Source organism: Peromyscus leucopus, chromosome 4 (genome assembly GCF_004664715.2).
Source record: "Peromyscus leucopus breed LL Stock chromosome 4, UCI_PerLeu_2.1, whole genome shotgun sequence".
Taxonomy (NCBI): Eukaryota; Metazoa; Chordata; class Mammalia; order Rodentia; family Cricetidae; genus Peromyscus; species Peromyscus leucopus.
The window spans coordinates 11,945,254-12,016,373 of NC_051066.1; the positions used below are offsets into that span (position 1 = coordinate 11,945,254).

Genomic DNA, 71,120 nt, shown 5'->3' on the forward strand with positions numbered 1-71,120 from the left:
GATGAGAGTCTACCCAAGACAGGTCAGGCAGGCAGACCTCTGGCCTCCCACCCTCCTTTGCTCTCTGCTCTAGCCATTCAGCTTCCCTTTGGTCGCCTCCCCTAACACAACTCAGCACCACTCCTGGTCCTTTGCTTCCATGTTTCATCCCTGACATTCCAGGCGAAACAGGAGTCAGACCCTAGTGGTGCGGGACTGGAGACTCTCCCCAGCTCAGGCTGTGTATGTAGCTCCTTTGCCAGTGGCCCATTCACAGGCAGGAAGAGGGTGGGCTCATCTGAGCAGGTTTCCAGACCCCCTCATCTAGGCCCATACCTTCCCACGTGCACACATCAGCATCACCCATGGAGCATCTGTCGCACCCCCAGTGCGTCACACAGGTATTCCCAAACCTTTCCTCCTCGGCCCTCAGAGGCCTGCCAGCCGTTTATGCCCATCACTCAGGGGGAAATAATGTCATTTCTATAACACTCACCCTCTCCACAGAAGTGCTGTAACCGTGCAGAGATGACATTGCGGGCAGCTCAGCTTGTGTGAGTGATGTAATCTTGGGGCGTTGCCTAGCAACCCCAACAACGTTTGGGAGACTCTGATTCTTGAGTGGGGTAAAGTCACATTTACACAGCTCAGTTAATCAGCTTCCTGGCAACTCCGCCAGGATGATCTCATTTTATTCATGATTATTTTATGTGAAACGCGCTTTTAGCTCTAAGAGAACACAAAGATTTAATTCAACACCCGCTATTGCTCTATGTTTCCAGGGTGTCGTTAACACGGCGTCCATGCAGATAACCATGGCAACACATGGGTAATTAGTGTATATGACGGGAGGTATTAATACAGAGCCGGCAGGCTCCCAATCAGCCCGATTACCACGTGTCATTACTGCAGTAATTACCTGCACTAACACGCAAATTGAACTAAATGGTCAATTGAAGTAAAGTGAATGGCTTTTTATTCTAGTCCCTAAATAATGTGTCTGCTTGGCTGAGTAGTTCAAGGTAAATAAAACTCTTAAATTGATGGCCTCGCTGCCACCCCTCCCTGGGTGGGAGAACTAGGCTCTGAGGGTCCCCAAGGGTCCTCACAGTTTTAGCAGGAGGTAATGTTCCCCTCCCCCAGGCTCTGTACCACCTCCCCACGAGAGGAAAACCGCCTCCGCTGTCCATGCAGAGCTCTGGTCCTCATTAACTATCCTCAGCCATCCCGCAAGGGTATCTCAGTCACCCCCAAGGGAGGGCATGGAACTTTCCAGAATGAGGGTGGAGGGCAAAAGGCAATGGCCTTCCTCCCAGGGATGTTTCCTTGCTCCCCTCGGGTAGGTGGGGCAGAAGCGAATCTCTGGCTTCCTGTTACAGGATGTTGGGGGGGAAAGGTCAAAGGTCACCCTGCCTTTATTAACAGAGCGTTTCTGAAATTCCATAAACTTAGAAGATCTTCAAACAGGAAGTCACACTGGACCTCTCAGAGAAGCACGCACATTCCAAGTCTGAACGCTGATCCCTTCAGAGGGGACAGGGCGGAGGGGGTGGGGACATCAGCCGGGAGCCCTGGTGAGGAGACAATGAAGTCAACCTTGTCCCCCTTGTGACACAGCAATGGGGTCTGAACACGGCAGTTTAGTCCAAAGCTCCGAGTCTTTAGGTTTCTTCCAATGGGCCTGTCCCTGAGGCCACCTTCAGGGCTGGCCTAGAGGCCTAGGCAAAAGGATACCTTGAAGGCAAAGACAGGGTACAGGCCTCTCTGAGGAACCCTGCTTAAGCTGGAACAGGGAGGGTGAGGGCGGATAAAGAACAGAAGAGGGCTAGAGGAATGGGTCTGGGGGGGCGGGGGGATGACGGATGTCCTGCCACACAGTGTGCAAACTCCACCACAGCCCTGTTGCTCCCCAGGGTTGCAGTGTAGAGGTCAGGTAGGGAAGGCGCTGTCTGTCTCTACAAAGCACACTGAGGTCCTCAGCTCTCAGACTGAGGGCCCGCCCATCTGTCAGAACTGAGGTGACAGACGACCAGAAGTGAAAGTCACCATGGCAAAGGGGGTCTGCGGCTGTCCCTGCACAAGGCACGGTGCACGCACAGATCCGTGACACCCCAGAGATTACAAGGGTGCTTACAGCAGTACCATCCTCCCCACGAACCTCTCTAGAGTGGTAGGGACATCAGCCTACAGGCTTCAGGTGAAGGCAAAGGTGAGGCTGGACCACATGCCCTGTGATCGGTGGGGACTGTGACTAGGGAGACACACAACACAGGCTTATGAAAGAAGAGAACAGAAAAGCCAGCAGCTCTGGTTCTGCCCGTGACATCTGGGGACACTGCAGCCTGAGTGGGTAGCCACATAGAGGCGGAAGAAGACTGATACCGCCTCCAAGCAAGAGGCCTGTGCCCATGGGACAGGTCCACTCTGCGCCCAGGACACAGCACTGCAGAACGCAGTGGCTGCTGATGCCAGATGAGGGGCCCAGGAACCAGGCTGGTGTTACTGAATAAATGTCCCCCACAGGCCCATGTGTTGAACTCTGGATCCCCAGACGGTGGCAGTGTTTAGGGAGATTTGAAAACTTCAGCAGGTAGGGCCTTGCTGGAGAACGGAGGTTACTAATGGGTATCATGTCTCTGGTGCCTCCCCTCCCTGTCTCTCCACTTTCTGGCTGTGCTCAGCTGAACAACTGTGCTCCACATGTTCCCACCGCCACCGTGTCCTGCCCAACAGCAGGGGGCCAGGTGACCAGGGAGCAAACACTTGAAACTGTCCGTCCAAATAAACCATCCTCCCTTTGGCTGTTTCCAGCAAGGGTTTAGGTCACATGACCTGGAAGCCAGTTAATGACCGTCTGGGAACACCGAACTCACTAGGCTAGGCAGGGCAGGACACATAAATCAGGTAGAGCCAGCCCCAACTCCTCCAAACCAGAAAGAGAAAGAAAGATTTTAAAACTGGAGAAGAAACGCCAGGAGCTGGTAAGACGGCTCACTTGGCAAAGCGACAGCCACATAAGCATGAGGACCTGAGTTCGGATCCCCTGCCTCTGGGTTGAAGTTGGGTATGATGGTGTGTGTCTATAGATCCAGTTCTGGGGCATAGAGACAGCTGGTTCCTGACCAGCCAGCCTAGCCAAATTGATGAGCTCTTAAGAAATAAGGCGGCAAGGGTTGCAGAGGCTCAGCAGTTAAGGGCACGGACAGTTCTTTTATAGAGGACCCAGTTCCCACGCAGAGGCTCTAAACCACCTTAACTCCAGTTCCAGGGGATCCAACACCATCTTCTGGCCTCTGTGAGCGCCGGCACACACGTGGTGCACACACACACACACACACACACACACACACACACACACACACACATATGCATAAAATCTTTAAAAAGTAAACCTCTCTTTAAAAAATAAAATAAGGGGACTGGAAAGATGGCTCAGTAGTTAAGAGCACTGGCTTCTCTCCCAGAGGACTCAAGTTCAATTCCCAGCACCCACATGGCAGCTTGCAACCATTTATAACTCCAGTTCGAGGGAATCAGACACCCTCTTCTGACCTCCTAAGACACTACACATACGTGGTGCATACATAGACATGCAAGCAAAACAGAGAGAGAGGGGGCGGGAGAGAGAGAGAGAGAGGGGGCGGGAGAGAGAGAGAGAGAGAGAGAGAGAGAGAGAGAGAGAGAGAGAGAGAGAGAGAGAGAGAGAGAATTCTTAACACAGGACCATATCGCTCACCGGTAAACTCTACTTGTGGAAGGCTGGCTACGATTCTAATCTTGCCCTGACTTTTCCAGAACACAGATCAGACATACTCTTTGACTGTACTGTGAGAATGACATAGTCTTAAAATTAAACCAAAAACAAATGAGAATGTTAAAGCCAGAAGGTAAGCAAGGGGCAACGACTCAACATTTAGTGATGGGGTCAGGAACAGAGCACAGGACAACACACACTTTGTGCCCCAGGGACTTAGTGTTCACAGCCCTAGAAAAAAAAGAGTATCTCATGTATAGAGGTGTAAACATACATATCAAAAGATTAGAGTGGAATTCAGCAGTGAAAAGAGCAGCCATGAAGAGCTGGTTTTATATTAGGGGTACAGATTTTATTTTTATTTATTTATTATTATTATTATTATTATTATTATTATTATTATTATTATTATTATTATTATTAAAGAGATCAGTGTAAACAGCGCAGGAATGGAGCAAGAGTCTTATCTCAAAGGTGCTGGGGCACACACCTTTGACCCCCAGCCCCAGCAGGCAGGGGCAGTCGATGTCTGTGAGTTCAAGGCCAGCCTGGTCTCCACAATGAGAGCCTGTTGTGGTTGTTGTTGATGATGATGTTGTTGCTCTTTTTAAGATCTAGAGGATGAGAAGGATGCTGCCAGGCGCAGTCTTCTGGCCATGAACTCACTGAGGCTGTACCTACCTCCACCAAACCTACCCAAGATGATGCCAACAGGCAGCACTAGCTGAACTCTGGGAGGGAAAGACAAAAGCAAGGAGAAGACTTGAAGAGGGGAGGGAGCCTGTTGGGGGGGTCTGGTTGTTTAGGAGGAGAAAGGGGAGAAAGGGGTGGGACTAATTAATATCCACTGTTTACATGTATAAAATTCTCAGGGCTGGAGAGATGGCTGAGTGGTAAGAGTACTTGCTATTCTTTCAGAGGACCTGGGTTCTGTTCTCAGTACCCTCAGGGCAGCTGACATCCATCCCTCACTCTGGTTCCAGGTGGTCTAGTACCCACATCTGGCCTTGGCAGGGACCAGGCATTCACACAGTACACTGACATACATGCAGGCAAGATATATAGGCACAAAAATAATTTTTTATATCTTTAAAGAATCAATAAAAGATACTCTATATAAAAAGAAAGATCTGGAGAAGCAGTCTTTGGTGGGAGGATTTGAAAGCTTCCCCTCTGACTCCAGAAAGGAATTATTTTACCTCGAACTGTGTCCCTTCAGCACTGCAGGAGCAGCTGTGGCCAGTGCAATAAGATAAGAAAAACAAATAAAAGGTGGAAAGACTCCCAGAAAGGCAGGAACGAAACTGTCGTTTTCACAGGTGGCAGGATTGTACACATAGACCTGAAATAACCTACTGATCAGTCATCAGAAATACTGAGTATGGAAGAATGTTGAATGCAAAATCAATGCACAATGTCATATTTGTACATAACATGACTCAATGGTGAGCTGGAGAGAGGGTTCAGTAGTCCAGAGTTCTTGCTGTTCCTTCAGGTAACTAAAGTTTGGTTCCTAGCACCCATGTTGGGTGGCTCACAACCACCTGTAACACCAATTCCAGGGGATCTGATGCCCTGTTCTAGCTTCCAAAGTGCCTACACATATGCAGCATACACTCACACAGACAAACATATATAAAATAAATAATAAAGTAAGTCTTTAAAATATAGAACTACGCAAACAGACTTTTTTTCAAGGTTAGAGCTAGGGGTGTCATTGGAGAAATGATTGCTAGCAGGCTTGGAGCCTTGGATTCGATCCTCGACATAAAAATATATATTAAAATGATACAACTTAGCGCAATATCAAGATATCTCAGCTTCCTAGAAATAAATCTGATTGAAGACTTAGGAAGAGGTATGGAACTTTATTGATCAATGCCAATGAACACATGAGTAAATGGGGAACGTGTATCATACTCACACTGCAAGAAGTTAAACACTGTGTACATGTTTTTCCTAAGGTTTTCTTTTTTCATTATTATTTCATGTGCATAGTTGTTTTGCCTGCATGTATGTCTGTGCACAATGTGCATGCCTGGTGCCCAAGAAGGCCAAAAGAGAGGGCATCAGATCTCCTGGAATGAGAGTTACAATTATGAGCCTCCGTGTGGGTGCTGAGAGTCAAACCCAGGTCCTCTGGAAGAGCAGCCAGTGCTTTTAACTCCTGAGCCATCTCTCCAGCGCCCCCCACCACCACCTTTTTTTAGACAAGGGCTTATATAGCCCAAGCTGGCCTCAAAATTACTATGTGGCCAAGGATGACCCTGAACTTCTTTATTTCATTATGAGGGGAGGGGAGGTATGGACACCACTATGTCTCTGTGGAGGTCAGAGGACAGCTTTTGGGAGCAGGCTCTCCTTCCACAGTGGGCTCCGGAGAGCAAACCTTAGCCTGCTAAGCCACATCGCTGGCCAGCCTTGAACTCCTGACTCTCGTACCTTCACCTCTCAGACGCTGGCGTTACAGGCACGCACCACCAGACCCATTTTACAAGGTGCTGGGAAAAGAACAGAGGACTGTGCGCATGCACAGCAGCTGCCCTGCCCGCGTAGCTACAGCCCCAGTTAGCTCCCTTCCCCCGCTTCTTAAGGCGGCCATTAAGATCACTGGTCTCTTTTTAATACAATTGTTTCCTGCTATGAACTTGCCTTCATTTTTTTTTAGTGCCACCAAAACATCACACATTATTAGACCTTAGTTTTCATTAGTGTGGAGTGTTTTGTTGCTCTTAACCATTTCCCTCTACAAGCTGTGTGGTCTTAGGCAAATAAGATGGAGGGGTGGCTGGAGCTTCAAGCTGACTGAGGATACACACTGCCCTGGGCCAGTCAGCTCAGAGGAAAGCTGAATCCCACTTCATCAGACCACCCTGATGTCCTCTTCAGCTCAGCCCTTCTCACAACATCCCACCAAGCATGGTATTAGGACCCCAACCTTCCTGCTTCTGAACCTGCTTCCTAGTGACCAAGAGCCCAAAGAAAGGAACTTTCACCTCTGTGGCTGCATCCACTGGCCCAAGAAAACAATGGCAAAAATGGGAGGAAGCTTCCAACGTCCATCAGTGGCCAGGGGCTGGGACTTGCTAGTCACCACCAGACTGCATTAGCCAAGGGCTCACGTGCCTGGTTGACTCACAGGGGTGCCCAGAGCTCAGAAAATGCTTGTTGAAGGATGAAGTGGAATAGGGGACCTAGGGGGGTGGGTGAGCTGTGGCTCTGGGGCATAGCTCAGAACCATCTCCCTGAAGATTCCCTCCCTACCCATTTCCTTCCGCCTACAACGAAGGTTGGCTTTGTGCTACTGAACCAAGATGCAAGGGGGCTTTTATAGAGGAATGTCAAGTCCTGACTCCCAGTTTCACCCTACTGCCTGCTGTGGCCTGGCCACGGGGGCTGGCTTCTATGCCAAGCTCACCCCAGGGCCTCCTGTTCTTCCTGGTGCAAGGGATGAAAGTACCAGGGGACAAGCAAACAAAGGGGACTCAGAGCCCACGATGACGTAAATAGACACAGTCACTACCCTCAGCCTCTACCCAGGCCCGTTGCTTCAACAAGCTAGGACCAGGTTTGCCTTTCCCACAAACACCCGGGGATGCCGGGCGGTGGTGGCACACGCCTTTAATCCCAGCACTCGGGAGGGAGAGCCAGGCGGATCTCTGTGAGTTCGAGGCCAGCCTGGTTTACAGAGTGAGATCCAGGATGGGCACCAAAACTACACAGAGAAACCCTGTCTTGAAAAAAAAAAAAAAAAAAAAAAAAAAAAAAAAAAAACCTGGGGGCTGCAGGTGCCATGGCAGGGTCCTGGCTTCATGAAGTGGCTGGCAGATTCCAGTCCCTTCCACGCCCGTGCCAAGCCCTTTGTCCACTGCTCTCTCCTGCCCACCCCCTTCCTGCTACCTCTGAAACAGGCCTTGTACTGTCTCTTATTGTCTCCCAAATGCAAAATTACTGGTGGCATCGTGTTCTTGTACCAAATTAGCCACACTTAACTCAAGTGCCTGCCACCGGCAGCTACTGCGAGTCTGGGCACGCCTGAACGCACTGCAGAAGCTGACTCACTTGATTCCACTTGAAACCCCAGGCAGCAGCATCTCGTCTTGGCTCTGCCCTGGCTCATCCCTGGCCCATCATCCTGAGCCCCAAGCTCTGCAATGTCTCACAGGGGCAGCAGTTCAGATTAAGGGAGTCTAAACACATCAGCGGGGCTCTGGGATCTCCACCTCTAGTCTCTTAAATGCCAGGTAACCTGGTACCATAAAAAAATAAAAATAAAAATAAAAAAAGCAGACTCCCAAGGAAGGGCTAGGCACTCAAAGTCTGTCTAATGAGAATGGGGCCGCAAAGAGAAACGGGGGGAAACAGGGAGGGGCTACTCCGGCTTCCTCAGCTCACTTTCTCAGAAACTTGTTTCTGGTGACATGGTGACATGCTGAAGGGGAAGGACAGGGGGAATCTCTCCAGGGATGTCCAGAAAAGGAGAGCACCAGCCTCATGCCTTCCCTTGGCCATGCCTTTGCCTCCACGAATCTCTGCAACTCACCTGCCTCCTGCCTCTAGATTATTCAGGCTCTGGCCTCCGTGGCTGTCCACCCAGAGAGCCCTGGGAATCTCTCCAAAATCTGTCTGACCACAACCCCCTGGTTCCCACTCCTCCTGTGAACCTCTGAGTCTCTGCATTGGCATTTGTACTCTCTCCATCGGCAGGGCTGCCTCCCCTGGAAGCAAGCCTGGATGCCTGACACTAGGAGGCACCTCTGTATCCTTCATCAGTTCTTCAAGACCTCTCTCATTCAGTCATACCTTTGTGGGTTTTCCCATCTCTCTGGCAGGGAACATACCTGTCCTCCCTGGCTCAGGACATGGCTGGTCAGTGAGTGCGTTACAACACAGCTCCCCACTCCCCACCTCACCCGTTCTTGGACAGCTGAGCCCCACAACCCTGCTGAAGAGCCCAGGGATATGGAAGCATCTGGTACACAGGACACAAGCTAGGAAGGATCTAGGGCTCAGCCATATGTTCTGAAGGGTACTCAAGGGTGAGGCACCTCTCCTGCTGTATGCTAGGCTCACACACCCCCGAGTGCAGGAAAAGCCCTGCCTCTAGAAGAAAAGCAAGACCCTGAACTGCAAGCTTGGGAGTCACAATCATGCTGGGCATGCCTGGCACCCAACACGCACTAGGTCCTTGGTAAGCACTTGCCCTGTCAGAAACCACATCCTGAGGGACTGGAGTCAGCCTTGGGAAGGGTACTAGAGAAGCCCCGAAGGGATCACCAGGTTCAGATGTAAGATCATGAAGGGAGCGTGCTGCAAGTTTCCGGGAGACCAGGTGAGGCTCTTGTAGCTTGAGTTTGAGGGTCCTGGAGAGCAATGGAAGACTTGAGGCGTGGGAGGTAAAGAGCAGGTCAGACAGCTTCTGCAAACCCGCTTCCCACCACCTATCCATCCTCAATACAGGAGACCCTCACCTGGACAGTCCAGCTCCAGTGAACTGACAGCTGGCTTCAGGAGCAGCAGCAGCTCTGATCCTAGACATCCCAAGAACTGGGCAAGACCATACCACATTTATAACTAGCCTGTCCCTCCAGGACCCAGCTCCACTCCTGCTGCCCAATATGAGTCAACAAAGGGACCCAGGATTCTGCCCAGAGCTGAGCTGGCGACTAAGATGATGATAATTTCCCATTGTCTGGTTGCCCAGGTCCAAAGTCAGTTCCTTGGAGTCTGCTGGCCTCTCCAGTTGGGGTACAGGATAAAAAAAATACGAAGCTTAGAACTCATTGGAATTGTGAGCTCTTCCTCTTCTTGAAGTCACCCCCAGTCCTAACTGTGCTAGCACCTGAAGTGTAAGTAAGAACTTTCCCAGTGTGACAGGTGTGCCACCAGATCTGAACAAAGGCTGAGCCCAGAGAGACCTGGACCTTTACTGCAGAGACAAAGCATGGTAGCGGAGCCACATCACCTGCCGATCATCCTCAAGCGCCAGCAGGGGCCAGCCATGTGCAGAAGCTGTAGTCACAGACTTGACAGGGAGCCCTGGAGAAGGTGGTTCCTCATTGTCTCAGGCTGGATGGCCACAGGGGGGAATTCAAGATGTTTGAACTTTATTACTGACACCAGCCTCACCCGTTTCTTGTTTGTTGTGAGATGTATCAGCTGTTCACATATTCTAGGCTGTGAGAAGTCTCACAAGACTTCTCAGCGGTTCGCATGCCCTAGGCTGGGGCCCTGTGAAGATTACTGTTGCCTGTCAGATGGAAGGAATCTAGAATCACCAGGGACGATGGGCTTCTGAGCATGCTTGCGGGGATTCTCTTGATTACATTAATTGATATGGGAAGGACCCATCTTCACCATAGGTGGCGCCATTCCCTAGGCTGAGGTCCAGAGAAAGGGCTCAGAGCAGCAGTGTGCATTCATCACGGTCTGCTTCCTGATTGTGGATTCAACATGACCAGCTGCAATAAGTTCCTACGGCCTTGGCTTCCTCACTGCAATGGATTGTACCTTGAACTGTGATCGCAAATAGACCCGTTCTCCTTTAAGTTGCTTTTGTCAGAGTGTTTTAGTACAGTAGCATAAAAAAAATTTTTTTTCAGGGTCCCCATGGCCCAGGTGAAATGTTTAGGGGTATGGAGGTAGCTGGGCTTCAGGATAAGGAGACAGGCAGCAGGGTTCAGGGACACATCCCGAAGGCACAAAGCCAAGCAGGGCAGGGTGTGGCCTCAGGGAAGAACCTCAGCACCATGGTCAGTCCCTGTGTGCATCTCTACCTTGACAAACTCTCCTGCTCCGGTTCTCCTGGGCCCTGTGCCCACGAGGTGTCTGGTCTGAGCCTGCTTGATCATGCCTGGCTTTTTGCTGGAGAGGGAGAGGGAGGGGCAACGCCAAAGGAGCCTCATGCAGCCTCAGGGCCAGAAGCCAAGCTATCCCACAGCTGCTGCAGGGCCAGTAGTGACACCTGCCCCTCTGCCGACACCCTCCCGACTGCCAGAGAAAATAAAGAGCCAATTAGCACGAATCTTCCAGAGATCCTGCTACAGATCTGCTGTGCCATAGTTGTGACTTTTCACACCCCCGGCTCTCCTCCACCTCTCTGTCCGTCTGTCAGTCTTGGCAGGGGGTCAGGGGATGCCACATATGCCCCCCTCTCTTCCTCTGCCCTCCGTCTCCCTGTCGCCGGTCTAGCAGCACCAGCTGAGAGGGCAGCCACAGCACACAGTCACAAATCTTCCATGTTATTCCCTCTCCTTTATTTACACCGGGGCGCACAGTAGCAATTCAATCTGAAAAAGCACCGTGTTTTCAGAGGCGTGCGGCCCAAGAAATTGATGTTTGTGTTAATCAATCTTGTAGGAGCCTGCAGGGCTCAGAGAGGTGCCACGCGAAAGATTTCCTCTATTGATTGATTGGAGCCCAAGTAGGGAGGGATGGGGAGAAATCAACGCTCCCAGAGCCTGAAAGCTGGAGAGCTGGGTCAGAGTACCCTGAGAGCTCGGCCACACTCTGGGGGCCCCATAGTTTGTCCTCACCCAAAGTTGGGGCAGGTTGGCTGACAGGATTTCTGACTCCAAAGGTAGGTCTTTGTGTCACCTGTTTCCCATCTAAGAGGCCTGGGGACATCCCTACCTTGTGTCATAATCCTCCTGCTGCCCACCTGGGTGGGTCGATGGCTGCCCGATGGTCCAAGCTCAGTCCTGAAAGGACCCTGCACCCAGGCAGCTGGAGATTGAGCTGTGGACAGAACAGCTGTGGGGCCTCGGCTGGGCTCCTCCACCACGGAAAGTCGCTGGGCACTGGCCTGGAGCCTGTCTGCTGGCTCTGCTGTCAGTGGGGGTGGCACACAGGCAATGAAGCCAGCTTGGTCACCTCTGTGCTGGCAGCAAACCCAGAGACCTGGTCCCTTGCAGCAGGAGGCCTAGACTGGGACTCCATGGTTGGCTTTAGGAGTTTTTAATGGCTCCTGCCTGGGTCCTGGGAAAAGCAAAGGGGAGACAAGGAGGGCAGGGGAGAGTTGACAGTGACACTGAAAGGCTAGACCATGCACCCATGCACCCATGCTCCATGCACCCATGCACCCATGCACCAATGCTCCATGCACCCATGCACCCATGCACCAATGCTCCATGTACCCATGTTCCATGCACCAATGCACCCATGCTCCATGCACCCATGCACCAATGTTCCATGCACCCATGCTCCATGCGCCCATGCACCAGTGCTCCATGCACCCATGCTCCATGCACACATGCACCAATGCTCCATGCGCCCATGCTCCATGCGCCCCATGCACCAGTGCTCCATGCACCCATGCTCCATGCACACATGCACCAGTGCTCCATGCACCCATGCTCCATGCTCCATGCACCCATGCTCCCATGCCAAATACTCGGCAGTGTGTGTGTGTGGGGGGGGGGTTGTATACACTATGAGTGACCACAAAATCTAGCTGTACTCCATGATGGTCCCTGACTTATGAGGGGACCCCATTGTGCTCCCTAGACCCATGGTAGGGAGAGGAACCCAGAGCTCCCATAAGTGGCCACTCACCTACAGAAGGGCAGAACCAGGACCTAAAACTAGGGCTCAGAGCACAGGGCCAACCCATCTGTTTCCAAAAACTGGGTTGGTGCCTTGGCACAAGCCTTGGCACTGAGCAGGTGAACTGACTTCAGGGTGCCTAAGAGGCCAGCAGTCTGACCATTTGTCAGACAGACAGCTGGAACATTACATCTTGCAGGGGTGAGGAAGGCCAGTGTCCAGAGCTTACACGCAGTCCTCCCCTAGCTAGAGCATCTGCTCCGCCCCCCTCCGCCCGCCACCAGAACACTGTGACAATCACAGCACACAAATGAGGCTCATGCCCACCAAACCCTGGTCATCACTGACTAAACACCTACTGTGTGCCAAGGCCTGAGTTCTCAGTAGCTGATATAACGTAGGAAACAAGGACCATGTCCCAGGAGCAATGTCCCATCTCACAGGCCAAAAGCTGGAGACCAGAATGGCCGTGTCTCCTCAGTAGGAAGCTGAGTCCACAGGAGGGACACCCTCTTTAGGACCCTGTCCCCAGAGATCTGACAGCAGCCCTAGAATGCCTTTGCGGGCCTGTGAGGCACCCCCAGCAGGAGAGGCACCGACAGGGTGATGTTGGGTGGTTAGCACCAGTCTGCCTCGCTACTCTACCCAGAACGCTGAGGCAGAGGATCACTGAGGCTCCAGGAGTTTGAGACCAACCTGAGCACAAACCCCCAGCTCATAAGAAAAAACCTGCACAGGTGAGCTGGGGTCCTGCTTCCGTGGATAGCTGTGAGCTGCCTAAGCCAATCCTTCACACTTCCTGGGGCCCCTCCCGGAGGGCCCCTCCCAATGCCCGTGTTCTGAGCACTCAGCAAAGGCACTCCACCACTCAGCAGACACTAGAGGAAATAGATTCTCGGGAATGGTCAAAGGCTACATTGAGCCTGCTAATTGGGTGACTTTTGCCCCATTTCCTCACACACATACATATACACACTGTCATATCTTGTTGATTTTCCAACAAACAAACACGATTTCTGATTCTGTAACAGAATGTCCTGTTTAGGTCCACAGGAGCCAAAGGGGTGACCCTGAACCATCCACCACAGGACTCACTTCCAGGAAGAGTTCACTAGAGCCGGCGGAAGCCCCAAAACACAGAGCTGTCTCAAAGGGCAGCTCCATTCACTGCAGCGCAATCACTGTGCCCTGCCCAGGCCTCTGCCTCCAACCTAGGCCACACACAACACAACCACCAGGCAAGAAAGAAGCCTTGACTGTGTAAATATAAAGACTGACCTGTGGAGCTGGAAAGATGGGTTGAGTAGGCACCAGCATTGCTCATGCAGGTCATGAGAGGACACGCCTGTGATCCTGACACTCAGAAGTCAGAGGCAAGTGAGTTCCAGGCCAGCCTGGTCCACATAGTAAGTTCCAAGACAGCCAGGGCTGCAACATAGTGACACCTTGGCTTCAAAAGACAAAAACAAACAAATGAAAAAATTAAAAAGAGTGAGGACTGCTCTTGTCGAGGACCCAAGTTAAGTTCCCAGGACCCACATTAGGTGTCTTCACTACTACCTGTAACTCTAGGGGACCCAACACACTCTTATGGGCCCCACAGGCAGCTGCACTCGAGGGCACATACACACACACAGCACACACATAATTGAAAACAAATCTAAAAACAAACCTTGACATGTGGGGCTGGAGAGACGGCTCAGTAGTTAAGAATACTTGTTCTTGCAGAGGACCTAGGTTCCATTGCCAGCACTGACATGGTGACTCACAACCATCTGTAACTCCTTCTTCTGACTTCTCCAAGCACCAGGCATGCATGTGGTTCACATACATACATAAAGGCAAAACACTCAAACGTATAAAATAAAATAAATCTTTCTTTAACATGAGGGTGCTGGAGAGATAGTTCAGCTGTTAAGAATAACCTGCTCTTCCAGAGGACCCACGTTTGGTTTCCAGCACCCATGTCAGACGGCTGACAACCACCTGTAACTCCTGCCCTGGGGGATTCAACACCCTTTCCTGGCACCTACAGGCATGTGTACATACTTACACATGTACACAGAATTTTTTTAAAAAAGTAAATCTTAAAATGTAAAATAAAATATTTAATAAAAGTTGCCATGGACTGGAAAGATAGTTCAGCTGTAAACGTGCCCGCTGTGTGAGCATAAGGACCTCCAGTGCCCGCATAAAGAACGGATTGTGCACAGGAAGGCATGATGGTGCACACTGCAGACCTGGCACTAGGGAGCTGGAAAGAGAGGGACCCTTGGAGCCTGGTGGCCAGCAAGGCCAGCCCAATGAGTGAGTGAGCTCCCAGGCCCCAGTGAGAGACCCTGTCTCAAAGATCAAGCTGGGCAACTGCTGAAGAATGACACCTCACATTTAAAAAAAATTGACATGAAAAACAAAAAATATAAATCAAGAAGCTAAGCCAACAAAGGAAAAGCAAACTGGAGGAAAGAAAAACAAAGCTTTCACAAGAGACAACAGAAAGAGATTTTATTGACATACCCGGAATTCCAACGAACACACATAGGAGGAGGCTCTCCTGCTGGAGGGAAAAGCCTATCACAGGCATAGCCGCCCACAGCGTGTCTGTAATAGTTATCGTCTCAAAGTGCAAAATGTAAAAAATGAGAGGACGAAGCTTGGGGGTGTGGGGTGGAGTGCGTGCCTATGGTCCCAGCACTCAGGAGGCTGAGGCAGGAGGATCTGAGAGTTTGAACCCAGTCTTGGCAGCACAGTGAAAACAAAAACATATTACAGTGGCTGATACCTCTTTACCCCCGCCCAGTTGGCAATGCCTTTAGTCAATGTATAAAATCAGCAGGAAATGGTATCCAGTGTTGTGTCTGGGGACAGAGCTGTAGTCGTTACTGCTGTTACCAAACACTGACAAGAAGCAACTTGGGGGAGGAAAGATATGTTTTGACTCACGGGTCAGAGCACACAGGGCCTCATGGCGGTGAGGGCATGGTGGCGGGGTGGGGGTATGGGAGTGGGGGCGCTGCTTGCTCACGCCTTGGTAGATCAGGGGGCATAGAAAGGATGTGCTTGCACTACGTTGGTTTTTTCCTTCTCCCTTTTTATTCAGTCTGGGACTCTAGCCCTATGGATGGTGCCACCCACATTCACAGTGGGTCTTCCTTCCTCTGTTAAGCCTCTCTAGAAACACATCACAGAGGTGCATCTCCTAGGTGATTCCAAATCCCGTTAAGCTGACAATGAAGTTAGTCATCACAAGTCCACCCCTTGTTGACACCCAGTCATATCACTCTTAAACAATAACAGTCCAATTTTGGTTCCCACACAAAACATGTTCACTCCAACTTCAAAAGTCCCTATAGTCTTTGAGGGTGCCAATTTGCTTAAAAGTGCAGTTTCTTCTGGTACTCAAATTCTTAACTAAGAACTCAAATTAAATTTTTTTTTTTTTTTTTTTTTTCGAGACAGGGTTTCTCTGCGTAGCTTTGCGCCTTTCCTGGAGCTCACTTGGTAGCCCAGGCTGGCCTCGAACTCACAGAGATCCGCCTGGCTCTGCCTCCCGAGTGCTGGGATTAAAGGCGTGCGCCGCCGCCGCCGCCGCCGCCGCCGCCGCCGCCGCCGCCGCCGCCGCCGCCGCCACCACCACCCGGCAAATTAAATATTTTTTTAATTTTTAATATGTATGAATGTTCTGTCTGCATACGTGTCTGTGCACTTCATACATGCCTGGTACCTTTGGAGGCCAGAGAAGGCACCATATGTTCTGAAACTGGAGTTAGAGCACACAATAGAGTTACAATTGGTTATGAGCCATCACATCAGTGCTAGGAATTGAACCTGGGTCCTCTGCATGAGCTGCCAGTGCTCTTAACCACTGAGCCACATCTGCAGCCCAACTTATTGATTTTTATCTTGTAGGTTTGAGTGTTTTACCTTCATGTATGTATGTGTACATGCCTGGTGTCCATGGAGGTCAGAAGAGGGCATCTGATTCCCTAGATCAGATAGCTGTGAGGCACCATGTGGGTGCTAGGAATCCAACTTGGTCCTCTGCAGGAGTAACAAGTGCTCTACAGCCCTAAATTAAATTTTTGAAAAAATGAGTTCTGGTTTTATTTGTTGGTTTGTTTTTAACTTTTTATTGATTGTTTTCAGATTTCATATTATGCATCCTGATCCCACCCATCTCCCCATCGTCAACCCCCCATCTGCCCTCTGCCCTTGCAACCTCCCCCTCAAAACAAAATTTAAAAATAAAACCAAAAACCAAGCCAAACAACACAACAACAACCACAAGAGGAGAAGGATCTCGTTGTGGAAGCTGTGGTGTGACTCGTTGAGTCACACAGTCAACCCTGTAGTCCATTCATCTTTACTGCAAGTGTTCATTGCCGTGAGTCATCATCGGTCTGGCTCGAGGCCTCTGGTTTCTACACCATCGACAACAGGCTCTCACCGGGGCTCCCCTAGGACATCCTGTTGTCCTGTGTCATGGGGATCCTGCAGTTTGGGATCTGTAGGTTTGTCCCCTTCATGTGTTCCACCAGTTCATAGATGAGGTGGATGCTGGGGTGGACAACTCATGGGCCTGGTTCTGGGCCTGGGTGGTAGCTGGGTTGGTCAGCCCACCAGCACTCCCCCCCACCCCCCCTCACCCCGGTTGCCACCACCCAGGTGAGCTCTCCAGCACTGCCTCAGCCAACCCAACGCAGCCTGCAGCAAGGAGCAGGGCCAGTTCTCCTGCTCTCAGGCTCTGGGATATGGCTTATCCACACTCACTCCAGCAGAGCCAACTCCACTGTCTTAAGGCACCCTCCCTCCACTGCTTCTCTCTCTGTCTCTCTCTCTCTGTCTCTCTCTCTCTCTGTCTCTCTCTCTCTGTCTCTCTCTCTCTCTCTCTCTCTCTCTCTCTCTCTCTCTCTCTCTCTCTCTCTCTCTCTCTCGGGCCTGGGAGGGGGAGTCAGCTCTCCCCCCTCATGTCCTCAGTGCAGTCTCACCTGCGCCCCCAACAACAGGGTCAGCCCTAGTGTGCTGTCCAGGTTGGGTGCAGGGCCCGCTCTTTCATGTGCTGCAGTGGGTGAGGGACAAGGCTAATTCTCCATCTCTTGCGATCCTGGGGCCAGCCCTCTCACCCACCTCAGGTAGCAAGGGGTGGGAGAGAGGGCATCTTTCCTTCACCCATGCCACTACATGTAGATGAGGAAGGCATGGGGCCAGCTCTGCTGTTCCTACGTCCTTGGGGCTTGCTCACCTGCGACCCAACAACAAGCTCAGCTCTAGTGTGCTCCCCAGGTGAGGTGCACACCATGGTGGGGGGTGTGATCATCTTTTCTGATTGGGGGGGGCAGCTCTTCTGCTACAGTATCTATCGAGGGGCAGGGCCAGCTATCCCAGGGCCAATGAAGGGAGGGACCAGCTCAGCATGGCCCTTGGATTTCAACACACTGAGTTCCTATGACCCCCTGTGGTGGTAACACGTGCCATAGACATCAACACAGACCCCAACCACAGCAGGACCACGGACCCAGACATGGCCCTCAGCAGCAGCCCAGGCCTGGGTGTCAAGGATTGGCAATCACAGCTGCTTTCTGTGCGCCCTGCTTGTCTGTAACTTTAAACACCCCTTGCCAAATCGTACATCTTTTGTGTCTTTTTGCTCCCCTTGACGCTCCCTACCACTGGCGACCTGGGTAAGAGCAGTGAGCAGGAACCATGCTGCCGCCTGACTGCTGTCTTGGATTGTAATTTCCTCCACCAAACCTATTAGTCCAGTACTTCCAGAACGTTTGATTTTTTTTATTTTATCGTTATTCATTTTTATGTGTATGACTGTTTTGCCCTCGTATGTGTATATGCACCATGTGCATAAGAAAGTCAGAGGAGGGTATTGAATCCCCTGGAATTGGAGTTATAGATGGTTATGCTCCACCATGAGGGTGCTGGAAGTTGAACCCAGATCCCCTGCAAGAGCAACAAGTGCTCTTAACCACTGAGTCATCTCTCCAGCCTCGCCTCATTACTTTAGAGCTGAATTCCCCACAAATTCTTATGACTTGGCCAGATTCTTTACCAGAATGTAACATGAAATGGCCTCCAGTCCAATTCCCAATAGCATCCTCTTTTCCCATTGAAAACCTGTGGGCCACACTTTCCTGTCCATGTTTCTGTATTGATAGTTTTTCTCACTGTTGTGACCTACAGCAGATGATCAGGCTCAGGGCTAGGGAATGAGCCCCTCAGTCCCATCCTACATAGAGACTCCAGAATCCCAAGGCCATGGCCAGTATGGGCTCCCACTAAGTAGAGGCAGCTGCAAGGACTATTCCTGGAAGACTAAGAGCTCGCACAGAAGGACAAAGGAAAGAGAGTTTCCTTTGCTAGGAGCCTTGGCAGTACCTAGGACAGATGCTGGTCCTGTGCTGAAGAGAAGGGCTCAGAGAAAGAACATCTGGGCTCAGGTGTTCCTGAGGACAGTCTCTACCGTCCCGGACCAGGCTGGCCTCTCTACACTACAGAGGAGCCTGAGACCAAGTCTTTCTAGTGGATCCTGGGGTGGTGGCTTTGCCTCTTTAAGACACTGTCTGTCATAAAATGAGTCCCCTGGTGCTCAGCTGCAAGGAGACGGGGGAGAACAGGCTGTCATATTCATCCCCACTTGAGGCACGGCTTTTGGCTGAGGAAGTTAGACCATCTTAACCTCCCTAGAGACCGATGTACAGTGGGACTGCAAAGGGATGGCCTGGAAATGGGGCTTTGTCCTCTGCACCCTCAGCCCACGCTCTAGTGGACATGGCTCCTCAGGGGGGCAACCCTGCAGTGCGTGGGCAGCCCCCGTGCAAGCCCAGCCAGGCCTCCATCTGGGACCTTGGTTCCCAACTGCTGCCACCCCCATTCTCGCTGTGGTCCTGATGTCCCTTGGATCCTGTATTTGCTAAAAGGCCTCTGCAATGCCTACTGGAGGCACACACAGCGAACAGGGACAGAGCTAGTCAGTGGTGCGGCTGAGAGACCAGCTCAGAGGACATCCCGAAGGGGGAGGGAACCTCATGAACAGGGGCCCTGAGTGGGGAAAGCTGAACATTCTAGCACAGAAAGAAGGGTGGGGCCAAGGATGGGATGTGCAGGGCTGGTGGTCTGCCAGGCTGGCTACCTCGGTGTTCCACTTGGGTCAATGGACAACTTACAGCACACACATCTGAAACATGGAATGAACCCAGGTTATCAGGCCCCAAAGCCCCTGGGGTCACGTATCACAACTGTACTCTTTCAAGGATGCAGACACCCCAGACTGGAAAAGGCAGACCCTAGCAAGTGTCTCCTGCATTTCACAAGAGAGAAACCAACCCTGGGTCCTGGCTCGTGGCGAGGAGCTGCTTCACCTGGAGGGACAGACCTAGAAGAAGGGACATGGAATTGTAGCCATGTCACTGACGGCACACCACCTGTGATCTCATGACACCCCACTTTACAGAGAAGAAATGTGTGAAATGAAAGCATATAAAGTAATAGACTGAATGTCACCCCACACACACCCAAAGAGATATCCCGTGAAACCTGTGTCTGTCCTTGTTTGGGAAAAAGGACTTACAAGTGTGAATGGGTCCAGGATCACGAAAAGAGATCAGTGTGGACCAAAGGCCCTAACTCAAAGGACATGTGCCATTAGAGGAGACACACAGCACACAGGGAAGCAAGAAGAGGCCTTAAGAGGAGGATAAAGAAACTTACTCACGTTCTCAACCCCAGGAGGACAGGAGAGACAGGAGAGACCATCCCTCCAGGAGCCTTGGGGAGGGCCAAACCCCCACCCCCAAGCCTTGATAGCGAACTCTGACCTTCAGAACAGGAAGAGGATACATTTGTTGTGAACTGCTCAGCTGCAGTTTGTGGACCTTCAATGATGCAGTATCAGGATGCTCAGAGACCTGTATCTGCTCCAGGTAAAACAGGAACTCAACCTGGATGTGGTGTCCCGAAGACGGGTCCTGGGCCCCAAGCTCCAGATGTCACTATCTGCTAATCTCCCACCACCCCAAAAATGGGAAGGTTAGGTGAGCAAAGCCAGGCACATTTTGCCTTCAGTTCAGGTTTCTGAGCACCCCAAGTGTCCAGCTGGAACCCCATGTAGCCTGCAGCACATATAGTCTGTTGGTGGCCCTTCCCCTGTGGTTCAGTGAGTGTGGAGCTAGCCGGGAGCAGACAGAAGCAGGCAGGCCCCAGTTCAACAGAATGGGACATGGCAGAGGCTACCAGGGAAAACAGGACAAAGTCACTGTCACCTTGGGAGAACCTAGGTGACAAGGATCGGGGCACTGGGGAGAACCCAAAAGGAACAGGGTGGCTGAGGGGCCCTCTTGGAAAGCTTCAGTCGAGAATTGCACGTGACTCTAGAGAAGTGGTTCTCAACATGTGGGTCATGACTCCTTTGGGGGTGACCGACCCTTTCATTGGGGTCTCCTAAGACCATTGGAAAACATCGATATTTGCACGACACTTCATAACAGTAGCAAAATTACAGTCATGAAGTAACAACGAAAATACTTTTATGGTGGGGGGTCACCACATGAGGAACTGTATTAAAGGGTCACAGCATCAGGAAGGTTGAGAACCACTGGTCTAAATAGATGATAGAAATCCGATCCCACCCCTGGATCTCAGCCTTCCTGCCTCTCCAGCACAGCTAGGTCTCCAGAGCTAGAAGGAAGTTGTCTCCCTTTCTGTCCCCAGCCAACAGCCACTAAGTCCACAAAAACAACTGAATAAGAGAGAAACAGAGCAAACCCCCTCATCCAGGCTGCCTCTGGGTTCCACAAACAGAGCAGGACACCAGGGTAGCCCAAGAAGGTTCTGGAAGAGCCTGGAGAGCAGATGACTTGCATCTGAGTCATGCCTGGTCTCAAGGGCCTGGGGCTCTGTCCCTCCCTCCTTCAGGCCCTTAGGACTCTCCCAGGGAGCTGGTAGTGGGATATTTATATATTGGAGGAAGGGCAGCCCCAGCTTGGTCCATGCAGAACTTCCGGTCCTTCAGCCAAGGGGCCAGAGCAGGATGGGAGCACTCCAGAGGCGGCTGGGTCAGGCACGAAAGGTCTCTGGACAAACGCCGACCCTGGGAATGCTGTGTCCCCTCATCTGCCTGCACGTCCGGGGGTCAGTGGTTGTTTTATTAATAGAGGGCCCCAAGGAGAAGCCTCACCCCGCTGGATGGTCATTCACCTCCCTGTAGAAACAGAAAAGCATCCAGAGCAGGCTGGACCAGAGACACAGGGGCATCCCCTGGAGTGAGCACAAGCTTGCTCCCTATGGGGGGCATCTCCCAGAGAGAGCTTGGCCTCGGTCACTCTCTGCTCTGAGAAACAAAAAGCTAATTTGCCAGATCTCTGGCTCCCTCAGACAGCAGCTACCCCCAAATTGACACCAGTCTCATTGAGACACAGGACAAAAAACACATAGCCTGCAGAGTCACACAGCGACACACAGTCGGCACAGCCTGGGCAATGGCCTATCTACAGGACACTGGTATAGTCACAGGTGTCCACAGACAAGGTCCTGTGAAGCCACCTCAGCTGGTCATTCACACAAAAACCTCTAGCCTAGCCCTTCGTACCCTTCAGGGACTCAGTTGAGCCTTCAAAGCCACTGGTTGGTTGTATCTTTCCAGAGCCACTCACAAGAAACAGATGACCAGGTTTACAGAGATATAAACTGTGTCCCTCAGAAAAAATCTGGTGACTAGACTTGGGCTCTTCAGTTCACATCTCTTTGGTTTCCATCTGTCTCCTGGGTGGCATGAAAAACATATGGTGTGTCCATTATTTTCCTTGTTGCTATATAACCAAACGCCTGACAAATGCAGGGAAGTGTTTGGGGGGCTCCCAGTTTGAGGGTGCAATCCATCACAGTGGGGCAACAGGAGCGTGAGGCAGCTGGTCATGTGGCATCCACACTGAGGAAGCAGAGAGACAGATGCTGGTGCTCAGCTCACTTTCCCCTTTTTATTCAGTCTGAGACCCCAGCCCATGAGACAGCACTGACCACTTTCAGGGTGGGTCTTCCCACCTGGATTAACAGCATCTGGAAGATTCCTCACTGACATGCCTAGAGGCTTGTGTCACAGGTGACACTAGATCCTGTCAAGTTGACAGTCAATCATCATACATGGGAATTGCATGCATGCACAACGCAGATGCAATGGGAGGTGACTGGTCCATGACAGCACTTACTGGGGACCCAAGCCACGAGGCCAGGGCATCTCCTCACATCACAGGGACCTCTGGGGCGGTAGACCCCAGTTTGGGTCATGCGTGTCAGCCAAAGTACTAGAAAAGGATCAGAAGACTTCAAAAGTGGCAGGTGTCCCCTCCCCACCACCCTGTGAGCATTCCAAGCCTTGGTTTCTCCATCTAGAAAATAGGACAGCCATAGCTGGCCCTCCTGAGCCTGCCCTAGGGCCAAGCCCTAAGGTCCACATTATGTAGCCTATGTAGTAGCTCTCTGATCAAATCCCCTTGGGAAAGAAACTGAAGCATAGTCTGGGTAGGCAACTTGTCCCAAGCAGAGAGAAGAGAGAGTCAACAAATGCAGTTCTGCCAAGGCCAGACTGAGCCTTGGAGGTTGGGAGCAAAAGTTCCTTTGCCCAGGACGCAGGCAGGACCCAGGACCAGGTTGGCTTTTCCAGTCTCTGCACCCTGGGTGGTGCAAGCCCGCCCCCAAGTGGAGACTGATGGAACTTCTGGTGAAGGACCGTTCTGTCTCCACCAGCCACCAACCAGCCAGGGGTGACCTGATTCTAAAAGCCACTGTTCAGTGTGACAGCCTTGCAGGGGCCTTGAAGCTGACCTCTGGGCTCCAGTGGTCATCCTGAAAGGCCGTGACAGCACAAGGAGGGACTCAGATAATCAAGGCCTTCCATTTGGAGAGGCAGTGAATGGGTCCTTAGGGTCTGTCCCTGCTCCTGGGAATGTCACCCTGGCTCTGAGCCTCTCGGGAGCTCTGGAAAGTCCTGAGGCTGGCTGGTGGTAGAGGGCTGTAGGGTGGAGGCTGGGCTCTCCTCTCTCTGCTTCACCTGTGCAACCCACAGACACTGCCAGGAATCTCATCTCCCGGAGAAATCCCGCGAGATTAGCCCCACCAGCAGCCTCTCCTCGAGCAGGATGACTCCCGCTGCTCCAGCCTTGGGACCCAGCCTCCTTGGGAGGTGCAGAGGGCTTCCAGTTAAGAGGAGCAGGTACACCTAGGCCATCTGCACAGCCTGGAGAGGGAGGTGGCCTCAACTACCTCCCTCCAGGCCCACATTGGCCTCAAATTTCCCTCCAGTTACCTGAGTCCTGATTTGCTGACCTTCCTCCAGATCAAGAGCAGAAATTGCATTTGAGATCTGGGAAAGTCAGACCCTCTAAAGTATGGAGGTAAGTGTTATAATAGTCTGAAAGAGCTTTCTCATCTGAATGATCCAGGCCCCGTGTGCTGGTTTGAAAGAAAATGGCCCCCAAGGGGAGTGGCACTATTAGATGTGGCTTCTTTGCTGGAATAAGTATGGTCTTGTTGGAGGAAGTATGTTACTGTGGGGGTGGGCTTTGAGGTCTCATATAAGCTCAAGCCACGCCCAGTGTCTCAGTTCACTTCCTGTTGCTTGTGGGTCAAGATGTAGAACTCTCAGCTCCTTCTCCAGCACCATGTCTGCCTGCATGCCGCCATGTCCCACCAGAATGATAATAAACTAACCTCTGAAACTGTAAGCCAGCTTCAGTGAAATGCTTTCCTTTATAAGAGTTGTTGTGGTCATGATATCTCTTCACAGCAATAGAAACCCTAAGACATCTGATCTATAACTTGAATCCAATGCACTATAAAGAAGTAGGATAACTGTCAGAGGAATCAGACTGGATAGGTTGGATGTGTAGGTTGATAAGAATAAGCAGAGATTATAGACTCAGCTTCGTAGCTCCGGGGCCATGGAGTGGTTACAGATGATCAAACAGTTTGACTGGTTGGCTGAAACGTGGCCCACAAGGTGGGTGACACTAAAATTGAAGCCCAGGACTGCTCTGGTGACAAAGTGTAGTAGTCTGAATGTAACTGGCCCCTATAAACTCATAGGGAGTGGCACTCTTGGGAGGTGTGGCTTTGTTGGAGTAGGTATGTCACTGTGGAAGTAGACTTTGAGGTCTCACATATGCTCAAGCCACACCCAATGTCCCAGATAACTTCCTGTTGCCTGTGGGATCAAGGTGAAGCTCCTTCTCCACTCTCAGCTCCTTCACCAGCACCATGTCCTCCTGCATGCCACAATGTCCCACCATGATGATAATAGACTAAACCTCTGAAACTGTAAGCCACCCAATTAAATATTTTCTTTTATAAGAGTTGTCATATGCCAGGCAGTGGTGATGCATGCCTTTAATCCCAGCACTCACAAAGCAGAGGCAGGCGGATCTCTGTGAGTTTGAGGCCAACCTGGTCTACAGAGTGAGATCCAGGACATCTGTCTCAAAAAGCAAAAAAATAAAAAAAAAGTTGCTGTAGTCATGGTGTCTCTTCACAGCAATAGAAATTCTAACTAAGACACAGAGGAAAGTGTCCAGGGGCTCAGTGATATTGGAATGTTACACTAGATTTATCCCAGCAGGACTGTTCACCATGCTGGGTGGTCCAGAGGACACTGCTCTTACCATGACTGTGAGAAGTCATTTTTCCAGGGGATCTCTAGCATCAGTGGGGAACACTGTGGTCTCTCCCCATATGACAAAATCACAATGTGAACCATTGCCATGCTGGGGTCCATAGCTGAAACAGGGATAATTGGATGGACATAAGGATCAATAACAATATAACATGGGTATGGTGACAATAAGGACAGCAAAATCAAACAGTAGTAAAAATGATCTGACTCTGAGAGATTTGGGGTTAATTGACAGAAGTGGCCCGAGAAGAGAAATAGATGGGCAGTCTACATGTTATTTGATTGTATGAGAAAAAGCTTCAAAGTCAAGTGAACAGAAGTCTAACTCAGTTAGCTAAGAGAGTTGTAACTTCTCAACTAATTGCCTAACTTGAACCGATCTATAAGCCCAGAGGTCTTGATGGCACTAATGTCTTAAATTCCTTTTGAGCTTTTTTTTTTTTTTTTTTTTAAATCTTTAAAAATATTTTTTCACATTTATTTTTTTGGGGGTGGGCCATACATATGCTGTGGCCTGCATTCATGTGAAAGTCAGACAACTTGTGGGAGTCATTTTTCTCTTCCCAACATGCTGGGCCCAAGGATCCAGCTCAGGTCATCAAGTTCAGAGGCAAGAACCTTTACCCAGAGTCATCTTGCTGGGTGTGGAGGTTTGAATGAAAATGGCCCCAACAGGCTCATAGGGAGTGGCATTATTTGAAAGGACTGGGAGGTGTGGCCTTGTTGGAAGAAATGTGTCACATGGCGGGGGGTGGACTTTTGCTGTGGATATCGCTATATGTAAATAAACACTGATTGGCCAATAGCCAGACAAGAAGTATAGGTGGGACTAACAGAGAGGAAGGAAAAAGAAGAAGAGAGACTGCCTGGAGCCGCCGCCAGGACAAGAAAGATGTAAAGTACCGGTAAGCCACGAGCCACGTGACAAAGTAAAGATTAATAAAAATGGGCTAAATATAAGAGTAAGAGCTAGACAATGATAGGCCTGAGCTAATGGCCAAACAGTTTAAATAATGTAAGAGTCTGTGTGTTTATTTTATAAGTGGGCTCTGGAACAGGTGGGACTTGGCAGCGGGAGCTAGAGAGAAATTCTCCAACAACAGACTTTGAGGTTTCAAAAGCCCCAAACTAGGTCCACTGGCTTTCTTTCTCTTTCTGATGCCTGCAGATGCAGATGTAGAACTCTCAACTGCTCCAGCACCATGTCTGCCTGCATGCTTCCATGCTTCCCACAATGATAATAATGGAATAAACTTCTGAAACTGTATGCAAGCCCCAATTAAATGTTTTCCTTTATAAGAATTGCTGTGGCCATGGGGTCTCTTCACAGCAATAGAACACTAAGACAGAAGCTGGTACCAAGGAGTGGGGTATTGCTGTGACAGGACTGACCATGCTGCTTGTTGGTGGAATGTTGTGGACTTTGAGACTTTGGATTAGGAAAGTAGATGAATGCTTTAAGTAGAGCTTAATGAACCATGCTAGTAGGAGCATGAAAGACTGAGAGCAATGTAAATTATAGTGACCCAGCTAAAGAGGTTTCAAAGAAGAATATTATTTAGTGGCATAGAGACCATTATTGTGATATTTTGGCAAAGAATGTAGCTGATTTTTGCTCTTGTCCTTAAAAATCTGACTGAAGCTAAACTAAAGAGTTGTGGATTAATGGTGTGGGTTAACAGTGGAGATTTCAAGATAGCCAAGTATTTGACTGTGCCACTTGATTATTAATGGTCTTATGCAGATCTGTAATGAAAAGGAGCAAACTGAGCAAGGAAAAATACAAAATGTACAATTTAAGGAGAAAAGGAACACTAGGAAATGAAATAGAGCTAAGTCCAGTGTTCAAGGAGATAAAAAGTATAAAGAAAACTCTGATGCCAAATGGACTAAAGGGAGTGGTGACCTCAGAGTAAGACTCTACCTAGCTAAGCTTCCAACCTGTGTAAGGAGTTAAAGAAAAGCTTAAGAGCAAGGCAGTGGTGGCGCACACCTTTAATCCCAGCACTGGAGGCAGAGGCAGGTGGGTCTCTGTGAGTTCAAGGCCAGCTTGGTATACAAAGGGAGTTCCAGAGCAGCCAGAACTGTTAAACAGAGAAACCCTGTCTCAAAAAAATAAATAAATAAAAATAAAGAAAGAAAAGCTTAAAAGGAAAACATTGAAAACAGACAGAAAGCTTATGCACATGTCTTGAATGAGGGGGCCAAGTTCCAGCCCCAGCAAGCAGCAGAATTTGGAGGCTTCAGCCACATAGTTCCGGCTTTAGAGTCAAGGATACAAGAAAGGGGTTGTCCCTCTATAGCTAAAAAAAAGCTGCTGTGTGTCAGGGCATTCCCTACAAGGAAGACCAGAGAGATCACTGCATGAAACTGTGGAGGTGAAACCTGGATTCATTAGAGACCCCAAGATGTTAATCACCAGAGTCGTGGGATATCTTCTGAGGAGAGCTACAGACTGGGTGTGAAACCAGGCCAAGAAAGAAAAGTGTGTTGAAATCAATAAAGCTGAAAAGAGTTAGAGATCTGAAGAACACTTTGACATCAGACATGGAGATGCAAAATTTGGAGTCTGCCCAACTGGTTTTCAGTCTTGCTTTGGTCCAGCATTTCCTCACTATGCTCCATTTCCTCCCTTTTGGAATGGTAATGTATATTCTGTGCCATGGTATGTTGGAAGCATGTGATCTGCTTTTAATTTTGATTTTACAGGGGGTTACAGTTAAGGGATTTCCTTTAGTCTCAGAAGAGACTTTGGACTTTGAAACAGTCTTGAGACTGAAGGACTATGAGGACTTTAGAAGTTGGACTGAATGTATTTTGCATTATTATATGGCTACAAGCCTAAGAGATCTAGGGAGTGGAATGTGGTGTTTTAAATTTAAATGACTCCCATTGATCTATATATTTGAATGCTTGGTCATCAAGGAGTGACACTACTTGAGACAGATTAGAAGGTGTGGCCGTGTTGAAGGAAGTGTGTCACTGGGGATGAGCTTTGAGGTTTCAGAAGCTCAAGCCAGGGCCAGTGTTTCCTTCTCTGCTGCCTACTGATCCAGATGTAGTACTCTTAGCTACTTCTCTAGCCCATGTCTGCCTGTGTGCCACCATGCTTCCCACCATCATGATAATGGGCTAACCCTCTAAAACTGTAAGCCAGCCCCAGCCCCAAATAAATGTTTTCCTTTAAAAAGTTGCCATGGTAATGGTGTCTCTTCATAGAAATAGAACACTGACAAAACAGGTGGTTTCCCACTCCATGAGATATTCTTCCACAGAAGGGGATGTAATGGAAATCACATTTGGTGAAGAATTGTTCAGATTCTTAAGCCTCCCAGAGGCTCACAAACACAGACTTTGGCTTCCTGTCATTTTTTTCCCCCTGAGAACTTCAAGAGGAATCTCGCCACATTTGCTTTGTTTAAAAGATTGTGCCCAGGAGGTGGTGGTGTACACCTTTAATCCCAGCACTCAGGAGGCAGAGGTAGGCAGATCTCTGAGTTCAAGGCCAGTCTAGTCTATAGAGTTCCAGGACATCCATAAACAAAGAAACCCTGTCTCAAAAAAAAAAAAAAATGTGTATGGTGCATGTGTATGTTTGCCTGTGCATGTATGTATGGAGGCCAGTGGCTGACATAGAATGTCTTCCTCAATCACTCTACACTTTTATTTTTTGAGACACGGTCTCTTACTGAACCTGGTAATGACTATTTCACCTAGGGTGTCTGGACAATGAGTTACAGGGACCTGCCTGTCTCTACTACAACCCCATCTCCACTGTCTCCAGCTCTGGGGTGCCACAAGACCTGGTTTTTATGTAGGTGCTAGGGATCCAAACCTGTCCCTCACGTTTGCACTGCACCTTACCACTGAGCATCTCCAGTTTGCTTTTGAGTGACTCTCTTTTCTGCTTTTCTTTTTCTCCCCAGATCTTGATCGCTTTAGCACTTTACAAACTCACTTTGTATGCTAACTGAAGTCACTTAGGTCCACAAGAGCCTCTTCTATCATGTAGTGATCATGACCACCAGGGGCTCAGCAAAGCCACAAGAGCCTAACACCAATACCAAGGTTCCTGATGAATTCACTTCCTTCACAACTGGGCTGGTGAACAGGGCATCGCACCACACTCAGGCCCTCCTTGTTCTTCCCAGGAGTCCAAGTCTTGGATCCTAGGAGGGGCTCTGAAGCACAGATGCAATTTCCATTCTCTTTCCCTTATGCACAAGCTGAACTTATATGGTACCCTGGTTTGCTTTCTGTTGCTGTGATAACGCACCCTGACCAAAAGCAACTGAGGGGGAGAAAGGGTGTACTTCAGCCCGTAGTTCCAGGTGACGGTCCATCATCAAGAGGAAATCACATCCATACACGAATTTGGATAAATGAATGTACCCATGCTGCCTGCTTGCTGCTTATACCCAGCTAGCTTTCTTCATTTATATACAGTGTGTGTGTGTGTGTGTGTGTGTGTGTGTGTGTGTGTGTGTGTGTTTGCTGCTCCTACAAAGGAGCCTGGTTCAACACCTAGCATCCACATGGCACCTCATAAGTATTTTAACTCTAGTTTCAAGGAATCAGACACTCTCTTCTGGTCTCTGCATGTACATCATACATATACATACATGAAGGCAAAACACTTATACACATAAAATTAAAAAATAATAGTAAAATTTGAAAATACAGGACATTCCATTAACTGTGAATCTCAGGTAAACAGTTTAGTTTTAGTGAAATGTGTCCTATGAAATGTTTAGAACATACACTTGTCTTACTGTTGTGGGATATTTGTACACTTTGTGAAAATGTATTGCTGTGATTAGTGTAATTAAATGCTGAATGGCCAACAGCTAGGCAGGAGATATAGGCAGAACTTCCAGGCACAGAGAGAGAAAGTAGGAAGTATTCCAGGCACAGGCAGAAGCCAACAAGACATGGAAGAAGTTGGACATAGAGAATGAAAGAAAGGTAAAAAGCCATGAGGCAAGATATAGATGAATATAAATGGGTTAATTTAAGTTGTAAGAGCTAGTGGGACAAGCCTAAGCTAAGGCCAGGCTTTCATAATTAATAAGAAGTCTCCATGTCATTATTTGTGAGCTGGAGGCCTAAAGAAAAATCCATCTACATTGGCATTCCAGTTTAGTTGTGTATGTTGTATTCCATCTAGCAATTGCACCATGATACCAAGTAGGAAAGAACTCAGGCTAGATCAGCACCACAGCTGGAAGGGAACCCACACCAACTCCTCTGTCCCCAGTACCTGGGAGTGGGTTAGCTTAGTCCCATCAAACCACTTCAGTGACAATTTTCCAGGTGCCTGAGTCCCATATGACAAGTTCCCTCATCCTTCAGTTTCTGGTCAGTGAGGTGACCTGAACATCTTTGGCTTCTAGAACTTTCTCTGTATGCAGTCCCTGACTTACTCAGGAGTCACTAATCCAGAAGTGATCTCTCTAATTGTCCATCTTCCTGCCCCAGTCTCTAGGCACATGGAAAAAAAAAAGCCGGCTCAACCTGTATCCCAGCTCAGTCTGCTGGCCTCAAGTGCTTTCTCACTGTTTCTAATGCCCTAGGAATCAGTGAAGATTGGTCATGGCATAGTTCACGGCAAGGACCTCCGTGACCTATGCTGGCCAGACGTATATTAAACAAGCACTTTAAGCCTTCCTGTGAGTAAGTGCTAGGCTTAGCCCTGCAGTATGGTAGACAACAGTACAGAGGAGTTTTATCACAGCTCAAGGCCCAGAGGTTCCAGCAAAGTACCCTCTGTTAATGAAGCCAACCAAGAGCTTCCCTGTTTCTCTCAGGTTCTGTAGGTTGTCCAAGAAAGAACTGTGGCCTAGTAGGCCCTCCCAGCTTGGTCTCGACCCTGTGAAGCCCCTCTAGCCATCTCCCCTGACCCTGAGTCACGATAGCTTTGTCCCCAGATGAGGAAATGACCTCCACATGCACCATATGCAGAGTCAAGCCACCGCACAGAGGGCTGGCAAGAGGAATCAGTGGGTAGAGGCATCTGGTGACCTGCATGATAGAACTGACTCTGAAAAGGTGTCCCCTGACCTCTACAGGTGTGCCCTGGCACATGAACACACATGCATGCACATACACACAGTAAGAGTCTTTGTTTCTGCTTTGTTTTTAAAGCTTAAGAAGCCTGGTCTGGTGTTCCTGTGGAGCCAGATGCCCCTTCCTCCTACCATGTTCAATGAACTTGAAAACCCACAAGGTGGAAGGAGCCTTGCTGGTGACAAACCAAACTTGCCAGTTCATTCTCCCAGCTCCAGGCAATACCTAGGCCTTCCAATGGCCTGCAAACTTCGCCAAGATCACCCAAAATGCCACTTCCTCCTCAGATCCCACCTCCGGGAAGTTGACCCAGCCTTCTCCCAGATCCTGGACCCTGGTCTCTCATACAGACAATCTGCAGGGTGACTTGCTCTTCCCTTCTAACTGTGATCAGTTTTCCATCTGTAACCAACGAGCTTGTCCTACAACTTCTCAGTAGACGCTAGACTGTGGGACATAGTGGTGCAGGCCTTTCATCCCAGAACTGGGGAGGCAGAGACAGAGGGATCTCTGAGTTCAAGCCCAGCCTGGTCTATATAGCAAGTTCCAGAACAGTCAGGGCTATGTAGAGACCCTCTCTAAATAAATAAGGCTACTTATCCAGACGCGATATGCACAACACTCCCTGCCCCCCTTCTCCCTCCAATACCTACCTGAACTGATTCCTCCAGTGCCTGGACATGAAGCTGCCTTAACAAATTAAGTCCTGTTTGCTTCTGAGACCCGTCCTCCTACCTGCACTTCCCAGCTACTGAGAGTGGCGTGCACCACACATGCCCAGCTAACTACTTAAGGCTGTGACGAACAAGCACACCTGGGAACACACACAGCACGAAAAACGCAAAGTAAACATAGCAGATACATACAGAAGGGTCCTTCACTGTTTGTGCACTTATGTGCACACGTGTGCACTAAGCCATGCGTTTGTAAAACTGTGTATGACACTCGTGTACGCATGGATGGATATGCCTGTCCCCGTATAGACACGTGTACATTCGTACCACGGTGTTTTTATGAAAGAGGGCTGGTGCCACCAGGCTGCTCCGGCTCGATGGATTCTTCTATGGAAGGGACTTAACCAAGGACCCGTGGGCGTGGGCACAAAAGCAGGGAACGCCACCAAGGAAAAGGGTAGCCATTTCCTTTCTCCCACACAGGGCGCCGGCAGACAGGGAGCCAGCCGTCACTACGCATGCGCAGATGGCGGCAAAGCCGCGGAGCATGCGCAGACATGGTGCACCGCTTCCCGCCGCCTATGCGCCCCACCGCCCGGCATCCGGAAATCCGTGGAGGATCATCCGACTCTCGTCCTCTGATTCGTTCCGACCACTTCCACTTCCTGCCGTTCGGCGAGCGTGTCCCCGTTGGATGCGCGCCAGACCTGTTTTGTTTCCGGGGGAATCTGTTTTTCTGAAGAACGCTCACAACTTCCGGTGTTCCCTTCGGCCTTTGATTGGCTAGTTTTATGAATTAATTAAAGCATAGTCGGGATAAAATGGTAATTTTTTTCTACCATTGGATAATTTTTTTTCTACCGTTGAATAAGTGCTTAAATTAACAAAAAAATAAATAGAATTAGAGTACCTTTCTACTAACACGTCTTTTTGGACTATAAACAAAAATCACCATTATCAAAAAGTGTTCGAACTATTGGACTATAAATATTCCTACGCTCAAATATCAGGACGTGTTGTATGAAAGGAGAGAAGGTTAGCACTCCCCTTGACAAGGATGGAAGAGGCCCTTGGGCCTAACAACACACATACGGTTAAGGCATTGCCACCTACTTCGTGGCATCTAACCACTGTTTTTTTTTGTTTCTTTCCGTCTGAAGCTCAAGGCTGCAGAGGACGTACTTTTGTACATCCTACAGTCTTGCTCGAAACTTCTGATCACCATCCTGGCTCTCTGAACCGGGTATGTGTGCCGAAGCACCTGGGACAGGTGTAGATTACTTCAAAGAGGCCGTTTCAGTCTGAGACCTAGAGGACTGCCAGGTTTGGTAACTCAACTTCCCATCTGCTGAGAGCTTTTTGCTCATCACCTTCAGATACTGGGGCTTTCCTGAGAGAATTCTTGCACTTAATGCTCGAACAGCAAATAGACCCCAAGTGCTGCTCCAGACATGGAGGTGGCTGTGCCTGGGAGCTCCTGTGGGCTCTCCCAGAGCAGGCTGTACCAGGAGGTGGTATCCACACTGACTTCCTTAAATTGACTGTGGCACATAACTTGCCCATTCTGTGTATTTAGTAACAGTGTGTACATGTCTATGTGTGCTGAGGTGCATACCCATTTGTACTGTATACCGCCTGTGCTCAGGTGAACAAATGTGCTCTGTGCTCATATGATGTGTACACAAAGCATAAAATTTTAAACAAATTTGAGAAAGACCTGTGACGTTTATGAAACAGGGACAGGAAGGTGCAAAATACTGCTCTCTCCACTCTACACGGTGAAAGTTTCTAATAGTCATGTCTTGTCTCTGCTAGGCAAGGCCACATGCAGCCAAGGCTGATCTTGAACTCATGATTGTGCTGAGGGTAGTCTTGAACTCCTGACCCTCCTACCTCCAATCCCCAAATGGTGGGATTACTGGTTTAACGCCACCACATCCAGTGATTCCTCAGTTTTTAGTTTCTTTAAGGGGAGAAGGGGTGTGTGAGTGAAAACCAGTGCTTATCAAGATAAAGTCTACCACTAATCTCCATGTGCACTCCTAAAATGCTCTGGCTCTGCCATCCAGGCAGGCCTTGAACTTTACACCCCTCCCGCCTCAGTGACTGGAGTAAGTTGACTACAGCCCTGCACCACACTTGCCCCTCACTTGTTTGTAATGGATATACTTCAAAACATTTCTCAAGATGCTAGTGTAGAACATCATCTTTGCACACATTATTTTGAAATTAACATAAATATGCAAACTTTGAGGTAATTTTTTAGATTTTAAAATATAATTTTTATTTTTATCTTTTATTTTGTCTGATAGTCTTTTTTGCATTTTATAAAATCTTTATTGACAAATAATTCACATAGTATACAATTCTCCTATTTGCACAATTTGATAGTCCAGCATCCTCATAGGCCCATGACACCATCACCACTTTCTATTTTAGAGCATCGCTGTCTTCAATTTCATACACACATATAATGTATGGTGATTACATTCCACCTTAGTTTTTTAAATGAACATAATATTTGCAATTGTAACCATTTTTTTAACATAAAAACAGGTTATAATTCAAAAGTCCAGGGTCATTTGAAACAGGAAAATTATTTTCTCTGTAGAAAATAGTAAAAATGATAACATTTCCCAATAAGCCCTTTTAAGCCAAATGATAGCTGCATTATACATATAAATATTGATTAGATTCTGGAATACAGAAGAAACCTATCTTCATCTATTTAGAGAGCTATGTTTTACTTAAGTTATATAACTGAGATTCCTATTCATCTTCCCCTTCAGTGTTTGATTTATGGCAGACATTTTTCTATAGGCTCATCCATAATCCAAAAAGATTTTAGCCTCCCCTCCTGAAAGTACAGCCAGCATTTTCTTTCATCAGCTTGATACAGTACATATTCTTATCCTAATAGTGAAATGTTTCACTAAAGCCTGCTCAGTGATAGGGCAAAAGCAAAACTTATTATAAGCTACAGTCATGCTAGGGCCCCCCCTGCTAGGTACCCTCCCTGGATTTGTGGGTTGCAGTGTGATAGACCAAAACTAAAACCAACAACCCACAAGAGTTTCAAAGCACAGATCCACCGTGGGGATGACTGGCCCACCCACAAGGTAAAGTGGTCAGATCAGCAGCCCTCCTTGCAAAGGTAGGACATTTGGCCTTCTCAGGGCCATAGCACCTGCTGGGGGTAGAACGGACAGACAGACATATGGGAAATTGAACTCAGAGCCACATTTGCTCTAAATGGCATTGCTGGAACCAAAGGGAGAACACAGCTCTTCTCCAAATGGAGGGTGGAAACCTTTAAGGCATTGGGCCATGGAGCAACACACTTCTCTTGGAGGTGCTTGCAGAGGGTGGAGGGACTACAGAATGGATAGAGGAAGGTAGTTCCAAATACCATCTAAGGCCATGTGACCAGATGCAAAACTGAGGATTATAACTGATGTGAGTGACTCTGTTCTATTTTGTTAAGAATGTGTTTTCTTGCCAGGCGTTGGTAGCGCATGCCTTTAATCCCAGCACTCGGGAGGCAGAGGCAGGCGGATCTCTGTGAGTTCGAGACCAGCCTGGGCTACCAAGTGAGCTCCAGGAAAGGCGCAAAGCTACACGGAGAAACCCTGTCTCGGGGGGGAAAAATGTGTTTTCTTCCAATTTCCTTATATGTTGTAACAGCAATTAAGAGAGTATCAGTGGCTATCATAGGTAAGTTTGAGATACTAAAAGGATGCTCCCCCAAAGACATTATGTTTGGGTTGTGCGAGAGTTATATCATGTTAGGTGTAATTATGACCTGGTTAGATATATAATGTGTCTGCAATTGTGCATGAAAGTTATATTTAGGCATTATGACCAGGTTATTTGTTTTCATTTAAAAATTAATCATAAGGAGATGGTTGTGTCAAGTTGACAAGGGGTGGATTGTGATGGCTATTCTTAGTTGTCAACTTGACTGTATCTGGAATGAATTATAATCCAGAAATGTTGGGCACACTTGTGATCCAGATTTTGAGGCAAGACATGCCTTTGGTTTGGATCTTGACACTTGAAGACACATACTTTTAATTCAGACCTTGAGGTGGGAAGGCACACCTTTAATCTGGGCCACACCTTCTGCTGGAAGCCTAAGGACAATGGAAGGCGGCTTTGGTCTTTGCCTGCTTGCCCCTGCCTTGTCAGCACACCCATCCCTTCACTTGTGGGATATTTGTACACTGGATGAACATAGACTGCTGTGATTGCCGTAATAAAAAACTGAACAGCCAATAGCTAGGCAGGAGGTATAGGTGAGATTTCCAGAGAGAAAGGAAGAGGAGGAGTCAAGGTATGCAGGAGTCACCAGGAGACAAGGAGAGGAAAGAGGAGGTGCAAGATGGAAGAGGTAAAGTCATGTGATAATATATAGACTAATATAAATGGGTTAAGTTGTAAGAGCTAGTTAGGAACGAGCCTAGGCTATAGGCCAAACTTTCATAATGTCTGTTTCTTTATTTGGGAGCTGCCTGGTGGGACATGCACTGGCATTGGAACCTACTTCTTCAGGACTCCAGCATATACAGACCAGCTGAGACACCCAGCTTCGTGGGACTGAGCAGCTACTAGATTCTTGGACTTTCCTTTCACAACTAGCCATTGTTGGACTGTAGCCTGTCATTCCAATAAATTTCCATATATGTATGTTTGTGTGGAGAGAGATTCATTCCCTAAGTTCTGTGACTCTAGAGAACCCTAATACAGGCTGTTTTTCAGACTGGGTCTCACTATATAGCTCAGGCTAATCTTGACTATATCTGGTGTTGGGATTACAGGGTGACTCTTAACTGCAGGCCTCCAGAGTTCATTATCTAAATGCTTACCACAAACATTCTTTGTGCATTCCCAGCAGCTTCCTGTTTCCTTCTCTTGGTGATCTTTGGAACTCATTAACTTAATAAAGCATGCATCACCTTGCCTGGTTAAAAATTTAAGAAATTCTCTTTTTTTCAAGACAGGGTTTCTCTGTGTAGCTCTGGCTGTCCTGGAACTTGCTCTGCAAACCAAGCTGACCTCAAACTCAGAGATCCGCCTGTCTCTGCCTCCCGAGTGCTGGGATTAAAGGTGTGCGCCACCACCGCCCGGCTAATTCTTACAGACTGTCAGTAAAGTGGCTGCTCAACAAGTAACAGGACTTGGCACCAAGCCTAGTGAAGAGTCTCCTCCCCAGGTGGGAGGAAACAATAGCTTGTCCTCTGACCTCCCGCATGCAACGTATCTATATACACAAAATGAATTCCTTTAAAAGAAGTTATATGGGACAAAATTACAAGACATGAAAATCTTTTATTTCCAAAAAGAGAATGTATTTTTACATAAATCTACAACAGAGTTCAACTGTAGAAAAAATAAACTATACTTGGGGATACTGTGCTCAGCATGGCAAGCAAGCTCCCTCCCTCAGGAGGGGGCTGCACACCAGGCCACAGTTGGAAGGACCTCAACACCCCTCCAGAAACCCCACAGCAACATGCCCACAATGCTGACCAGAACCCAGGCACATCTATCCAATAGATGCCACAGGCCCCAGGACCCATGTCAGTGACAAGCCACCCTCTTTAATCCCATGTGCATATCGTCTCCCAAAAACAGGGGACAGGAGTGTGTAGGAAGTACCTTTTCCAACATCTTTTAGGATTCTTGCCAGGATAAAGTGGCCAACAAAGGGCTGTCTAGACCATGGGCTGAGGACAGGTCCTCAGCAAAGTCAAAGCAGAGCAACCACAGACCAGGACAACCTGGGTTCATAGAGACCTGTTGGTTATGCAGGCTGCGGCAGCCAGAGCAAACCCAGAACCTCTCCAGAGCCATGCCTGTGCCTAGCAGCCTCACCCAAACATCTGGACCAGAAATATCCATAGAGCCTCTGTGCTCTGTTACCATGGCAGGCCACCCTGGGTATAGCCAGCAGCTGTTAAAATGCAGCTCTGAGCCTGGCCATCACCTCTTCCTAGTCTTGGTCACAGAAGCCAGGGAATAGAGGATCCATTTGGGGCAGGGACTGTGTGGCTGGTGGGTTTAGTGGCCAAGGGAGAAGGCTGTATTTGCTGGGATAAGCACCACAATGAACCCCTCCCTCCTGCAGAGGTGACCTTGAGCCTCACCCACAATGGAGAGGACCAGAACCACCCCACATGATGCCTGTCCAAGATTTCCACTCTTTTTCAACTCAAGGTCTTCCTCTCAAACACTCAGTGCCCACAGAAGTCATTGGGAAAGAAGAGGCACAGCAAGGATCCATGTTCCCAGAGATCTTTCCAACCCCTGCCCTGGGGGAACTTTCTAGAAGCCAGGTGTGGATGAGCTCCTGTCTGAACTCAGGGCCACAGAGGGTCCAAACCCACCTTTTATTACAGTGTGTGTAGCTTACTGAGTGACACCAGTGACAAGAGGACACTGTGCAACCACTGAGAGGTCAGTGTTGACCTATCAACTCCGAAAATACAAAGAGACTTGACACGGATACAACTTACAACCTTTCTATGTTTCCAGAAAGTCCTGGAAACACGCTGGGTACTATTACAGGAAGGGAACGTGAACAAGCAGGCCAAGGCTGGAGGCAGGGAACGGGAATGGGGCTACAGGTCCTGCTCCAGTGTACACTGGGCAATACAATACCAAAAAGATACAGAACAATTACTGGGGAAAACAACCCATGACGAGTTGAACTCACTCTTGTAATAAAAAATTAAAAATCTGCTGCCTCTGAGCACAGAACAGACCAGGAACTCCCCAGGCAGGGACAGAATTGGCAAGAAATGTCACAGTGGCTATCAAGACTCGGTAGTGTGCACTCCCCTGACCCGACATCTTCAGAGAGGAGGTGCACCAGGCCTGTCACCTAGCCTGGCCCCACACCTCTGCCCCACATGTGTTTCTTGCCAATCCAGGCGGCTTCCTGAAGTCGTTATGGAGCCAGGACTTAGCAGTCACTCTTCCACAGTTTGATTGTTTTGTCATTCTCTAACGCTGCCGAGGCAATGATGTTCTCCGTCGGGTGACAAGCCGTGGAAATCACAACGTCTGAAAAAGAGTGAGTCGGGTGCCACTCCAGGAGCAGCAGTCGCAACACGTGCCTGCTGGCCTCAAGAGCACAGCAGCACCCCAGGGTTTTCGGGGAGTACTCAGAATGCCAGGAATTACAGTAACACGCCCCATAGCCTTTGTCTGCTGGGCACAGGGAACTTCGTGGGTATCCAGCGGGGTCCTCATTCCTGTCTCCTGCCCTCCTCCCTGGTCCCAGGGCTGACCACTCCCATTGCCTTCTACCACCAACACAAACTTCATGAGATTGCTCTCCCTGAGCAAGAGGTAACCATACCCCTGGGCTGGGCACTTGAGGGCCACTGACTCTGCCTGCTCCCTGGGTGCTCAGAAACTACAGCAAATGTAACCAAGCTACTCCCAGATGAGGGCAACTGCTCTGTCAGAAAGAAGAGCTGCAGAGGGGCACATGCTATCTATCCCTGCCCCACACAGAGAGTGGACAGGCAGGAACAGCTAGAAAAATGAGTGAGGTTACTCAGAGCTACACCTCAGAATCAGGTGCTGGACTCAAAGCTGAACTATGCCTAGGAAATGGAAAACCAGCATCCCCGAAAGGGGATGGAGCCTCCAGGAAACGCAGCTCATCGTGCAGGTTAGACACTGTCCATATTCACTTTTGGGTCGCAGTGCCAGCAGCTGTCAGGCTCCACATGCCTGGTCTCCAGTGAGGAAAACAAGCTACATTCCCAGGAGGCCTAGATCTGAGTCAACATCTATAACCAACCAGGCCCAGGAACCCAGACGAGAGCCCTTGATGTTGCTTCCAAGGTAGTTGAATGCCCTCTCAGGCCTGCAGGGCTGGGATGGCAGGCAGAACAGAGTAGTAATTCCTGCCTGTGTGCCCCTAAACTGCAGAGACAACCAAGCATTCGGAGGACTGAGACTCCCCTGGGTGGCTCCACCCACCTGTGTGACCCTGCAACTTCTGCACAATCTCCTTGGTTTGCAGATTCCAGATATACACCAGGTTATCTTCAGAACCAGACACGATCCACTGCAGCAGTACAGCAGGCAGCCAGCAAGGACAGGCAAGACACCAGTAAGTTATGTGTTGAGTAGGCAGCAACAGGCAAGCTGCCTGGCACCACTCTGACCCCTTGTTCCTTCAGCTTGGGGACATGCCAAATGCCTCCCATGCCACCCCTCGGTGAGTCTGAGTTTCTATCCAGTCACCACTTGCTCTTAGATCTTCAACCAGATTCAAGGACAAGACACCACAGTTCCATTCAGGAGGGGATGTATGGGTTTGCTCCATAGGCTCAGGGAAGCTTCATAAAGACATGAAGCCAGGCTGGAGAGATGGCTCAGAGGTTAAGAGCACTGACTGCTCTTCCAGAGGTCCTGGGTTCAATTCCCAGCAACCACATGGTGACTCACAACCATCTGTAATGATCTGGTGCCCTCTTCTGGCCTGCAGTCATACATGCTGTATACTTAATAAATAAATCTTTAAAACCAGACATGAAGCCACCTTCATGGGTGGCTTCTCAGGAGAGAGCTGGCAGGGGAAGAGCAGCTCAGTGGAAGACTCACCTTCCCACCTGTCACGGAGAAGTTGGCAAATATGCAGTACTTCTCATTCTTGTGGCCAGTGTACGTCTTCAGGCACTGAAAAGGTGGGTGTGCATTGTTAGCTCTGTGGTCCTCTTTCATTCCAGAGGATTCCAAGTTCTGGGCACGCATATCCGACTACTGCCTAAATATATTCTGAAAATATTCTAGACACATACAATGACAGAGCCATAGGCCCCAACTTTGACCTGCAGACTAGCCATTCACACAACACCATGTCTTTAAAGGCAGTTGTACCAAACTTGATTAAAAAGAAGACGGCTCTTAGTCTCTTCTGCTTCACCTCCTGGGTCTGCTGCACCACCCTCAACCTGTTACCTGGGTTGCCTGAAGCTCACCTTCCCCTTGCTGTAGTCCCACAGCTTCAGCGTGCTGAAAGAGAGAGAGCGGGAGTGAGGGGCAGCTCATCTTTGGCCATTCCCAGCCTCTGATGCCACCACTTCCCAACAACCATGGGTGTCAGGACGTTCAGCCACTCCATGACACACAAGAGCAAACATAAGGAACCTAGCTAGTACTTGTAGTTTCAAAGAGAGACTGAAGAGGTTGCAGGCTATCTTCCCAAAACCAGTGGCTGGCTACAAGCAGAATGTGGAAAACCTGGTTGGCTCCAGAAACATCCAGGACAAACTTCACGGTAAGCATCTTCTGCTCGTCCTTGGGACAGAGGTTCATGCCAACCATGGGGAGAAGTGGTAGGCTAACCAGGATAATGCCAATCAAGCAGCTCTAGAAGGGGTGACCAGGCAGGGTTCCTTTAAGACTTTATACAGTGTGTCAGCTTAAATGAGCACCTAGAAAGGGGTCAGCATGTGTGACAGTGAGATTCTGCTACATGAAGGTGCTCAGAGACTGAGAAGTGCTTTAAAGCCAGCCTCACCTGTGTGAGGCCATGGGCTCCAGCCCTGCACTGAAGGCAAACAAACCAAAAGTCAAGATCTCAGAGGCCCAGGAAGGCCTTCAGAGGTCACCTGTCCTGCGTCACCTCTGTGTAGAAAATCTGCCTTGCAGAAACAGCCTAGACCTCAAATCCTTCTCATATTAGAACTAGCTGGAGTGGACAGTCAGCCTTTCTTCCGCTCCTCAGCCCACAGTCCAGGGCCGAGCTCTAATGCACAAATGTAAAAGCCCTTAACTAGGCTACTGGAAGAACACAACAGGAGAGGAACTCCACCAATGAAGGCTGTGTTAAAGCACTCACTTGTCCAAAGTTGCAGCCAGGATGTATTTGCCATTTGGAGAGAACTTCACGAAGGACACTGGAGGATTGTCATCATCTACACAGAACAAAGACAGGCTGACTCTTGGCAGAGTAGAGAGGCAGGACAGCTCCCCATCACCCGTGCAGGACATCTGTGTGAGGCCCCTGCCACCTGTACTATTACCATAACCTTGAAGGCCCTCCAAGAGCCTGACATTCCATCTCCCATCACCTTCCTGGTTATTCACATTAAGGCTTCACCTCAGTGCCCTGCCAATACAAGGCTTCACCACTTGTGAAAGGAGACCCAAAGCTCCCCAGCAGAGCTGAACTGACCCCCTGGAGAAAGCCGCCTGGCCTAGGGTAGTCCTATAGACACACTCCCATTCTTCAGTCAAGCAAGCCCTCCTTTCATCATGGTCGCGCCTCTGCCTGCTGAAGACCAGGCTGCTGACTTTAGCCTCAGCCTTTGGTAAGGAGAGGTAGGGGGACTGCTGCACTGCTGAAGAGCCAGGCCTCCTAGAACTGCCCACATAAAAGCTGCTTTCCAAGGCACAACGATGCCACATCCTCCTTCACAGTGGAAGGGTGAGAAGGGGTGTGTCCTGGGGTGTGCCTGCCTGGCCAGCCAAGGAAGCCTACCAGGCCCTAAGGTGTGCATACAAAGATGGCTGCATCCTGACACACGCATTACCACAGGGGGTTCGCAGGGGGACTGGTTCCTTGGGACTGGTCACACACACTGAAAGGGACACGAGAGAGTGAGGCCAGATAAGGCCAGATAAGTCAACATGGAACAGTACGTGTGCTCCTTACCCAGGTCACCTCTGAAACAGATCCCTGGAGAAACATCACTGACCTGTGCTGAGTAAGTCCTAATCATAATCTTAATTTCTAGCCAAGCGGTGGTGGCACACGCCTTTAATCCCAGCACCGGGGAGGCAGAGGCAGGCAAATCTCTGAGTTTGAAGCCAGCCTGGTCTACAGAATAAGTTCGACAGCCAGGGATAAACAGAAAAACAGTCTTGAAATACACCCTCTGCCAAAAAAAAAAAAAAAAAAAAAAAAAAAGAATCAGTTTCTTAACCTGAAGAGACATGGGGGAAAGAAACAGACCTTGGACCAAATAGGCCTGCCTATCTCAGTTTAGGGCTTACCGCCCAGATTTAAATCCTGGCCCTGTACCTGGCTGCCCACCGCAGACCAAAGTTTAGCCAACAAGTGATATAAAATAAAGTATTCTACAAGTTTCAAAACCCAGGGCTGTTAATATATAGGGAGGTTCTCAGTCTTACTGCAACTTGATATGTCATGTTTTATTGATACTTATAGGAGACCTGTCTTTTTCTGGATGGAGACATAGACATAAGGGGGGGGGGGAATAAGAGAGAGGGACTGAGAGGAGAGGACTGGGGAGGGGAGAGGCTGCAGCCAGGAAACAAACAAAAATCTTGGAAAACAAAAACAAAACCCCAGGGCTGGCAATACAGCTCACGCACTTGCTGCACAGGCCTGACAACCTGAGTTCAGAACCCATAGTAGGAAAAGAGATCGAACTCCTGAAAGCTGTCCCCGACCTCCACATATGTGCCACGAAACACACAGAAACACACATGTGTTGCATGGGTGTACTGGGGGGGTGCAGGGGTTGTGGGCACACAATACAGGTTTTTTGTTTTTTTTTTTGGTTTTTCGAGACAGGGTTTCTCTGTGTAGCTTTGCGCCTTTCCTGGAACTCACTTGGTAGCCCAGGCTGGCCTCGAACTCACAGAGATCCGCCTGCCTCTGCCTCCCAAGTGCTGGGATTAAAGGCATGCGCCACCACCGCCCGGCCTTGTTTGTTTTTTTAAAGCACAGAATTTGCTGGGCATAGTACTGCACACCTTTAATCCCAGCACTCCAGAAGCAGGTGGATCTCTATGAGTTCACAACCAGCTTGGTCTACAAAGCAAGCTCTAGGCCAGCCAGAGCTACACAGTTGAGACCCTGTCACAAAAACAAACAAACAAGCCCACAACCCCACAAAACCAAACAGAATTTGTTCCCTAGAACTGCTGAAGGTAAGTGAGTGCAGTTAACTCTAGTATTCTCCACCCTGGGGCAGCCTCTTCAAGCTGCTTATGATGGCTGCACCTAAACTGGATGCGTACCTGCCTACCCTTATCATCCCAACAGTGCAGTACAGCAACCGCCTCCTGGCATGTTACGTTCATACACCCAGTATTTTAAACCACCTCAAGATTTAAACCATAGGAAGAAGTGCACAGTCACATGCAAACGCTGCATCATCTCAAAGGACCTGAGCATCTGAGGACCTTGGGATCTATAAGGTCCCTCTCCCACAGACACCAAAGGATGACTGGGCTTGCTATGCAGCTTTCCAGCTAGTTGACCTCTTTACCTAAGATGCTACCCTGTGAACCAAGGATAATACCCTTGCCCACAGGGCAGCAGACGGTTACACAAAGCACTAGGTATTTGTTGCAGTATCTGCTGCATGACTTAGCACCAGAGAGGTCCCTGGTAGATGGCTGGGAGTGGCAGGGACAGGACAACTTTACTACCAGACATCTGGGACTGCTCTGAGAAATCAGGAAGCCAAGGGTGGCCCCACACAGCAAGAAAAGCATAAAAGCCATTATCCCAGGGTGAACTGTGTCCTCAAACTCATGAGGCCCACCTAGAGCTACAGCAAGGGGCTGTTTTGGAGAGAACATCACACATGTGATGGCAGTGGTGGGGTGGGAAATGTGAGCATGTCATTAAGAAGTTGAGCACAGAGAAACACAAGGGTGTACATGGCATCTGCAGGCCAGAGATGTCAGAAGCCATCCTGCCCATGCTTGTTGCTTGGCCACCTAACTCCAACTGAGAATGAGCTCCTATCTTCTTTGCCAATTCAGGCATTCTATCCAAGCAATCCGGCAGGCCAGAATGGCCACATTAGTTTTCCTAACAGCCTAGGGAGGTAGCAACTCATCACAACAGCCTAGCTACCCCCAAAGCCAGACTGACAAAAAATGGCCTGCCAACCCTTCACATTGCTGACCTAAAGTTCTGAACTCCAGCCAAGCCAAGTAACATCCTTCCAACACCCCACCTACCCACCCACCCACCTGTGAGCCAGGCCTGTCCTGCTCCCAACACTCTGCCTACCCTGCAGTACCCTAGTAGGTGAGCATGTATCCCCAACTCCAGGGAGGAAGGGGCCAGGGGCAGGCTGAGGCTGATGAGCAGAGGTGGCAAGTGCAGGGCCCCAAATAGCTACGAAGGACATTATTCAACAATGTAAAGCACTCCTAGGATCCCACGTGAGCATGAGAGATTTGGTAGGGGGAGGAAGTTCCATGGGCAGCTTTATTAGTCAGTAAGGGCGACAGGGTGGACATACCATGAGCCCTCCAGAGCAAGGAGGTGCAGGACAGAAGGGAAAGATGACTTCTTGAAAACAGATACTCTATAAGGACCACCAGGACATGGCAGGCCGGGGAAAGCCTGCCCCTACCCTCCTCTACCCACCTCCACATCCCCCACTAGACAGAACAGAGCACTCACCTATGAGCGTCTTCAGACACTGGCCAGAGGCAGTGTCCCAGATGCGGCTGTCAAGCAAGAATAGAATATGTGAGAATACAGACTGCTGTGAGTGCTGTCACCAGGCCCACTGAGCTCTGGGAGGGCACTTCTCCCAATTCCCACAGCACCGCACTGCACACAACAATTACTCTCTGTCTCTAGAGACTGAGCAAAAACTACGTGCACACATGGGTGGGCTTCACCTGACCCAGAATGTCTCCCAACCTGGCATAAAGGACACCTGTCCTCTAGGCAGGATTACAGAGAAACCCTGTCTCAAAAAAAAAAAAAAAAAAAAAAAAAAAAAGCCAAGCAGTAGTAGTGCACTCCTTTAATCCCAGCACTCTGGTGGCAGAGGCAGGTAGATCTTTGAGGCCAACCTGGTCTACAGAATGAATTCTGGGACAGCCAGGGCTATACAGAGAAACCCTGTCTTGAAAAACCAAAACCAAACAAAAAAAGATGCCTGTCCTCTCTCTACATTCTAATTTAAGGGCCACCAATGGCCAGTGTGTCCCACAGAGGGCTGAGCTGTTACAAAATAAAGACTGTAGCATTTCCTGGATATCCCCACAGGTTTATGACCAGGAACCTGTTCAGATCACCATCCCAGAGAGGATATGCCAGGCTTTGACATGGTTGCAGATACAAAGGTCTATGACTTTTGCTAACAATCCACACACTTCTTCAGCAGAACCCTGAAGCAGGGACACTGGCTCTTTGCTAGGCTTCTTCCCAATCAGATCCCCCATGCTCTCACTGAATCTAAATCTTACCCAGGCCAGGCCCCATATACCATTCCCCAAAGTGAGGCAATCCCCAACACACCCACATGCAGCCTCTCCACATCTCCAAGTCTCCACTCTTGGGACAAGCTAGTCTGATCTAGAAGCAACAGCCCGTCCTTCCTCTCTGCTCAGTCCTCTCAGCACATGCCCGGTGACACTTCTCTGCAGCCACTTTTTTATTTATTGATCCTCATCCCCAGATGACAGATGTAAGCTGCCACAACTGGAATCCTCTGTGGATTTCTTTTCTTTTTTGCGAGTCTCACTATGTACCTCTAGCTGGCCTTGAACTCACAAAGATCTGCCTCCTCAGTGCTGGGATTAAAGGCTTAAAGGCATGCACTACCTGCTGGCCTCTTTTAAATTCACTTTTGTACAATAGCAAAAACATTCTGAAACCCAACCACCTACTGGCACACAGGCTCAGAGTGACTGATGGTGACTTGTAACTCCATCCTGAACTCCCCAGGGTATGTGCTCAAGCAGTCTCATTCTCCATGGCTCCTCCCCTCTCCTATCAAAGTATCCCTAAATATCCTAGCATTTAATTGTCAACAAAGCTCTTTTTTCATCATCTTCTTGGTTGACTCCAGGCCCAAAAAAACCAGTCACCTTAAAACCTGGCAAATGTGTGATAATCCCACAAATCAGACAGCAAGAGGCTGGGCAGCGCAGCTGACTCAGAAGGGGATCCTGGTCTGTCACTTACTAGCTGAGGGACAATTGTCAAGTATTTATGCTTACCTACACTTTCCAAGTGACAAATGAGGATGGCAAGAATTTGATACGGCAAGGGAAGAAGGACCACATAGGTGACTTTTTAGTTTTTATTTGTGAGTGTCTGCATTTGAGTCCCAGGGCTACAAAAGGAGACCCTGTCTCTAATAAACTAATTGATTAATAATTTTTAAGATCCCAGGACCCCAAGAGTAATCTCAGACTATTCACCACTTCCTCCGGCTCTCTTTAAGGTGTCTGCCTCCATCACATCTCCAGGGTCCACTTAGGAAAAGAGGGGTCAAGAGCAGTGCACTGCTGGTGCTCCTGTCCTCTCCGAACTCAGGGGACCACCTCCCTATTGCTCACCTTGCTCACCTTTACTTGAGTCCGAAGTTTTAGCTCTTTACCTATCAAACACGCCTTTCACAAGCGGTTCCTACTTCTCTGCACTACACCACCTTTTCTGTCTCCCTTTCTGACAGGTCTCACCATGCAGCCCTAACGTCTTCAAATCCTCAATTGCGCCAGCTTCTGCTCCCACAGTGCTGGGATGAGGGTGTGCTCCTTTCAACTTTCTAAGCTCCTTCTTGCCAGCTTCTTCAATAAACTGTTTCTAACTTTTTGGAAAGTTTCTTAAAGCCAAGTCTACACATGGTCTGGTGCCTATCCCAGGTTCTAGGTCACTGTCGAGCACTAAAGGCTGGTCCACATACTCAGGTGCCAGGGGGCAGGACACTTGGGGGGAAGGGGCTCTGTGCCCCCAGACTTCCCTCCAGCATCGCTGCCACCTGGTATTCTTCTCTGTGGCAAACAGAAGAACGGTCTCAATGGCTTTTACTCTGGCCACTAGTGACAAGCACAGGGCCCAGGACGGGGACTGTGTGCTACAGCACACCTAGGTAACCACAGCCCCAGATGCTATTACCATTGGACAGAGTAAGGTGCAGACAACAGCCAGGGCTCAGGTATTGATCTCCCATCAGCATCTCCAGCCTCACGAGGAGGCTGTGTGCTAACTGCAGACTAGCCTCTGGGGCTCCAGCCAACCCACTCTCACAGACCTGTGGTTCTCCTGTTACCATCTCCCCAACCTCCTGTGCTCTGGACTCATTCTGGAAAATTCAAGTTTCAAGTGTGCTTCCACCTGAGGTCTTGGGGCTGCTCTGCCAATGACAGTGACAGCCGAGTAACACACACTGGACTGGCAACACTGAAACACGTCGTAATGAACTGATCTTTCTTTGGAAAGAACTGTCTTTTTGCTAGAGTTTGTGCCACCCCAAAGAGAAAGAAAATGTTTAGTTGACATCACTCAATACTCTGTATATGTGCAGTAAACAAATAATATTGCCAAGGGGCTTCACTAAATCCCAGCCCAGCCCTGTTCAGTCAATGTGGTGAAACTCAGGCTGAGCAACTGCAAGGCTCGGTTCCACCTGCAGCTCCACAAAAAATTAGTAAAATTTAAGCCACCTTCTCTGTTATGTCTAGATACTACTCTCTGCTTTTTGGTCACAGTACTGCTTGGGGACCCACAGGTTTCTAGTTCCTTTGGTTCACTCCAGGCCACACTGCCCTGGCCTATCTTCAAATCAGTTCTTGGCTGCACAGATGTCAGTCACCTGGCCCGCTCAAACACTTCATTTTAGGTATCTTTAATTTTAGGTGTATTTAAATGCATCCAACATCTTTTTAACCTCAAAGCCATGGATGGCCTTTAGTGAGGGTATTCAGCCAGCCCATCAACCCTGCCATACACCAACAGCATGCTTCACTCACCCACACAAGACTCACTCTGTTCTCTATCAGTCTCTATTTCTGCTCAACACAGAGTTATGATCTCCAACTCAGGGTACAACTAGCACTTTAGTCCTAAGCCTGCCTGCCTCTTGTGACCTACACTCTCCCTTGTCTCCTCAAGAACCCTGAGCACTTCTACCCAGCAGTCAGGTCTACACTGCCATCCACTGCTGGAAGCTCTGCAGACCACGCCTCGGGCTTTTCCTCTTTCACACAATGGGATCTGGTGGTTCACCTGCTCAGAATCCATGGGATGTGTGGACAGGGCCACTATACTTCCTTTCTACAACTGTGAAATGGCACACTCGGGAATGCAAAGCTCTCACTCTGCCCTGGGTGGTCTCACCTCTCAGTCATCTCTACCACCTCCTTATAAAAGCTTTTCACCCCCTGAACTATGTAACACACGTCTGTCAATGACCTGCAACCAGAGGGGCACAGACTTCTAGAATTTGAGGCATATGTCCCCTCTTTCTGCTGCACCACAGAGCTGGAACAACAGCACAATAGGCCATAAACAATTGTTCACTACATGAAGAAGACTCTCACTTACCAGAGGCCATCGTAGCTACTGGAAACGATCAACGATCCATCACGGTTAAAATGAACCTACAAATCAGAGGAGGAAAAGAAGCTGACTTCCTAATCAGCAGCATGTGGCTCTGGATCCGAGTGGTATCCTGCCCACAGAACTCACCACATACCTTCCCTTTGGGTGCCCAACAAGGCCAATACAACTGGGAGTGGGAGGGGGGACCACAACACCTTTCCCACCAGCAAAAAGCGAGACCTTCAAGTCAGGAGAGACACCTGGTTTTCTGGAATGGTCCACAGGTGCTCTGGTGCTCACTCACTAAGCCTGAGTGTCTGATACCTAGATCACTGCCACACCAGATGCTCAATGGGACAGACCAGCCATGAGACTCAGGCCACTATGCAAATTTCACTGGGAGCCCCTGGTGCCCTTAGGAGACTTTAGGCCCTCTTGTAACTGACTTAGTGTTTCCTTTTTATTTTTGAGACAGGGTCTTGTGAAGCTGTGGTTGACTCTGAACTCACTGCGTAGCTGTAGCTTTTACCCCTAATCTTCCTGCCTCTGCCAGTGCGGGGAGTACAGGCGTAGAACACCACGCCTATGCATGTGCCTATGCTTCTGCGATGCTGGTGATGGACCCAGGACTGTGGTGCAGGCTGGGCAAACACTGCCAACTGGGCTACTTCTCTAGCCCTGCTGAGTCTATCTCGGGAGTTTCTGTAACTTTCACTGAGTCTCTGGCAGGTGTGGCCAAAGACAAACCTTTTTACAGATGAACTCTCAATGTATGGTGTGGCGATAAGCTTAAGAAATACTCCAACTCAGCTTCCTAAGGGCTAGGTTCACAGGCATGTACAAAAACTTACAACCAACCTTCAGATTTCAGGGACTCTTGCCATCACGGACCTGACAGACCAAGCAGGACTCTACAGCACTGGAGCCACAGAGGTCACTTTTTACTGTTGACAAGTATGTGCCAGATCCTGAACAGTCATTAACTGTAACTGTCAACCACTTAGAGCTCCTTCCTTAATTCAAGATAATCCAACTACCCACATTCATTCCTATCTTTAATACACAAAACAGATTCTTAAGACATTAAGGGGATAAGGAATTGATATGGGCACCTGACACTTATTTCCACACAGCTAATATGCAGCTAATACCTTGGAGAAGCAAGATAGCAAGTCCACATGGTACCCAGACCCACCCTGGACCAATTAACAGGACTATGCTAGAGGTGAGACACAGCAAATAGTTAAGGGTCCCATCAATACAATGACAACACACAGGTCAAGGTTGCAGCTAGGGAGAGAGTATAGGAAGAAGCTTCAGTTGAGGCTAGGCCTAAACCAAGGTGGTGAACTCTGAAGGGCATCCAAAGGGGCATTAATTAAATTTCCATTACTAGACCCACCAGCTCAAGTATCCTGTGAGTGTGAAAAGCTGTGCCAACAGACCCTCTCTTTGATAGAAGTGCTAAAAAAAAAGCTTTGAGGGTACCCAGACAAGTGTTGGCCCAAAGTGGGTCCCAGGAATATAGATGTACATAGATACCCAAGAGGCTCTTCTGAACCAGATAATAACAACTAGACAGCAGTTAGGCGGTCCCAGTATCACTTAAAAGCAAAGCATGAGGAAAGGTGGGTTTTTCAAGACAAGGTTTCTCTGTGTAGCTTTGGTGCCTGTCCTGGATCTCACACTGTAGACCAGGCTGGCCTCAAACTCACAGAGATCCACCTGCCTCTGCCTCCTGAGTGCTGGGATTAAAGGCGTGTGCCACCACTGCCCAGCAAAGGGTGGGTATTTAAACTGAAGGCCAAAGCTGAGTATGGCAGCCTATACCTTTAATCCCAGTATTGGGAAGGCAGGGGCTGGCAGCTATGAGTTTGAGGCCAGTCTGGTCTATCTATACAGCCAGTTCCCGCCCAGCCTGAGCTACATACTGAGACTCCGTCTCTAAATTACTTAACTAATTTTGTAAAGGGTGAGGAGGCGGCACTGAAGAGATGACTCAGTAGACAAGAACCTTTGCGGCCCTTTCAGAAGACCCCGGTTTGGTTCAGCATACCCATATGTCGGTTCACAACCACCCAAAACTCCAGTCAGAGGAGCTCATGTCCTCTGACATTTGTGGGCACCAGGCACACACATGGTTCATATAAATGCAGAAGGAAACACTCATACACATCAAATTTAATAATCTACCCCCCAAAAAAACCCAAAAAACAGAAGACCCCAGGGGGCAGAGTCCAGCTGACCCAGGGGCTGTTGGTCTGCTTCCTATGCCTGCTGCCTTCCTGAGTTCAACTTGCACAAAGCTCCTGTAGGAGACCAGATGGGACCTTCTTCCTGTCTCTTATAGCCATTCCTGACCCATATCCACACAGCTCTCTTTACTCACACCCCTCAAACTTACTTTCTTAGTAGTGTTCAGCTAACCCTCAGTACGGAAATGAGTTCAGTTCAACCTCACTGTGCCCTATGTAACCCCAGAGGGAGGGCAGCCAGCCCTAGTCAAGCTGGGCCTATGTGACAACACTGGTTACAGTAGCAGTGGCTGTAATTCACGTGAGCTATGTGCACACCAGGACTGCATGATATGGGTGGTCTTGCTGAGCCAAAGGATAAAAGGCTTAAGACCCTAAACTAACCGAGCTTTAGTAAGCAAGTGTCAGTCCAGCCAGTCAACAGAATGCTGACACATGCTTATTCTGCCATCAGGCAGCTATGACACAGGACCCTTTGAGCCCTTGCTTTCTTGGGAACTGGAGAGTTAAGTCCAGGGCCTCAAGAATCCTAGGTGAATATCCTACAATGGAAGCTTTTGTCTCTCTGTAACACAAGTTGGCATCTAACTGAGCCATGTCTATAATTGGCACAATTTGGGCTGGGGACACAGGCAATGGTAGAACATTTGCCTAGTGTGCACCAGTCCTGGGTTCAATACCCAGCACCAAGTAAACAAACAAACAAACAAATAGAAATCAACGAATGGTAGAACACTTGCCTAGTGTGCACCAGTCCTGGGTTCAATACCCAGCACCTAAATAAATAAATAAAAATCAATGAACCAATCAGGTGTGATGGCACACACCTATAATTCCAGCCTTTTGAAGATGGAGGCACGAGGAGCACAAGGTTAAGGTCATCCTCAGAAAGCCTCCTGGAGACCAGCTGGACGGAGGTGGGGGGTGGTGGTACTCATCATTATCAATGAACCGTCTAGTTTGGCACTTGTCACTTGTTTTGTCCAGAACAGCAGCTGGCTAACACAAGAGCACAGACACCATGCGGGCTAGATTAGAGGGCCCTGGCATCAGCAGCTCACATCTGTTTTATGCCACCTGTGTGTGTGTGCTGGTTGGTTTTTGTCAATTTGACTCAAACCCTCTGGAAAGAGGGATCTTAATTGAGGACATGCCTCCATTAAGACTGGCCTGCAGAAAGTCTGCAGGGTGTTTTCTTGATTAATGATTGTAGGGCCTTAAGTGTAAGTGATGCCACCTTTATGCAGGTGGACCGGACCTCATGGCCTATGTAACAGTTCCTGTATCCAGGTTCCTGCTCTAACTTCCTTCAATGATGGAACTGTGATAAGAAGTAATAGATGAAATATACCCCCGGGCAGGGGTGGGGCATGCCTTTATCTCCAGCACTCTGGAGGCAAAGTGTGGTGGTTTGAATGAAACTGGTACCCATAGGCTCAGGGGGTGGCACTACTCGGTGTGGCCTTGTGGGAGGAAGTGTGTCACTGGGGGTAGGCTTTGAGGTTTCCAACGCTCAAGCCAACCCCAGTGTCACTCTCTTCCAGCTGCCTGCCCATCAGATATAGATTTCTCTGCTCCTTCTCCAGCACATCTGCCTGTATGCCACCATCCTTCCTGCCATGACAAACTTCTAAACTTGTCAGCCAGGCCCAACTAAATGTTTTCCTTATAAGAGTTGAGCTGGTCATGGTGCCTCTTCACAGCAATAGAAACCCTAACTAAGACGCAGAGACAGATGGATCTTTGTGAGTTCTAGGATAGCCAGAGCTACAGAGAAACCCTGTCAAAAAAAAAAAAAAAAAAACAAAAACAAAACAAAGACGAAACAACCTTTCTCTTCCTATACTGGCTAGTTTTATGTCAACTTGACACAAGCTAGAGTCAGAGAGAAGGGAGCCTCAACTGAGAAAATGCCTCCATAACACTGAGCTGTAGGCAAGCCTGGAGGGCGTTTTCTTAATTAGTGACTAATGATGGAGGAACCATTCCTGGGCTTGGTCCTGGGTTCTCTAAGAAAGCAGACTGAGCAAGCCATGAAAAGCAAGCCAGTTAGCAACACTCACTCTTTTGTGGCCTCTGCATCAGCTCCTGCTACCAGATTCCAGCTCTGCTTGAGTTCCTGTCTGACTTCCATCAATGGTAGACTATGATGGGAAAGTGTATGCAAAATAAACCCTTTCCTCCCCAATTTGTTTTTGGTCATGGTCTTTCATTATAGCAATAGTAAACCAAAACTAAGACACTCCCAAGTTGCTTTTGGTCACTATGTTTTATCACAGCAACAGAAACCCTAGGATGCCACCACACCCACTAATTAAAGCTACTCTACTCAAAATTCTCTTGACCTGTGTTTAGTGCCCACTGCATGGCTCTCTGTTGTCCAAACACATTCCTTTACATTTAGCCACCCCTATCCCGTGAAAGCTCATTCCCTAACACCCCCTTAAAAATCTCTGGCCATCTACCTTCCAGCCCACAAAGTGTCCCATGGTGCTCCCCACTGTACCCCACCCACCCACCACAACACACAGAACAAAGAGATGTCTTGGCTTCTGGTCATCTGGATGCTATATGTGAGCAAATAAGTTCACTCATGTAGGGTACATGTCAGGAGGACTTACGGCTGAGACTGGGTCCGAATGGGCAGGCAAAGTCTTGAGGCACTTCCCTGTCTTCACGTCCCATATCCTCACACTTTCATCAAACTAAAGATGAGACAGGACGTTAAAGTGACTCTACAGGAACAGAGGAGCAGCAACAGTGTGGTTCCTGAGACCCAAAACCTGTCCCCACCCTGCCTACCCCACACCGAGCTCCAGTATGACACCTCACACATCACCCTCGGAGGAGAGACCCACGCACTTACAGACCCTGAGACGATGAGGTTGGACTGGGGGTTGAAGTTGCAGCAGAAGACATAGTTACTGTGGCCCTTCAGGGTCTTCAGACACTTTCCCTAGAGAAATCACAGCACAGCAAGCTCCATGATTCCCAGGGGCTATATCCCCAGATATAAGCCCTGTACTTCCCAGCACATCTAAAGACCTCCCCAAAACCAACGCATCTCAACTACAGGTAACCCCTGGGAAGACCAGTGTCACTTACAGAACTCACGTCCCATATCTTCAACGTTTTATCATCAGAGGCAGACACGAGGAGGTTAGAATCTGACGACCAAGCTACATCAGATATTCCCTTGGGAAAGAAAAAAGTTGGTTACCACCATGTAGATCAAATCCAAATGAACAGTTAAAGGATCAGCCCCACCTAACTATGCACCATGCCCTCAGGAAATCTAGACAGCATTAGCAAAAGGCCACTACTCTCAGCTCTGCCAGGCTTCCTAGACTCCCTCACCTATGGAGGCCCAAAGTGTTTGCACTAAAAATATAAATCAGCCAGGTGTGGTAGTGCAAGCCTGATTCTGAGGCAGGATGACTACAGTTCCACACCAGCCTGGACTACAGAGTAAGACCCTGTACCCATCAGCCTTGAAGACAGGCCCGACAAGCTGGGTCATGGTGGTGCACACCTGTATTCCCTGCACTCATGAGGCCAAAACAGGCCGATCTCTGAGTTCAAGGTCAGCCTGGTCTACAGAGTAAGTTTCAGGAGAGAAAGGTTAATTAGCCTTCTGACTTAACAGTCAGTGCACCTCACAGGAAACCTACCAGTTTGTGACCGGATATGGTTTTCTCGAACTTTCCATCATATGCTCCCCATATTTTAATGAGTTTATCAGCAGCTGAAAGAATTGAAAAGGAGCTGGAGTTAGAAAAGGTAGCTATTCCCCTAAAATACAGGGGTTAGGTCACTCAGTGAACTAAGTGTGGAAGTGTGGGCCCCACCCCCTCCCACCCCTTCACTGTACAGTGGCAATACATATGAATAAGCAATTACATTCTGAATGCTAACAAACCTACACACCTATGGGAGCAGTAAGAAGGAACAGTCAGCCTTCCCCGCCCCCTCAGCTAAAGTTCACACAGCCTTCCCATCAGCCAGAGGACTGAAGGATACTCACATGAACTTGCCAGCCACTCCCCATTGGGGCTGAACTTGACAGAGGACACAGCCTTTGTGTGGCCAGCCAGGGTGAACTTCAGAGCATAGTTTGGCTTAACAGGTGTGGGCTGTGGGAGACAGTACAACTTAGCCAGAGGCAACTATCATCACCCAATCATCTCACTTGATGCCCAAAGAGTAATTAAGTATTAGCTGGTTCCAAACTCGCACACTAGAACTTACTACCTTATCTGATGTCACTGTCAGTGTGCGCCTATCACTCTCTTCAAAGCCCCTACTTCCTCTGGAGTCCCCACCTCAGCACACCAAGAATTTGTAATTTTCTGGCCAAGTGTGGTGGTATATGTCTTTAAATTAATCCCAGCACATGAAGGGGAGAGGGAGACAGAGGCAGGCATATCTGTATGAGTTCAAGACTAGCCTGGTCTGCATGTTAAGTTCCTCACCAGCCTCAAAGCAAACTGTACTTTTTGTTAAACCCCATCCCCACCCCCTTAGGTCTGGGAATGGCACCTAACAGCCTGCTCTGTGTGACCACTGCTGTGTGATCAGAACTCACACTGGCAGCATACCTTAAGGGGCAGAGCAGCCTGGACTAACGAAATAACATCCCTAAGAACTCCTCCAGCCTGTCTGCCACAGTGGTCCCTGTGGTACATACCTTGCTCTGTGTGGCTGATGAGGAAGGGGTGGGCTGTGCTCTTGCAGCCTCTGTCTCTGGCTTCTTCTCCTCCGTGGCCATGGCTCTGAAGCCCACCAAGCAGGACACAGCGAAGGGGAAGTCACAGTGGAAGAGGCTGTCAGCTAAATCGTACTCTACAGTATGGGGCCTATAAATAAATCCTTTCTTTAAAAAAGGTAACTGGCCGGGCGGTGGTGGCGCACGCCTTTAATCCCAGCACTCGGGAGGCAGAGGCAGGCGGATCTCTGTGAGTTCGAGGCCAGCCTGGTCTCCAAAGCGAGTTCCAGGAAAGGCGCAAAGCTACACAGAGAAACCCTGTCTCGAGGAAAAAAAAAAAAAAAAAAAAAAAAGGTAACTGGGAGGGGACTGGATGCTGTTCCAGAGGACCTGAGTTTGATTCTCACTTGTGGGCTTACAACCATCTCTAAGTCCAGTTCGGAGGATCTGACGCCCTCTTCTGGCCTCTACAGGGACTACATGCATGTGGTATGCAGAGATACACGCAGGTAAAAAGACAAAACATACACACACATAAAATAAATTTGGCTAGGCATGGTGACACACGCCTTTAATCCCAGCACTTGGGAGGCAGAGGCAGGTGGATCTCTGAGTTTGAGGCCAGCCTGGGCTACAGAGTGAATTCCAGGACAACCAGGGCTATACAGAGAAACCCCGTTTCAAAACAACGAAAAGGTTGTTGAGGCTGAGCTGCAATAACTCATTGAGAGAGCATTCACCTAACATGCATAAGACCACCACCCCCGAATAACAAAAAGCAGTGATTCTCAGGAAAAAGGGTAAAAGGGAGAAACACGAGCACTACATTGAACCCTGCAGCAAATTAGCTGCTCCAAGCTGGGGATCATAGTTGTCACCCTACCCCAAGGCAGAAACTTCAGATGCTCTGCATGATAACCTGCTCTTGATCCCTTTGTGAGCCTAAGAAAAAAACTTGACCCTCAAGAAGGCTTCCCACTGCAGTATCCAGATGTGTGCAGGCATGTGAGCTTTAACTTCAAAGTGTCTTGGACAGTTTTAAAAAGGCTTTCTGACAGAAACTGATAGGCCAAGTGACAGGAGGTGGACCTTCTGTGCAGAAGTTTGGGGGCTTATCCTAAAATACACCTAAGGAATTTGATCATGAAAACATAGCAGTATGACCCCAGTGGCCACCACCTCATCCATCAGTGGCTCCCTGAGACCTCACAGGCTGCAGGTGCAAAGCTGCCTTCTAGAATGCTAAGAGCTAACAGAGCTCAAGGACTCAGTGCACACAATACTACAAAAGAGGTGCAGGAGTAAACCAGAGTGGCCACTGCCTCCATAGGTGTATTTTAGGATAAGCCCCCAAACTTCTGCACAGGTTTCCTCTGGAGGAGCGGCAGGACGGAACAGCAGCGAAACTGCAAACTACATGCATGCTGCAGCGCAGAGAGAAGTAACTATTCCAGTCAGCTTGACAGCACTCAGCCTGAAACGTGTGCGCCTGCAACAGCTAATTCCATCTCAGCAATAGGTCCCATCACATGAATTCATCGCACAAAGCACACCACGGGACTGGGAAATGAGTACTCCTCAAAGGAGAGCTACCAACACATGCTTACAAATGTCACTGGCCGTGGATTCCTCGGTCATCAATGTAAGGAGGAAGCAGGATGTAAATTCCAGCTTTGAGATTAACCCTGAAACCTCTCACAGACCTCATGTAAGACTAAGACAAATGAAGGATTAAAAAAAAAAAAAGGGCGGTGGTGGCGTCCACCTTTAATCCCAGCACTCGGGAGGCAGAGCCAGGCGGATCTCTGTGAGTTCGAGGCCAGCCTGGGCTACCAAGTGAGTTCCAGGAAAGGCGCAAAGCTACACAAGAGAAACCCTGTCTCGAAAAACCAAAATAAATAAATAAATAAAAAGTCTTCAATCCTAGAGGAAGGAACAGTAACAACACCCACCACACAGGGCACAGGTGCAGCCAAGCTGTTCTACCTGCAGCCAGCTCCATCAAGGTCATATCCTGCTGTAGCTCAAGTCCAGGTGCAAGGATTGGAGGAGAGTAGGTCCCATAGGCCTCTCCAGGGAACAAAGCCCTGGTGCCCAGGAAATACCAGCTGCTTGGTGTTTTTAGCTTTTCAGAGACAGGCTCTAGCTATGTACCTGATATTCAAAAACCTCCTGTGTTAGCCTCTGAATACAGTTGGTCTAACAAACATATATCAACTACCAGGCCTGACCTGGAGCTTATTCTTAATGCAAATTTGGCCATACCATGGGTTCCCACAGCCACCACTTTTGTTGACCACACAGGTACCAGGAGGAGCTGAGGAGGCTGGTCCCTTTCAAAGACCAGCACATCTCCCTACCCAAGTTAAAGGAGAGGGCAACAGTGCAGGGCAAGTCTCTCGGGAGGGAAGGCTCTGGAACTAAGCAGCTTCTTTTCGCTTATAAGGAGATCCACCTAACAGTGAATGGATGACCTTGCAAACAAGTGTGCACCAGCACCACCCTCCCCACCCCGGAACGCCTCAGGGACAGGATCTCCCTTCAAGATGCCAAATATTAACATGTGAAAGCATCACGCTGGGCATGGTGGGGTGCACCCTTTAGCCCACATTTGGAAGGCAGAGGCAGGAGGATCTCCGAGTTCAAGGCCAGTCTGGTCTACAGAGTGGGTTCCAGAACAGTCAGGGTTACACAGAGAAACCCCGCGGGGGGGGGGCACCCCCCACATCAACTTTAGCCAGTCAGCCTCACAGCATTCAGGAGGCAGAGGCTCAGGAATTCAAAGCAGTTACAAGGGAAGCCAGCATCTACATGAGAAATCACCAATTTCCGATTCCACTGGGTGGAGTCCTAGACAAAAAGTGTCCAGGTGTTCAGGTTTTAAGCCTACAGGAAAGCTGGATTGAGGGAGGACAGCTGAGAGGGAGGGAGGGAGGGATGTTAAACAGGATACTCAGCAGGAGGTTTAGGGCTGCCCTCCACCCCCCACAAAGGAGGTGGTCAACTGACACACCTTTATACTAGAGCGAGCCTAACCACGGAAGGGCAGAGGCCACCACTCTCCCTCCAATCAAATGCAGATTCCTGGATGTCACCCCAGACACTGAGTGCCCAAGTGTGGAGAGACACACGGTTTCAGTCCCTCAGGTGATTGCAGTTGGTCAACCCAACAAAGAGCTCCAACCCATCCTCTCCGGGTTCCTGGATACCCTGGTCCCAAGAGCCCCAGCTTCACACCACTGTGCTCACCTGCCTGGCTGATCCAGACAATGCTTACAAAGCCCCTGACCAGAGGGAGGCCTAGTCAGGTAGAAACTTGCACTGGAACTCACTCAGGTGAAGGCTGTGCTGGCGACACAAGAGAGGCGCCAAGTGGCCAAGGAAACCTGGGGAATACTGGCTGGTTGTCCCCGACGGACGAGAGACCGTGAATCCCACGCCCAATGACGCCGGCCCGAGGTGGGCTTCGCGGAGCTCGCACAGCTGAGGGTCAGGGAGCTCAGCGGGGAGTGCCGTGGGAGGAGCGGGCCGTGACGACCACAAGGGGCGGTGGGGTCGGGGCGCGGACGCAGAGGCGGCGCCGGGCCCGGCCCGAGGCCCCTGGAACACGTGCGGCGCTGCGGACCCCGGAGCCCGCGGTCCCTCGTGGCCACCGCCCGCCTCGCGCCCACAGGGCCGGCTCACCCTCTTACCTGCCGGGGCCGCGGCGGCGGGGCCGGGCGCTCTGGCGTCGCGTCGGCTGGCCCTGCGCGCGAGAGCAGACGAGCTCCTGGACTAGGCGGCAGCAGCGCGGTAGGCGGGCGGCAGTGCGCGTGCGCGAGGGGGCAGGGCAACGGGCGGCGACGAGGGTCAGAAAAATTAGAGGAGGCGGAGTGCCTTAAAGGGGCCGCCTGTGGCTCTCGCTTCCTGTTTGACAGCTACGGGGATTCGTTCAGTGAAGGATGGGAGAGAACGTGCTTATGTGCCTCCCCTGTTGTCCCAGGCTCTGTCGCCAAGCTGATGGTTACAGCTCGGCCGTCCTGGCCTGTGCCTGCGCTGGGATCTTGGGAACCCTCTCGGTGCCACTGGTGGACGTCCACGAGGTCCGGAAGTCCGTAGCTCCTGCAGCCTCCCCAACTTACCGCAGGGCGGGAGATTCCTGCCGCTGCCAGCCACAGCTCAAGTTGGACACGCTTGCCTCTCCTCTGAGCTGGGCGACAAGGAGGCTGTGCTGAGCAGTCCCATACTCAGAAAAAGGTCTTAAAAACTATCGCGGCGGGGAGAGCTCTGCAGCAGTGTCCACGGAAGGCAGGAAAGGGGGAAGCCTACATGCTGACAAGAGATGAGCTACCTGACATAGAAGATAAACAAGAATGTGGTCACAAAAGGCAAGTGTCCCTAATACAGGGACTCTGCGACCTCTCGCTATGCATGCATCTGGAACCACTGCACCATTCAGTTGCCCCCTAGCTTAGGTGCCCAGAGCTCACATTCCAGGCAGCCGCAGCACCCACTACAATCTGGCTCCCATTTAAAGACTCTCTCTTCATTTGGGAGGCAGAGGCAGGAGGATCTTCGTGAGTTCGAGGCCAGCCTGGTCTACAGAGCAAGATCCAGGAAAGGTGCAAAGCTACACAGAGAAACCTTGTCTCGAAAAACCAAAAAAAAAAAAAAAAAAAAAAATCTATCTTCACCGTAATTCTCATTTTCACAAGACAGCTCCTGGCAGGAAGGCTGCCCTGAAGTAAGCAAAGTATTCACAAGTATTCACAGCCCTCTCTCCTGTAGGCCTCCTCTACTCCTGTCACAAATGGAGGAAAGACCCAGAGAGGACACAGGGACATAAGGAGAACCTGGAGCTAGGCTGCACCTTCTCACCTCACAGTCTAACACACATAGTCTTAGAATCTTGGAGGTGTCCATGGCCTGTGCAGCCTCTTATCTTTCAATGTGGGAATATCAAGTATAATATAGGAACCTGTGCAAAGGGACTGAGCCTTTGAAGCTGAGAATGTGTGTGGTTGCCATAGCTACAGGAGTGAGAGAAGACTGGCAATTGGCCTAGAATCCTCTTCCAAAGAGGGCACAGAAACAGCTCCCATGGAACTGTGTGTCTAAGAGGCACACAGCCTTTAATCCCAGCACTGGGAAGCCAGAGGCAAGCAGAACTCTGTGAGTTCGAGGTCAGCTTGATCTACATGGTGAGTTCCAGGACAGCCAGGTCTACATAGAGAAACTCTCTCAAAAACCTAAAAAACAGGGAGGGGGGGAAAGTACTGTAAGCTAAGGCTGGGGAAATAACCCAGCTGGTAGTGCTTGCCTAGCATTTGAAAAATCACCATGTTCAATCCCTAGCACCACATAAAGTGCGAGTAGTGGTGCATACCTGTCTCCCAGCACTCAGAGGTGGAGACAAGCAGATCAGAAGTTCAAGGCCAGCCTTGACTACACAGAGAGTTCAGGACCAATCTGGGCTACATGAAATCGTGTCTCCATCATCATCATCCTCTCTGCTTTGCTGAGTGAGAATGAGGACCATAGAAGAGGGAAAATATTAGAGACTGTTGAATCACAATAACTAGGCTTTGACCAGGGATGAATTGGTAAAACTGCTTCAGGGAGCAATCCTTTTTTTTTTTAAGATTTATTTATTATGTATTCTTTTTATATGCTGGTGTGTGTACCTGCATGAGTTTATATGCATCACATGTCTACACAAGCCAGCAGAGGCCAGAAGAGAGTAATGGGTCCCCTGGAATGGGAGTTGCATGTTGTTCCCAACCTGAAATGTGGGTGCTGGGAATAGAACCAATTCTTCTACAAGAGAAGCAAGTGTTCCTAACTTCTGATCCATCTCCTTAGCCCCCTAGCAATTCTTATAAATACACCATTTCTAGGAAGTTCCTCTCCCCTCCCACTCAAAGCTCTCCTACCAGCCAAGCAAACTCCCAACAGCCAGTATCCACTTGGACTTGCCATCTTGATCCCCAGATAAATGAGTGTTGCAGCTGTGTCTCCAAGCGGCTAGCTCCTTCTGCCCAGTAACATCTTCTTTCACTGCAGGTCCTGGCTCAGTGTCCCCTGGGCCTGGCTGTGGTGGGTCAGAAGTCTCACACAGCAGTCTTGGCAGTTGGCAAGGAAAAGGAGATGGAGGGGTAACATCTAGTAAATACTGAATACTTCTATCCCCCTCCTATAAATGGATGGGTGAGTGTACGATGGATATCTAGACAGATGATCATGTGTTTGGGTGTGTGGTAGATAGCTGGATAGATGGCAGATAAGTGTCTAGATGGATGGATTAGTGGACAAATGGGGGCCTAGATGGATGGATGGGAAGATGGATGAATGGGTATCTGGATAGATGGATAAGTGGATAGACAAATGAGCATATGGGTGAATATGTAGCGATAGGTGAGTGAATGGGTATAGAGGGCACAAGGTTCTTGCACTCACAGATGAGCACTAGGGAAACCAAGAATGTTACACATGCAGGGGTGTCTCCTCAAAGGGAGGAAATAAAATACGGCTTTCCTCCCAGAAAGCTGGCAGTGGATGTTTTTAATGACCTGGTGACCTTTGTTATCTATAGTGCCAGACCCAAATCCCCAGAAGGTTTATCACAGACTCTCCTTTCCTAGACCTTTATCTTTAGTTCTTAGTTAATGGGATCCATCCTTAGGCGAAATGTCATATGTAGATGAATTTCTAAGCGGTCTTATTAAATAAAATACATGGAGCCAGATACAGAGATGAAAACCTGAGAGATCAGAGAAATAGGGAAAGCCACCACTAACCTCCCCTCACCCACTCGGCAGCTTCCAAAGGCGAGCTACTTCCTGTCTACCCACACCAATGTGCCTTTTTGTTCTGTTCTGTCATTAGCTCTCTCAGCCCAGCTACATCATTTCCTCTTCCTGCCCAGCTCTGTCATTTCCTGTCTTTCTGTACAGCTCTCCAGACCTCCATGGTTAACTAGTGTTGGAATTTAAGGCATGTGCCACCACGCCTGGCTCTGTTCCTAGTGTGGCCTTGAACTCACAGAGATCTAGACAGATCCCTGCCTGCCAAGTGATAGGATTAAAGGCATGTACCATTGCCTGACTTCTATATAGTGGCTGGCCTTTTCCTCTGATCTCCAGGCAAGTTTTATTTTATAAAACACAGGATATTGGGGGACACAATACATCACCACAGTCATATGTATTTTATAGCCTGCTGACCTCTATGCTATCTCAGTCAGAGACCACACCAGATCCCAGGCCTTTAAGATATAGAACCTATGTTCAAGGTCACATGTACTTTGCAAAGAAGTTTCTATGTCGTCATGCCTTAAGCTTTATTATGGACTTAGAACTGGAATGATTGTTGCATAGAAACCCTTTTCCAAATTCTATTGTGTTTAAATATACCTACAATAAACAACCTGGCATCAGACTCCTAAAGTTTGGTTCAACCTGACTTTGTCTTTTTTTATTCTCACCTCTTTGCGTTTTCATTTCCCTGCTTGCCAAGACACTTGCAGGGATCCTTGCAGGTGGGTGGGGAAGAAGTAGGTGGGTGGGTGGATGGATAAGTGATAAGAAACTGTTTGGCTCCTCAAGGAAGAGAGCATCCCATGTGAACAGGCATAGAGCTGGGGAGTCTAGCTGTGACAGAGCTGAAATTAAAACCATCACCTGCTACAGAACTTAAATTTTTTAGGGAAACCTCATTTTGTTCCCTAGTGAAGACTATTTCCTCAGCAACAGTGTACCACCCAAACTCAGAGAGGATGTGCTGTGCAGGGGCTGAGGAGCAGCCCAGTGGTGGGAATGCTGTGCCCTGCAACAGGGACAGAGGAACCTCTGGCCCTTTAACTGAGCCCAGAGCTCTGAGGCAGGGTAGATTCCGATGGGTGGCAGTTGAAGAGGACGGGTCTGGAAACCAAGGGACCCTAGGTCCCGGGGTTCCAGGAGCTGCCCCCACCCCCAGATTCCCTAACTGGACAGCAGGCTCTACTCATTCCAGGAGCTACAGCTCTTGCCAGAAGAACCTGATGCTGAGTACCAGCTCAGGTAGGCAAAGAGTGGTTTGGTTTGGATTGGTGTGTGTGTGTGTGTGTGTGTGTGTGTGTGTGTGTGTGTGTGTGAATTTTTTTTCCTGGTAGCTCTGGGGGCAGCTAACAAGTTTGGGGGGATTTGTAATATCAGCTTCTCCTGTTATCAGCACCCCCCTGCCAATTTTGCCTTGCTGTTCCCTAAGTACTGTGTGCCCATATAGTTCCAGGGCTACACCTGGCTGTCTCACATACATATATGTGTCACACACACACACACACACACACACACACGATTAAAATAATAAAACTATACCTTTAGCTAGGTATGGTGATACGCACCTCCAGTAGCAGCAATCTGGAGTCAAAAGAAGATAGATACATATGAGTTTGAGGCCAGCTTGGTCTACGTAGTGAATTCTGGGCCAGCCAAAGCTATAGTCTCAAGAAAAAAAAAAAGTAGCCAGGCATGGTAGCCTTCTCCTTTAATCCCAATACTTGGGAGGCAGCAGAACAGCCAGAGCTACACAGAGAAACCCTGTTTCAAAAAACCAAAACAATTAAATATATGTATGTCTGTTATCATTGGTATATAAACGTTCACACACACACACACACACACACACACACACACACACACACACATACACATCATTGTAGGTTACAGGGATGCAGGGAGGTAGTGTATTTCCACTGCAAACAAAGTCAACACTCCTGCTTGCTTGAGATTCCCAGAAACCAGGGAAAGGAATGGGGGTCCTAACCAAGGGCATGCTGTTGCTAGTTGTGGATGTTGTTGATTTCCCTGAAATTCTTGGTTCCCTGCTGGCCACAGGCTTCAACCAGATCCCCAGGTGATGGGCTCCCTCCCTTCCTACATCCCATAATTTCCAGTCTTTCCATCCTGCTTCCCTCAGCCTGTTGCCCAAGCACAGGAAAGTGAGTTGGATTCGCAGAGCCTGTCTGGCTTTGCATACAGATTCTTTCTTCCTGGAAGCCCAGGCCTTCCCTTCCCTGTGCAACCTGTTTCTCCGAGACAGTGTATCTCTGTGTAGCCCAGGCTCTCTTGGAACTCACTCTGTAGGCCAGGCTGGCCTCAAACTCAGAGATCCCCCTGCCTCTGCCTCGGAAGTGCTGGGATTAAAGGCGAGCTCCACCGCCCCACAGCGCTTTTCTGTACTTCTCTCTAGAGAACTCCTCACTAGGGTGGTTACAGCACAGCTAACTTAGCACCCACCCAGCTTCAGAGAGTCCCTGTCCCAGGAAAAACCCCACACACAGTTGCTCTCCTGGACGGGCGCTCCTCATGGCCCCACCATTCCTGAGGTATCTAAGGTCCATCTGCTCGCCTGCCTCCTGGCAGGGACGCCTCACCACCTAGGTACCTGCTGAGAGGGTAGAGTAAGGCTCAACAAACAACCATGGGAAGTCTGTTTGCACTGCCTGCCGGCTTCAAACCCTAGACTGTACTCTCCTGGCCTACAGCAGGCCAAAGTCCCTGCCTAGGATAGCGCCCTGCTCCACCTCCAGGTGGTGCTGGGAGCTCAACCACAGCACCGGATGTGTCTCAAGACAGCCTGGGCCCCAGACCAGGCAGGGCAAGTCGTGCAGCAGGAATCCCAGGAATGTGGCCCTGCAGGCTGCACCTGGCTCCGTCTTGGTAGCTCCTCCCACCTCGGTTCAGGTTGAGCCCCCTGGACTAGAAAGGCCTGACAAAGAAAGGAAAGGTGGTTGTGACAGACCACAAGGAGCTCAGAGGTCCATTCTATCTATCTGTCTCTGTCTGTCTATCTAGCGTGTGTATGTGTGTTGTTGACTGTTTTTTTTATTATTTACTGTGGCTTCCCCTTAAGCAATGGCTGTCCTAATCAGGACTGCAACACTCTGCCTCTACCAGCAGGGTTCAGCTGCAAAGGCCTAGCCTGAGGGAATTCTGTTCCCTCGGGCACCAACTCTTTCAAAGCTATTAAGGGAAACTCTATCTAGATCTGTGTCCTGCTAAAGAAGTCAGAATTCAAAGGGGCTGAATAGCAAGTAGCTAACCTCCCTTTGCTGGGGGCTTCCAAAAAAACCCGCATCCTTCTGCTCAGCCCCCACTTAAGAACCCTAGCTACACGTGGTTCCTCCTTACCACTTCCTGTCAGCTACTTGCCAACACAGCCTCCTGCTCACAGGTTAATTTTATTTAATCAAACACGTGAAACACATCTTTGCATTGATAACCAAAGCAGCACACTTTAAAATAATACTTCACAACGTATGTGTGCTTGTGGAGGTAGGCATGGAATGTTTTTCCTCTATTGTTCTCCACATTATTATTATTTTTACTTTTTTGTTTGTTTATTTTTTGGAGGCAGGATTTCTTTGTGTGGCCCTGGCTGTCCTGGAACTCTCTCTTGTAGATCAAGCCTGCCTCAAGTTCACAGAGATTCACCTGCCTCTGCCTCTGGAGTGCTGGGATTAAAGGCATGTGCCACCACCGCCTGGCTATTTTTACTATTTTTTTAAAGATTTATTTAGCCAGGCAGTGGTGGCGCACGCCTTTAATCCCAGCACTCCGGAGGCAGAGCCAGGTGGATCTTTGTGAGTTCAAGGCCAGCCTGGACTACCAAGTGAGTTCTAGGAAAGGCACAAAGCTACACAGAGAAACCCTGTCTCGAAAAACACAAAAACAAAAAACAAAAAAAAAAAAAAAAGAAAAAAGAAATATTTATTTATTTATTATGTATACAATGTTCTGCATGCATGCCTGCACGCCAGAAGAGGGCACCAGATCTCATTACGGCTGGTTGTGAGCCACCATGTGGTTGCTGGGAATTGAACTCAGGACCTCTGGAAGAGCAGCCAGTGCTCTTAACCTCTGAGCTATCGCTCCATCCCTATTTTTTACTATTAATGCTATTATTTATTATGATTATTATTACTGGGTTTTGTTTTGTTTGAGACAAGGTCTCACTATGAAACCCTAGCTAGCCTAGAACTAGATAGACAGGCTGGCCTCGAATCAACAGAGATCCTAGGATTAAAGGCTAGACCACCAAGACTGCCTCCACCTTATCTTTTGAGGCAGGGTCTCTTGCTGAACCTGATGCCCTCAGAATTGGTTAGACTGGATGGCCAGCCAGATCCTGGGATAGCCCTGTCTCCACCTACCCAGTTCTGAGGTTGCACACGCATGTCATAGTGCCTGACTTTTATAGGGGCACTGGCGATCCGAACTCATGCCAGCACAGCAAGTACTTTACTCACTGAGCCGTCTCCTCAGCACACAAGGCCATCCTTTGTGAAGTATTCATTTGGCAGCCAGTATTTTGCCTATGCTCACCCATCATGTCAATCTTGTCAAGAGAAGGCCATCTGCCCATGGTCCCTCTGAGCACCTACTGTGTGCCTTTCACTTGTAAGAGCTTTGGTCATCTCATTCAACCTTCTGATGCTTACAGATGATTAAAACGGGGCTCAGAGAGAGCCTCAGTGACTTGTGCACGGTCCCATCGAGGAATGACAGACCGGGCCTGACCCTGCTCTTCTGGCCTCCTTAGCCCTACTATATGTTCTGGAGACACACCAGCTCTGGTCGGGCAGGGGACAGATGTCACTCTTACTACCGTTCCCACAGCGGTCTTGCAGGCTGCCCTTCACACAGGCATTTCCTCTCCCGCCTCACTTCCTTCTTGCTGCCTCTTGGAAACTGCAGGATTCCACTCTTTTGGGAGATTTTGGGATGATAGATGCTTGTCTAGAATAAAACCCAGGACTGACCTGCCAATCACAGGCACACTCTGAGAGGAGAGGGAGGGCCTGTGTTTGAGACATGCTGGTGTGTCCCCCACCCACAAGCAGAATAGGGAACTCAGCGGACTGAGGCACCGAATACAGACCAGGCTGTGGATATAGTGCTTCCCTCCCTGGGTTTCCCACACGCTCGCTGGCAGCAGAGAATCCCCAGGGAGGAGCAAGCGTCCTAAAATAGAAGCGCTGACACAGGAAACGCTTGCACAGGACCAGAGGCCCAGGCTGCTGCTGGACTCCAGCACTGTGTGCAAGCTCTCTCTCCACCAGACTCCCCTAGACTGGCATTTCTGTTTGTCGACCCTTTCTTCCCATCCTCTGGGGTTCCCACACGCACAACAGCTCAGGCTGGAACATCTGTGGGAATGTGAGTGAGGAGGCTTTCCAAGGCTCAGGCTGAGTCTCACTGGTAGCTGAGGCCAGCACCAGAAGTGGGGACAGCCACTCTGCCACACCCAGACCAGTAGCCAGAGCCACACTGCCAGTGGGACACAACTGCCTGCTGTAGGACAAGTGGGCCGGCCCAAGTTGGGGCAAAGGAGATGCGATACCTTAGGTAGCAAGGCACTGGTTTGTCCCTGACTCTCTGGGCCTCAGGTGTAAGCTGTTGAGGACCAGAGGGGTAGGGGGAGTTTCTTGGTTCCACTAATAGAAACTGTTCCCATGTGTTGTGTGACAAGACTTTTTTTAGGGAGACACTACACACACACCTACTCACCCCAGACAGGGAACCCACGACAAACCAAGCTATCAATACCACCAAAGTCTAACCAGTGAGTTTTATTGGTGTGATTTAGGGGTGACTTACAGGACCAAAAATGACTGAAAGACAGCTGTATCACCAAAGCCTATCCGAGCGTGGGTGACAGCTCACAAACTCTGGGAGCATGGAGCACACTGCACAGCCCACAGGCATCTCAACAGGTTGGAGAGTGTCCTTTCTAAGTGGCTCAGTTGATTCAAACCTCTTCCTGGAAATTGGTCTGGTCTCAGGGTCTTTGCCGCTTGGCCTATCTGAAAGTCCATTTTTATTGCTTACTCTGGGAGAGAACGGCCTACTGAATCTGGTCAGTTCCAGGGACTTCCTGAAACTATTTTGAATTTACCTTCCTGTTTAAGGAGCATCCCTGCAAGATGGAATGTTTCAATCTCCAAGGAAACTGTTACACAACACCTGGACCACCGCTGACAAGGCTTAGCTGGCAGAGTGCTTGCCTAGCGTGCACCAGGTCCTGGGCTCCATCCCCAGCACCATATAAAGTAGGCTTGGTGATGTGTGTTTGTAATCCTAGCACCTGAGATATAGAGGCAAGAGGGTTAGAAGTTCAAGGTCCAGCACCATTACAAATGGAGTTCAAGGCCAGCCTGAGCTGCATGAGACCTCGGCCTTCAGCCTCAGTGCTCAGGAGGCAGAGGCAGTCTGATCTTATAGCAAGCTCAAAGGCTGCATAGTATGACCCTGACCCTGTTTCCAAACAAAACAAAGCACATCAGGCTGGAGATATGGCTCAGTGGTTAAGAGCATGTACTGTTCTTTTTTTTTTTTTTTTTTGTTTTTTTTTTTGTTTTTTTGTTTTTCGAGACAGGGTTTCTCTGTGTAGCTTTGCGCCTTTTCCTGGAACTCACTTGGTAGCCCAGGCTGGCCTCGAACTCACAGAGATCCGCCTGGCTCTGCCTCCCGAGTGCTGGGATTAAAGGCGTGCGCCACCACCGCCCGGCCCACATGTACTGTTCTTATAGAAGACTTAAGGTCAGGGTCCAGCACCCAGGCTATGTGGTTAACAACTTCCTTTAACTTCAGCTCCAGGGAATCTGATGCCCTCTTCTGGCTTCCATGGGTGCTGTAGTCACATGCACACACCCAGACACACACATAATTAAGAATGAAATAAGTCTTTAAAAAAGAAAAAAGCCAGGCATTGTGGCACATGCCTTTATTTGCAACACTTGGGAGGCAGAGTCAGTGGACCTCTGTGAGTTTCAAGACCAGCCTGGTCTACATAGAGATTTACAGAATAGCAGGACAACATAGAGAGATTGGGTCTCAAAACAACAATGAAAACAAAAAGTGACATGCCTAAACTCCAGTAAACATTCAAAAGGTTTACTTCTTCACAAAACAATTACTTTCTTAAATTATAAATTGCAGGGCTGGGAGCTGGGCGGTGGTGACACACACTAATCCCAGCACTCGAGAAGCAGAGGCAGGTGGATCTCTGGGAGCTTGAGGCCAGCCTGGGCTACAGAGTGAGTTCCAGGAAAGGCACAAAGCTACACAGAGAAACCCTGTCTCAAAAAAACCAAAAAATAAACAAACAAACAAATAAATAAATTGCAGGGCTGGGGGATAACCCAGTTGTTCAGGACACTTGCCTTACACACAGAGAGGCCTGAAAATTAAAGAAAATAAATTTTGAAGCTGAATTGGGACCATACAGTTTTGAGTCTTAGACACCAATAGATCCGTGTGCCGCTACCAGGTAGACTGTGAAGGTCCAAGGACGGGAGGTGGAGGGGGACAGGCCGCCCTCCTCTGCCCCTTCTCCTCCGGAACCCTGGCAGTCACTGACAACATGGGTTCTTCAGCCTGCCCCGTGAGTGTTCCCCAGACTGACACATAAATGCAGTTGTTCCATCTGCAAACTTTGTGCATCTGGCGCTCTGTTTGGTCAAGCCTTTGACTTTCACCCAGCTGGTCCCGCTCCAAGCTGTTTCTTCTTTGCTGGGGAGGATTCTGCCTGGTTGCTGTAACATGGCTTGGTTAGCTTCTTAATGAAGGATGCTTAGGGCATGTTTTTTTGTTTTTGTTTTTTTCTTCTTACTATTGTTTGTGTGTGCGTGCCTGTATCTTGTTTCCAGCGTTCTAGAGCTCAGGATCAGAGCCACTGCTTATGTCTACATGAGGGCTTTTGTGCAGATGTAAATTACTCTGGAGTCTGTCCACAGGGGTGAGGTTACTGGGTCTTGGGAAAGGGTTTGTTTAACTGTTTAAGAATCTGCAAAGCCATTTTCCAGAGTTGGAGTGTCACTTCCTGCAACCAGCGATTCATACGCATCCTCCAGTACTTTAGAGGGTCAAGTTTATGGGAGGCAGGATTTCCCACTACTTGTGTCCTGACCCCCCTCAATTTTTTATTTTTTTTAGCTTTTCATATATATATATATATATATATATATGGTATGCGTGTATGTGTCTGTGAACATATCCCAGTGTGTGGGGGCACACATGTGGAGGCCAGAGATTGATGGCAGGAATCTTTCTGAACCACACTTGCACCTTATTCACAGAGGCAGGGTCTCTCAGTTAAACCCAGAGCTTACCGATATGGCTAGTCCTGGTAGCCAGCTTGATCTGAGGATCTCCTGTC

General features: G+C 49.2%; 2 protein-coding genes and 1 non-coding gene across 7 annotated transcripts in view; 2 read left to right on the forward strand and 1 right to left on the reverse strand.

The window, feature by feature from the left end:
• Positions 1–32,700: 32,700 nt before the first annotated feature.
• On the forward strand, positions 32,701–32,826 carry LOC114702803. Its single transcript, XR_003736042.1, has one exon. It is a non-coding gene; the product is annotated as a U6atac minor spliceosomal RNA (small nuclear RNA).
• Positions 32,827–36,995: 4,169 nt separating this feature from the next.
• Wdr5 (WD repeat domain 5) lies at positions 36,996–59,761 on the reverse strand. Of its 5 annotated transcripts, none has more exons than XM_028883369.1 (14): positions 59,636–59,761; positions 55,926–56,094; positions 55,263–55,371; positions 54,910–54,983; positions 54,344–54,433; positions 54,105–54,194; positions 53,860–53,943; positions 48,987–49,042; positions 45,105–45,151; positions 41,550–41,625; positions 40,687–40,720; positions 40,310–40,384; positions 39,683–39,770; positions 36,996–38,752 (listed from the first exon to the last, which is right to left on the reverse strand). In XM_028883369.1, exons 2-14 carry the CDS (start codon positions 56,004–56,006, stop codon positions 38,652–38,654), a joined length of 1,005 nt encoding a protein of 334 aa, XP_028739202.1. In that variant the 5' UTR covers positions 56,007–56,094; positions 59,636–59,761; the 3' UTR covers positions 36,996–38,651. The 5 variants fall into 5 exon arrangements, with proteins under 5 accessions (XP_028739202.1, XP_028739203.1, XP_028739204.1 ...); XM_028883370.2 differs by having other exon boundaries at positions 55,926–56,010; positions 59,636–59,741; XM_028883371.2 differs by lacking the exon at positions 59,636–59,761 and adding an exon at positions 59,193–59,554 and having other exon boundaries at positions 55,926–56,010.
• A 4,195-nt stretch (positions 59,762–63,956) lies between these two features.
• Positions 63,957–71,120, forward strand: part of Brd3 (bromodomain containing 3) — a 61,400-nt gene continuing 54,236 nt past the window's right edge. The window contains exon 1 of the mRNA XM_037204642.1: positions 63,957–63,979. The gene's annotated coding sequence lies outside the window, so the exon portion shown is untranslated. The remainder of the gene's footprint in view (positions 63,980–71,120) is intronic.

Coding starts and splice junctions, on each gene's coding strand:
- Wdr5 (XM_028883369.1), bottom strand. CDS start 56,006: ATGGCCACGGAGGAGAAGAAGCCAGAGACAGAGGCTGCAAGAGCACAG. Junction 40,721..41,549: donor CTGGCTGCAACTTTGGACAA/GTGAGTGCTTTA, acceptor TCTCTCTTTCAG/CACGCTGAAGCTGTGGGACT. Junction 40,385..40,686: donor GGGACTACAGCAAGGGGAAG/GTGAGCTTCAGG, acceptor CCACCTTTTCAG/TGCCTGAAGACGTACACTGG.